General features: G+C 38.6%; 2 protein-coding genes across 4 annotated transcripts; both read right to left on the bottom strand.

Annotated features, from left to right (window-relative positions):
- Positions 1-12,398: 12,398 nt before the first annotated feature.
- On the bottom strand, positions 12,399-37,381 carry si:dkeyp-84f3.5 (uncharacterized protein LOC334144 homolog). 2 transcript variants are annotated; one of them, XM_067448709.1, is made up of 3 exons: positions 37,118-37,381; positions 36,262-36,332; positions 12,399-16,085 (listed from the first exon to the last, which is right to left on the bottom strand). In XM_067448709.1, the coding sequence occupies exon 3, from the start codon at positions 15,612-15,614 to the stop codon at positions 13,869-13,871; it is 1,746 nt and encodes a 581-aa protein (XP_067304810.1). In that variant the 5' UTR covers positions 15,615-16,085; positions 36,262-36,332; positions 37,118-37,381; the 3' UTR covers positions 12,399-13,868. The 2 variants fall into 2 exon arrangements, with proteins under 2 accessions (XP_067304810.1, XP_067304811.1); XM_067448710.1 differs by having other exon boundaries at positions 37,232-37,372.
- Positions 37,382-41,105: 3,724 nt separating this feature from the next.
- On the bottom strand, positions 41,106-43,924 carry fpr1 (formyl peptide receptor 1). 2 transcript variants are annotated; one of them, XM_067449665.1, is made up of 2 exons: positions 43,832-43,924; positions 41,106-43,095 (listed from the first exon to the last, which is right to left on the bottom strand). In XM_067449665.1, the coding sequence occupies exon 2, from the start codon at positions 43,074-43,076 to the stop codon at positions 41,946-41,948; it is 1,131 nt and encodes a 376-aa protein (XP_067305766.1). In that variant the 5' UTR covers positions 43,077-43,095; positions 43,832-43,924; the 3' UTR covers positions 41,106-41,945. The 2 variants fall into 2 exon arrangements, with proteins under 2 accessions (XP_067305766.1, XP_067305765.1); XM_067449664.1 differs by lacking the exon at positions 43,832-43,924 and adding an exon at positions 43,187-43,489.
- Positions 43,925-68,482: the final 24,558 nt, after the last annotated feature.

Genomic DNA, 68,482 nt, shown 5'->3' on the forward strand with positions numbered 1-68,482 from the left:
ATGTAAATGCTTAAAAAAATGCCTTTTTAACCCCAAGGGATGTCCTGGCAAAGATGTATAAATGCACCACCCGGAGAAAGGCTCCACTTTGTTCAAGACATGAAACAGCCTTTAATCTCTCAATTCCCCCATACTCTTTCCTGCTTCACCACTCTCCATAGCTAAATTTCAATTATGTGGACTTAATCCCTCTCTTTTATTCCCAGACTTGTACCTCCATAACCAATTCTAGAGATTCATCAATTATAGTGAAAGGGGACAGGGAAAATTAGTTGAATCAAAACAACACATTGCATTGTGGCTACACGAAACATGTATCAGAGCAATAGCCTTGTGGACAGTGCTCCGACATATGGCACAGCTGTGTGTTATGACTCGTTTCCCCCAAGCGGTATGCTTCAGTACGGTAGGTCTACGTAATTTTTAATGCAGCGTGTCTTCTTCTTGTGGTAACAGCCACATGCTGAGAAGCAAGAACAAGATCAGCTATAGCTATGTCATTCACCATTGTTTACTGCGTCATTTTCTTCTTTGCGCGACAATAACCTTGCTCAGGTGGTGGAAATGCAAGCCGGATCAAGGTTTATGGTCCCAAATCTTACTGTACTCACTGTACTGAACCGTACACTACTCAGTGGAATCAGGTCATTAGACAACCTGAGTTTGAGTACCAGCTTGAGGTCCTTTGTCTGTCTTGTTTTTCTTCTCCATTGCTTCATGTCTCATCTACATTATCCTGTATACCTAAGGCATAAAAGGTAAAACAATATAATTTAAAGAGAGGAAACATAGCTTTGACAGGAATTACTAAAGTATAAGCCTCCATTCAGTTTGGGAGGTTGCTGACGTTGGTAAACAGGACCACTTTTATAGGAATACCTTAAAGAAGTATATAAGACTTTTTAAACGTTAAAATACATTCCCTTATCCCACTTTGTTAAACAGCCCTGGCTCAAACTGTTGAGCCCCCAAGGCACCATCTAAACATTCAGAGCGGTTTGCTCGGATCTGTCAGTCTTTTTCCAGCTCAACCATTAGCATGAGTTTAGGGTGAAGCTACTATAGCAGGCTGATCCAGTGTGGGACAATGGCTGACATGTTACATGGGAAAAGACATTCTGCAAAAGTGCAAGCTAAATTTCACTGCATTTAGACCTTCAAAGATTAAACAGGTCATGAACACATCTAAGTGAACAGGGGACTGCGAATGCAACACGCTTCAATAAAGAGGTCTTCAACCATGCTCCTTGAGGACCCACTGTCCTGAAAAGATTATTTCCAACCTGCTTCAGCACACCTGCCTGTGTTTTTTCAAACAATTTTGTTGGGTTAGAACAGGGGAGCAGGGATGATGACCTCTGCCATAAAGCATCATGCTCCCTTTCAGAAAGATAAAGTACCAGTTTAAAATGTTTACTCTGACATATCCAGAGTAGACCGCTTCAAATAGTTGTGGTGTGTCACGTCATAAAATGTGCCTGGTGTACTCACGTTGATTGGGTTTATTATAAACCCAAGATGCTCACGTTCGGTTTTGACAGAGGGTTAGCCTACTCAGTTGCTTACTCATAAGACATAGCAACACAGCTAAAAGTATGTTTTAAGTATGTTGGATCTTTATTGAAAGTAGTATACTTTTGCCTGTTGAGAAATTCCTTCACAAGCACCCATAAGAACTGTATTTCTGATGCTTGAATTGGTGGAGGCACGACACATGTAATGACTGTTTGCAAAATATGCTCTATTTTTGTAATTCGGATAGGTTTCACTAGTCACAGAATCTACATACTTCACCTTTAACAGAGTGCTGTGCCTCTTACTTAAATAGTCCTAAAAACAGAATTACTCAATAAGAAATATTTGAAATACCGGTACACTATAAACAAATTTGGTGGAACTTGCCCAAATCTTTTTTTATACATAAGACAGGGATGGGCAACTCCAGTCCTAGAGGGCCACTGTCCTGCAGAGTTTAGCTCAAAAACATCTGCCTGTAATTTCCAAGCAATCCTCTAGACGGTCATTTGGTCATTCAGGTATGTTGGACTGGCAATCGAGATGAACTCTGTAGGACAGTGGCCCTCCAGAACTGGAATTACCCATACCTGACATAAGACTATTAATAAAAGGTGTTGTACAAGGAACTGACTCTAAGGTAGGGGGCAATATGCCAATGAACACTTGTAGCCTAAAAGAAGGTTTATAAAACAATCCACTCAGAAAGGGACACACTGGCCACATGTTTTAGTGATCAGTCTTGTTGACCCCTGTGTAGCCCTTGAATATCCATTAGATACCCGTTATACACAAATGTTTTGGAATACCAAATTCCCTTCTGATGTACTCCTTGAAAACTCAAGTCTGATCCCATTTTATACCTCAATCTTTTAATATGTTTATATTATGTGGAAACAATATGTACAATAATGTACAGATATGCATTGCTGTTACAACAAATAGTAAATAGTGATCACTTTTTATCAGTCACCAGAATAGTTGAATACACCAGTGATTAAAGGGACTGTATGTAATTTTTGACTGTACTTAACTGTAATATATATATATATATATATATATATATATATATATATATATATTAGGGGTCGAATCTTCGTGGGTGTTAATGAAACGAGGATCATACCATTTTGGCAATATGGGAGTGCTCAATACTTTAAAGACAAGGCACGGCGCGGCGCGGCGCTGAGCTTTGCTTCGGCACTCGAAGCTCAGCACCGTGTCTTTAAAATTCGAACACGTGTTTTCAATGTGTACGCACACCGGCGGCGGCATTCACCACCTGCCCGCGGCAACTCAGGAAGTTGTTAAAAATCCTGCCGCGCCACAGAGCGCCATTTCAAGGTTTTATATTAAATTTATATTATATTTCCCTCAAATTGTCTATGTACATACTGATTTCACCCTGTGCTACAAGATACACACATCGTGCGGCTCTTCTGTCAGAATTCGATTCAAAATTGAGCTTGCGTGTATATAATGTGCGTGTCCAGTGTGAGATACCTGAGACGCGGCGCTAAGCTTCGTGTCCGATGTGCGACCCCCTTTATGCATAATCGGCTTAAGAACGTGCATGTAAATGCACTCAAAGTGTTCTTTTCCTCTCTAGGCAGATTGTTTTTAGGTTTATATATCAAAATGTTCTTTTATATATTTGTGTGATGTTCTGTATTTTGATCGCAGCTTTGTTATGAGAAAACGTTTTACGAATGTTTATCCACCACTTTACCTTTTATTTAAACCTCAATAAGAAAGCCATTGCCAGTTTGTCTGTCAGTTGGTAGGCAGTTTTGGTCGCTTTATTAAAAAGTTGTTGCTGTGTGCAGTGTGTAAGGAAAATAAAAATAGTTTTACCCTCCTGCTGACTAGTGTCGTATCCCTCCAAACCCATTCACACACACATAGATGATTATCAGTCGACTATAGAAAGATTAGACAATTCTGATTTGAATGTGTAAATCCTTAGTTGGGTACAGCCCTAATAGATATATAATTAGAATATCATCAAAAAGTTGATTAATTTCACAAATTCCATTCAGAAAGGGAAATTTGTATATTATATTAATTTATTACACACAGACGGATATTTATATATATATCCATCTGTGTGTATACATTTTTAATGATTATAACTGACAACAAAGGAAAATCCCAAATTCAGTATCTCAGAAAATTAGTATATTGTGAAAAGGTTCAATATTGAAGACACCTGGTGCCACACTCTAATCAGCTAATTAACTCAAAACACCTGCACAGGCCTTTAAATGGTCTCTCAGTCTAGTTCCGTAGGCTACAAAATCACGGGGAAGACTGCTGACTTGACAGTTGTCCAAAAGATGGCCATGACACCTTGCAGGCAAGACAGAGGTCATTGCAAAAGAGGCTGGCTATTCACAGAGCTTTGTGTCCAAGCATAGAGAGGCGAAGGGAAGGGAAAAAAAATGTACAAGCAATACGGATAACCGCACCCTGGAGAGGATTGTGAAAAAAAAACCCATTCAAAAATGTGGGGGAGATTCACAAAGAGTGGACTGCAGCTGGAGTCAGTGCTTCAAAAACCACAACGCACAGTTGTATGCAAGACATGGGTTTCAGCTGCCGCATTCCTTGTGTCAAGCCACCCTTGAACAACAGACAACATTAGAAGCATCTCGTATGGGGACTGCTGAGTGGTCCAAAAGTTATGTTCTCTGATGAAAGTAAATTGTGCATTTCCTTTAGAAATCAGGGTCCCAGAGTTTGGAGGAATAGAGGAGAGGCAAAAAAAAAAAAAAAAAAAAAAAAAATCCACATTGCTTAAGGTCTAGTGTTAAGTTTGCATAGTCAGTGATGGTTTGGGGTGGCATGTCATCATCTGGTATTGGTCCACTTTGTTTTCTGAGGTCCAAGTCAACGCAGCCATATACCAAGAAGTTTTAGAGCACTTCATGCTTCCTGCTGCTGACTGACTTTATGAAGATACAGATTTAATTTTCCAACAGGACTTCTGTTCAGCCAGTACCTGGTTTAAGGACCATTGTATCCCTGTTCTTAATTGGAACATCTATGGGGTATTGAGAAGAGGAAGATGCGATATGCCAGACCCAACAATGCAGAAAAGCTGAGGGCCATTATCAGAGCAACCTGGGCTCTCATAACATCTGAGCAGTACCACAGACTGATCGACTCCATGCCACGCCACATTGCTGCAGTAATTCAGGCAAAAGGAGCCCCAAATAAGTATTGAGTGCTGTACATGCTCATACTTTTCATGTTCATACTTTTCAGTTGGCCAAGATTTCTAAAAATCCTTTCTTAATATTAGTCTTAAGTAATATTCTAATTTTCTGAGATACTGAATTTGGGATTTTCCGTAGTTGTCAGTTATAATCATCAAAATGAAAGAAATAAACATTTTAAATATATCAGTTTGTGTGTAATGAATGAAATGTACAGGCATGGGTGTTTGAGCAGTTCGGAGATGAATGTTGGCCCTTCTGGGGCTAAATTGGGCACCTGATTTAGAGGATGATTTATCCAAAAACGACTTAATGAGAATAATGTGTAGAAGCAATTGATTCAAGGGACAACACAAAAGAAGTATAACACCAAACATTTTTTTTTTATTAGGTACTTCAATAGTATGTTTTTGCAGTGTAAGTGCAAACACATTTTAAGCTCCTACAGAGTGTCCCATTTCTTAAGGACAGAAAGGGATTGCATGGTTAGGGGGGAAGGTTTAGAGTTCACTCAACCACCAAAGGACAGGAACTGTGTGAAGGTTTTAGGAAGAGACCTGTGAAACTGTGTTCTGACAGCAGGGGATTGGAGAATGCAGTCTTGGTCTGGCATGCTAGTATCAGAGCCTTGAATTTGATGTTGATGCCTATAGGCAGTGAGTCAAGAGGGGTGTGGTGTTGAGAAATCTTAGCTGACTTAAGATGAGAGGCTCTGATGCCTTTTGGATCATCTGCAAGGTTTTACAGCTGGGAGGCCAAATAGTAAAGCTTTTCGACTATCCAAGTTTGGGATGACAAGAGTCTGGACCCAGAGCTACAAAGCATAATCAGATAGGTATGGGTCAATTTTCTTTATGTTAAAGAGCATAAACTGTGCAGTTATTGGGATGGTTGTAAACTACTACCCAAAGATGGCAGCGTTATGGTTGTTGATTGATGGTGTTGTGTTCAATTGATGGCCTGGCTGGGATGTCAAGGTTGCCTTTGCAAGATTGACCTGGACACGGCATTCCTTCATTCAATCCATGATGTCAAAAACATCTAGTTTGAAAGACAGAATGAGAACGTAGGATTGTCAGGCTGGAAAGTCAAGTAGAGCTGTGTTAAATGTAGAGGAGTGCCTCTAGAGTATTCAAGTGGTTGGCAGGTGTGATTCAGACACCATTCCCCTCCCATAAAACCTTGAAGAATCTGCCTGTAAGATAGGACTCAAAGCAGTAAAGAGCAGTGATGCACAACTTTGAAAGAGTTGATAGGAGATATGATGACATCAAAGACAGCAGGTAGGTTAAGCAGGTTGAGGACAGATGATCTCAAAGTCATCACAGTCATTCAGGAAAGGATAGCATGGTAGTGAAGAATGGTTGCATACTACATTGTGTTCTAAAAAAGGAATGAATTAAAAAAGATTGGACAGAGCCTTTTCATTGTTTTTGGACAGGGGCGAAATCAGAAAATGTTCATCGTTTTCAAGTATTTCAATGTACTTCTACGTGGTTAAGTATTGATTTGAGTGGGGTTACAGTGGGAATACCTGAACCTGATTAAATGGCAGAGATGTTTATGATGTGTGTGAGTACAGGTAAGAGTGAGAGTTTGTTTGAAGAAAATAAGAATGTTCTAGGGGATATTTCCACTGTTGGGCCAAATGGCTCTAAGAATGGTTCCAGTTGTATTTCCTAGAGCCTGGTACCACAAGACAATGACTGACACATCTGTATTACACTGCAAAAAGCTCTGTTATCAGCCCCACAGTGGAAAATGAGACCACATCCATGCCGACTAGGAGAAGGGAAGAGGAGAATGTTGAGAAGACTATGACATTTTATACAAATTCTTGATCTGGTAAAAGTTCCCCAAAAAAGTTAACTATACAAAACTGTTATACAACACTGAAGGAACCAAGTTCACTGGCCGTTTACAAAAAGATGCTGTCTACTACTTATGGTGAAAACCATGCAAGTGTTGGTTGTTTTGAAATAACAGATTGGAGTATATTCAAAGATTACTCCTCCAATGTTAAATGAACAAAAGTGGGCACTTCATACATTCACAAAAGGAAGATATGTCTCTACTATCTATATAACCCCAAAATAGAAATATTAAATATATTGCATAGTAGCAGCTGCACTGAAATAAAACATGAACTAATTCTGCATACTTGCTTTGGACACCTGGATGGTTAATCAATCTACATTAGGGTTTTTTTTTTCAAACAAGCTTTTCCAGAAAAAATAGAACCAGGGCTTATGCAATACAGTTGGATGTGCACAGCTGGATACTAGAATTCCTGACAAGCAGACCTCAATACATCCTCTACAGCCTGCTGCTTCAGTCCTGGACTATACTTATTTGCCTCCTTCCCCTGTACAGATACTCACAGCAGTAGTTAAGTTTGCCAATGGCATATGATGTGCAATGGCCACTGGGCTAATGAACTGTAACAGTGAGTCATGCAAGAAAATAGGTGAAGGTCTCTAAAGATTTCCTTGAATAGGAAGACAACAGAACCTTTTGCAAGGCTTCAAAGACACAGAGGGTGTTATTTCAAGGTTGCAATGACATTACCAGCACTACAGTGGAAATGGTCAGATGGTTCCGCATGCTCTATTTGAATCTCTACTAACCTGATCTGGCCCCACAAAACTGTAGCCATTCTAAAAACATGTACACTAATGCCTGCACTTTCTAAAGAGACTTAAAGAAATTTGACATGAAACAGGAGTTCCTCATGAACCAGATCACTATATGAAGAAATATATAAAATATCCTCACTTGCAGTATGACTGTTACAATAGAATAAACACAGTGTTGTTTGCTGAACTATGTCTATGGTATCATATGGCAATGTCTAATGTTTTGTCTGTTCCACGACAGAGTTCTTGTGCTTAGCACAAGATATCACCAATCTCTTAGACTACTCCATGGACAAGATAAGCTAGTAATATTGTCAGCAATTTACACTGTTGTTTTCTAAGAAGTTTTAAGTTGTTCAGGTCCAGTATACACTCGGAATTAAGGTTTTTGCATTTGACCAAACTGTTGACCAAAATGGACATTGCAGCACTGAAATAGAGTGTTCTGCAAAGAAGTCTTGCAAACATAAAACATGGCACATCTGTCAACTGTAGTTTAGTTCAAATTGTAGAACAGTTTACTGTAATATTACTTTGTTCAAAAATAGAAGGTTCCAAACAAACAATGAATCTAGAACATTGCCATGGTTACCAAAATGTCAATCAACATTTGTTTCCTATTTAGGTGTACCCCTTACATTAAAGAGTTTTCATGCAACTAGGCTCAGGTATAAATGGTAAAGGGTCTTATTTTACCCCTTGTCATCATCAGATTAACTAAAATCCATATTTATTAAGCGGAAACGAGGCCTCAGATTTCAATGTGTGTCACTCATCGCTTGCCACCTTAGGTCAGCCCTACGCCACACCACTGGCTGATTTGACAACAAAACAAGAATAAAGTAGCCTAGAAATCTAGACGTACCCTAGCGGCAGCAAATCTAATCTGCCCGCGAGTGTCATCTAGCAACTCTCAATACCCTTCTGAGCTGTATTCCCCTTACTCTTGCCAGGCCAATCACATCGTGTATAGAGTCGGTGGGCGGGGCCATATTGACGATGGCCGAGTTGCGTTTGCATGCTTCTAGTAAACACAGAAACTGGAGAACGGCGGTCTTTCAAATCAGCTTTGACCGCGACTCTGGAAGACTTGGAGTTGAGCTTTTCTCTGAGAACAGAACAATGAACGGCACTGAAGTCATTCGTAAAAAGGGAAGATGTGTTCAGAGTTTTGCCAACCGGATACGGCGAATGTTTAATCTATCAACAAGCTCTGCTTCACCTTCGTTGCTCTGGTTGGTTGTGTATCGTATCCTTTCGCATGCAGAGGGAGTTTGAAAGACAACTGTTTATCCCACCTCTCAGATTGAGCCCTGTCAATGGTGAGTTTCCAGACCAAACATCTTGATGTGGGTCTGGCTTATCAGGCTAAGAATAAAGGGCTATAGGGAGTAATATTCAGTTGTTACGTAAAACAGAATCTGTAGCATTTTACTCTTTATATATAAACAAATGCAAAATCCCTATCCAATTTTGGTCCAAATGGTAAAAATCACATTATATATTACACCAACCAGTCATAACATGACCATTGACATGTGAAGTGAAAAACATACAGTGGGTAGGATATATTAGGCAGCAAGTGAATATCTTGTCCTCAAAGTTGATGTGTTAGAAGCAGGAAAAAGTGCAAAATTGTGATGGCTAGATGACTGCAGCTCTTGTTGGGTATGTCAGTGCAGTGGTCAGTATCTATCAAAAGTGGTCCAAGAAAGGAACAGTGGTGAACTGGAGACAGGGTCATGGGTGGCCAAGGCACATTGATGCACGTGGGGAGAGAAGTAATGGAACAAGGTTGCCTGGTCTAATCAAGTTGTCTTTCACATCACGTGAATGGCTGGATGCATGTGCATCTTTTACCTAGTGAAACCCGTGGCAGGATGCACTATGGGAAGGCAGCAAGCCAGCAGAGGCAGGGTTATGCTTTGGGCAATGTTCTGCTGGGAAACCTTGGGTCCTGCCATCCATGTGGATGTTACTTTGACATGTAAAACCTACCTAAGCACTGTTTCAGACCATGTACACCTTTTCATGGGAACAGTATTCCCTGGTGGTTGTGGCCTCTTTCAGCAGGATAATGCACAAAGCAAAATGGTTTGAGGAGCACAACAACGAGTTTGAGGTGTTGACTTGGCCTCCAAATACCCTAGACCCCAATCCAAGTGAGCAAATGTGTGATGTCCTGAACAAACAAGTCTAATTCATGGAGGCCCCACCCCGCAACTTGCAGGACTTAAATGGTTAGTTCACCCAAAAATGAAAATTCTGTCATCAATTACTTGCCCTCATGTCATTCGACACCCGTAACTGTGCATTCACACCGCCGGCGGTGAGAGCATCAAAGTGGCTGGAAGTCATTCATTTTCAATGAGAGCCGATGGCGACCTCCGACGACAGCGGCACGTCATGTACGATTTGGGCGTCGAGAAGAGTTGAAATCAGGTCAATTTTATTGTAATGCTATGACGCGGTTCAGTGGCAACCAATTGGAATGCAGAAGTTCTCCATTTGAGAGAAATCAAGAGAACGCAGGCCTGTAAACTTTGGTTCCGACCACATTAGTTCCCAAGAAAAATGTAAGAAATGTTGATAATTGCTGTGCGGGTTTTCCTATCATTTATGATGTGATTCCCTATCATAGAGATGTGTAATTTGTTAAGAAGGCACGCAACACTATTTTATAGACACTAGAATGCAAGAAAAACATTAGAACGTTTTTCAGCGAGAATGCAATAAATTCTTAATTTCACATTTAAATGATTTCATGAGGTTAACTTATACCCTACTTGTGGTCAATCGGCCCATCAGAATGCTTTGCGACCTCTTTAAATACAGTTTAAAAAAGACCAAGCATTTGATCTACTTCAGAGCAGCAGCGCATCCACAAATCTTTATACAGCGTCGTTGGCAGGGCAGCTAGAGCGAATTTTGATGCTCTCGCCGGTGGCGGTGTGAACACACAGTAAGACTTTTGTTCATCTTCAGAGGCCTCATTTATAAAACTTTGTGTCAGAAGTGCTGTACAGGTGAAACATATGACGTGCGTACACACAGAAATATTCGAAATGTATAAAACCGTGTGCACGCACATCCTACGAAGTTTTCCCTTAATAAATCACAATAAATTCAAAATGTAGCGCAGATTTTGCGGCTTCAAGTCACGCCCATCGTTGCCCATAAATAGTACGTGAAACGACCCACAAGTTAATATTCATCGATTGCGAAATTATGGCAAACAGAGAGAATCACAAGAGAATATCAGTTTTGTACATCATTTTGTTCTGTTTACCATATTATTTATGAGGATGAATTGCATAACATGCCAATATTATTGCAGAACATATTTCATTCTTTTTGCAAATGAGTATTATTTGCATTTCTGTTGTAATTTTCGTTTGATTTAGTTTGTTTTACACTGCAGATTGATCAAACTGGTGTTAGTGCAGGCTGTTATTGTAAGACTTGCTTTTTGAAGTCTTCATGTTATTTATGAGAGGAAGTATTGCCATTTCGTTACACACAGTTTCACGTTTCTTCCATCTGCCGACGGTGTTGCCATTTCTCATTTCACCCGTTCGTGCGCGTAAGCCTGGGTCAGAGCTTGCGTGAAGGACCGCACATTTTCCAGCCAATTTTGCGTTTTATAAATATCAATTATTGCGTAGAGACCAGTGTACGCCTTCTTTAGTGCATGCGCAACGTTTATAAATAAGGCCCCAGAACACAAATTCAGATATTTTTGTTGAAATCCGACGGCTCAGAAAGGACACCATTGGCAGGAATGACATTTCCTCTATAAGGTACTAAAGACATGATTAAGAAGTCTCACTAAATTGGTTCAACAATAATTTCATAAAGTGACAAGAATAGTTTGTGTGAAAAAAAATAAAATAATCAAAATAACTTTATTCTTGTCTTCAATCTGGTCCTCTAACATAAACTCACAAAGCACCATGACGCATGTGCAAGAATATGACGTAGAGTCAGCGTTTGGGCATCCAGGTAATGCACACTGTAGCACCATTTTGAGCACTACACTAAGACCTAAAGCACAATCAATGTAGAATTCAATAGCTTACATACGCTGCGTCTTCTTCTGCTCCTAAACAAAGTTCATTGCTTCTGCCGACTCACACGTGCACAACGCGTGCGTGAGCCGGCTGAAGCAAAGAATTTTGTTTACGAGCAGAGGAAGACGCAGCGTATCTAAGCTGTTAAATTCTACATTGATTGTGCTTTAGATGATTTGTGAGTTCTTGTCAGAGGCCCAGATTGAACACAAGAATAAAGTTGAATAAAGTTATTTTTAATTTTCTTTTTGCGCACTAAAACTATTTTTGGCGCTTTATAAAATTATTATGAACCACTCTGCAGTGGTTAGTATCTTTTATAGGTCTTGAGAAAGGAAATGTCATTGCTGCCAATGGAGGCCTTTCTGAGCCATCCGTTTTCAACAAAAACATCTTCATTTGTGTTCCGAAGACGAACAAAATTCTTACGGGTGTCGAACGACATGGGGCTAAGTTATTAATAACAGAGTATTATTTTTTTTGGGTGAACTAACCCTTTAAATCTGCTGCTAACATTTGGGTGCCAGATACCACAGCACACTTTTAGGGGTCTAGTTGAGTCCATGTCTTGACGGGCTGTTTTGGCAGTAAATGGTGGACCAACACAATATTAGGATAATATTATGCCTGTAATCGATTTAAGAATACATTTTCCCAAAGAATAAGTTCCCTTAAAGGTGCACTGAGTATTTTGATGTTGTGCTGGTCTATCTGACAGTCATGCCAGATTTGACATCTTTTGCATTTAGTGAATGTAGCATCACCTAGTAGGTTTTCTGTTGTATAAAAGTTTAAATCATGGTTTAAAACTTATTCCACGGGGAAACATGCATGTAACAGTAAAAACAGGGATTACAAGTGTGTATTATTCCACTAGTCATAGAAGCACAACTTGTCTGCAAAACTACATTTATTTGTATTAAGCTTTTATTAAGATATTTAAAAAACAATACAAATGTAAGTACCAAAACATTTTTCAGAATTTTGTTTTATACTGAGTGCATCTTTAACTCCATGTTAACTAAGAGATATCTTAAATGAATGTAGCACATTTTAAGGTCTTTAAGGGCAGGGGGAATGTGTATTCATCATAACCAATGTCAAAGAAAGATAATACTTGTGTGCATAAATACAACATTTAAAGCTTTTATATACAAAAAATTAAACAACTGCAAGAACTTACAGGGGGAAAACAGAATTCTCTTTATTTAAACAAGTAAAACTAGACTTGCACAAAATCCGTTACTGATGTATGAGTGTAAAAAAATGTTTTGCTCACTACTAAATAAAAAAAAACATTTGTACAAAACAAATTCTAATCTAGACAATCAATTATAAAAACGTATAGCTAAAATACATATTTCCCTAACTGCACATTAGGTGTGCTCTTGAATCAACTTTTAGGCAAGACTTTTTAAATGACATGAGTAATTCCAGCTGTAAAAACTTCTGCTTTGTTCTTTAGGTTCAAAGCATATTCAATTTAATTTCTGACATCCTGGTCATTATAGAGGTACTTATACAGGCCCCTTTGGTTTGTGCATGCACATAGTGTCAATGCCTATTTTCAAAAATATTTCAAAGAGCGCATCCAAAAATCGGAAAAAGAAGGAGAATTTGATGGGAAGGATTTTTTTTATAAACAACAAATGCAACACACAAGGAAACCGTATTCATTCAGTACATCCGAAAGGTCTATAGAACACTTCTAACGCTATAAAAGTACAACACTTAAAGACTAAAAAAGCGTGTTAATTTCTGTTTAACTATGACCATTTATAATTGCTGACACATTATATCTTCATTATTGACACTTTCAATGAACACGTTTGGCATTTCTCCAGGTATTCCAGTGTTGCTTCCAACTTTTTTGCAACTATGTAAGGAGGGCCCTTTTCATTTCCAAAAGGACAGTGGTGGCTTGAATGAAGACAGTGATGCCTTTGGAGTAAATCAGAAGAGCGAAACCTCTTCAAGCATCAGTCCCTGACCTCTGATGCTAATATATTTAATTTCAAAAGCAAGGCAAAAATCATTCATCTCTGCTTTTGCTGCTATAACGGTCTCCTTCTGGGAAGGAACATTGTTGCAGGCACTTGCTCCAGAAACAAGAGCATCAAGGAGGTCAGGCAATAACATTAAACAAGAGTTCTCAATCCATTCTAAAGGCGTTCATTAGGGGTTAGGTCAGGGATTTGCGAATGTCATTCACATTCTTCAACACCTGAATCAGATGATCATCTCTTTCTGCATTGCCTTGCTGGAATAGAAAATACTCCTCACTATTGAAAAACAACTGAAAGCACACAATACTCAAGAGTATCACTTTATACTTGAGAATTATGATTTGTCTTCACTGAAATTACTGGAATAGCCAAACATGTTAATTAGAAGAGGGTGATCATATACTTTTGACCATTTTTGCATTTCTAGGTCTGAGAACATTCAGTAGATTCATTCATTATTTCCGATGACATTTCATTATCAGCATTTTTATCAGGCTTTTCAGCATTAGCATCTTCTTGTAGGTTTTGAGAATCAACTACATTGGTCTCGGGAGCTTTTGTGCCATCCTTCTCAGAGTCTCCTTTATGATGATTCTCAAGATGGCTATGTAAAGCAGAGAGGAATGTGAAGCGGCTTGGACAGAGAGGGCAACTGAGCAATACCTTGCAAGGACTTCGCTTGTGGAAATACACATGTCGCTTATAAACACTAAGTAGCCCAAAGACTCTACAGCATTCTTTGCACTTGTACTTCATCCTTGGTGTGTAAGTTCTCGTATACCGAGAACCAAGTAACCGGTCATCTGCCTTAGATTCGGGCTGGTTTTCTTCTTCAAGATCTTCTTGTTCACTATCACTTTTTGTTTCTGTTGATGCTTTTGCAGGTTCCTGTTCACTGCTTTTAACATCATGTTCTGTCTTTGACTCCCCAGAAGCCTTAGGTTGAAGCGCTGAACTGTGGTACATGGCCACATGCCTTGTGACATCACATCTTTGTGGAAAGTGTCTTCCACAATAAGAACAGGCATGCAAAGTACCCTTATGGTATCGCATATGACGAGAGAGACTGCTTGAGTGCACAAACACACGGTGGCAGAGTTTACAGGAGAATATTTTACCACCAAAATTGGATCTGTTCATTCCTCTGTGTCTTCCTCTCATGCTTGGTCGTAGCGGCTGCTTTTGCTGTTTTGCAACCATTTGTTGCATTACACCATGGTGCGGTTTCGTTTTAGCAGGTAAACCTGAAGCCTCCTTTACCTCAACCTCATCTGGATGCTGTGTTTTATGATGATCTCTTAAATCTGAAATTTGGTTAAAATGTTCTCCACACAGGCCACAACGACATGGCTCAACTGAATCACTGCCATTTTTCTTACTTTCTTCTTCCCCAAGTGATTCCTGTTTTTGTTTCACCTCAGTGGTTGGCTTGTTGACACGAGAATGACTGTTTACGTGGCTTTGCAAGTCAGACAACCAAAAGAAGCGCAAGCCACAGACTTTGCACGGATACGATTTTTCCATGCTATTTTCTTGATCTTCTTCGGATCTACTCAAATTCTTGGAGCCAATAGATCCATGCCACTGTTTTTGGTGTGACAGTAAGTTCTCTTGTTTTAAGAATCGCTTTCCACAGTGTCCACAGCTATAAAAGCGTTCATGAGCATGGTTTTGTAGATGGCTCTGCAAACTCTCCCGGTCATTAAACACCTTGCAGCACAGGGTACATTTAAACCCCTGCTCAAGGGCACGGTACTGCTGATGCAGTTGTAAGCTTTTTGGTGTTTTGAACATTTGTCCACATTTTTCACATCTAAACTGAGCATACTGCTTCTCTGGCATCTTGGTTGAAGTCAAGGCTTCTTGATTAGAGGGTTGGCACCAAAATGACTTGGTTGAAGGTTTTCCAAACAAGAAAGTAAAGTTAGATAACACAGATCGATCAACCACAGTAAGCATTCCGTTTTCATGGAGAGCAACCTCAATGGATGCGTTGATACAACTACCATTACTAATGCTTAACCCATCCGAGGAAAATAAGCCAGTAAGTCCATGAATGGCCATGTGTTCAACTAGTTTATGGTACTGACTAAACCCTTCACCACACTCAGTGCAGATGAAGGCATCTCCCCCACCTAAGTCTTGAGTAAAGCCCATTGGGTACGCCATCCTGATAAAGCTAAATGTATATTCTTTTGACTGATAAATTTCAATGGTTTAGAAATCTGGGAACATGATTATGAAGATGTCTAAAAAATATATCCATATATATGATAACTAGGATTATTGGAAATAATTTTCCAGGAAAAAAAAGTTTGTGAGACATCCACTCTCACCTCAGTTGGAAACAAAGCTAAGTTCTAATATGCATTTAATTTAAAAAAAAAAACCAAACAAACAAACAAAAAAAATTACAATTACAGCATCTCTAAAAAGGCAACTCCGCCAACTTAAAAAAAATAGAAAATTGCATAAAGGATTAAAAATCTATCCTTAAAAGTCTTTGTCAAATCAATCATCATCAATTCCCCAACTCTGTAGGAAAAATGTGGTCTTTGAGCATAATGGAGTGATGTAAACCTCATTAGATATATGGCCTGCCTTGTTTCAGGTGCGGGCCCGCAATTCAGGTATTGCAATCTGGAAAAAAGGGAAAGAGTAAATGTAAGACAAATGCATTTAATTGCAAGTGATGTTTTTTTAAGAAATCAAAATAGTGAAGAATAAAAAATACAAACTTTAAATATAATCCGTTTAGACTTAAGATGGTTTTGGGAAATGCAGGCAAGAGCAGTTGCTAAGTCAACACCTACATGACCTAAATGTGTTACAATTAATAAATTGTATTTACAACCATTTACATTTTTTTATTTTATTCATTTAAGTAAATAATACATAAACATTTAAAGGCTGTTTTCCCAATTTACTAATTAAATTCAATGCACTTTGAATTGAATGAGGACAAGACAAGAGCGGTGTGCCAAATTGCCAAATGCGATTTGAAACTGGCCTACCGCACAAGTTTGAAAAAGTTCTGCAAGTAGTACGCCTGTAGCATATTTTTAATGTAAAAAAGACTGCTTTTATCAGGCATGTTAATCAGTAATTTTACACTATATAAACGTGCACTTAGTTTGCTTGGAAATATACAACATACTTTTTTTTTTTTTTTACAGTAGCCCAGCAAAATAATTGGTCTATGGGAATTTCCACAGGTATTGCAGCCATCAATATCCTCTTTACTGTGTCAGTAATTACTGCGCTGCTACTTTCTGATTTGGGAGTGATTTGTTTTGTCAGAAAAATGTTAGGCTGTCTTATTAAAAAAGTACTGCTCTTAACCTGTGTGCTTTGTATCCCCTGTGCAATGTCTGTTCTCGGAGCATATAAACCCGCTTCCGGCTTGCACTGTTATGTAGTTTATTAAAAGATTATTAATTCTGAACATGTCGTGTCCATATTGCACCAACACACCCGGCACGTGTGAAGTCGATTGAGCGGTTCTTAACATAATCAAAATACAAACAGACAGACACACAGCGACCTTAATTAGAGAGAAGAATAAGTTCAGCCCCCTCCTTCTGAAGTTTCAAATATTCGGTGCTGATTTCTACAGAAGCTTCAAAGTTAAAAAAAATGGTATTCGCACCTAGCCTGGATGCCAGCCGAACTTAGCCCCGCCCCCGCAACATTTTTAGGTCGGGCAGTTCGGTCTGGCCTTGCTCCATAGAGGAGTAATTATCCCCGAACAGAAACTGTTCGGACCAATGAAATTATCAGGGCGGGCTTTAGATGACGGACAGATGATCAACAGTAACGTAATCATCCACGTCATCAAAGGGGCTTGGATTATATTTGTTTGAATCCTAAACGGAGAGCTTGCTTGTGTATGCATTCACCATCACAATTTCTCTCAGAAATGATGATCATGTTGGGTAAGTATATAATAATTAAAAATTTTTACAACACCGGCAAAGATCGTGTATTCCAGCCTGATTTCAGCGCGCGTGCAGACAGGGTTGCCAAGTTTTTACAAGAAAGCACGGCAACTACTAGCCCTAAACAATAGCTTCTCGGGGGTTCTCCGTTGGAAAAATGGCGTTTGGAGGGTAAAATGTGTTATTTTGGCAAGGTTGCCAACAAAAATTCGCACTCATGGGTCTATATATCACATAATAGTCGCTTCAACCCGCGGACATAAAAAACAACTGGAGGAAAAAACGCGGACTTGGCAACACAGTGAAGTTGAACTATGTTGACATTTGACAATGCGTCGCTTTGTTGCTCTGATTGGTTGTAGGGCAATCCAATTGAGGTCTTTCCTGGTTCGGTTGAAACACGCCCCATAATCACAGCCCAATGGAGCAGTTTCAGGCTAATTCGGACCAGTCCTAGCTGAAAATGGTTCAACTTCGGGTAAAACACAACGCTTGTTACTGTCACTTTTTACCTAAGCATTCCAATCGTAGTGGAGGTGGGGCGGGACAAATACTTTTTCTGATCAACCATTCTACTTGTTCAACAACTGGACAACAATGTAGAGGTTAATATTGCTGGTTAATGCATTTTATATTCATATTCTTCAAAATGAGATTAGTAACACGTTATTGCCATGGATATTCCAAATTATAGCAACCAAAGCATCTCAGCTGGAAAAATACTACAACTCCAAAGTGCTCCTAAGAGCCACCAGCTGGCCGTTTTCAGATGAGCACCAGTCATTATTTCAGCTGGCTAAAAAAAAAAACTTTGGTGGACCAGTTAATCTGTGGTATTCACTGATTGCGAACTGCTCTGAATCCATGAGCCTGTAGAAATTAAAACAGTGTCAATTATTTAAATGTAAATCTAAACATGCAGTGCTTAGATTTAATTAAATAATTGCCTTTTGAAGTTTAATAACTAGTCATATTACACCATGTCGCAATTCTTGTTTTCTCATCCCCAAATTTAAGTACTCTTGAAAAAAAAAAAAAAAAAAAAAAATGTCCTAGACTTTATGGTTGCACGTTATTTTACAGAAGGTGCACTTAGTGTGCCAAGGTGTATTTAGTGTATTCTGGTGTCCAAGAATGCACTGACCAATACAAAGTAAATAAATATTGCATTTTGAAAGTGCATTTCATTGTGAATTACCTGGCTTTGTTTAAAATATTTATTAAAATGACACACACTTTACTTTGGGCATTCAGAAATAAAGTATCTTTCCAACTGTAATTGCTTGCATGTGTGACATAGAAGAAAGCACAGAAATCCTTCTGTCACTGTTCTAGTTATTTGAGAGAATTATTTTAGACTGTTTATTTATCGTTTTGATGTTTACTCATTTATATTGTTTTGTCTGTTATGAGAGGCATATTAGGAGACATATTGTTACAGCTTTTCGATAAAGCTCTAATTGGTTTCCTTTTGAAATGTGTTTCAGATTCTAATTCAAAAACACCAAAATACTGTTGGTCGACACTCGTAGGACCTCCATTCATCTTTCAAAACACAAATGAAGATATTTGATTTGAACTCCAATGGCTCAGAAAGGCTTTTAGTGCCTTTTATAGGTATTGAGAGAGGAAATGACATTGGTGTCAATGAAGGCCTCTCTGAGCCATCGGATATAAACAAAAATATCTTAAATTGTGTTCCGAAGATGAACGGAGGTCTTACAGGTGTCAAACGACAATTTTCATTTTTGGGTGAACTAACCATTTAAGATATTTAAGACTTATGTCTTTAAATTTGACAAAATTGAATTTAAACTTTAAATGGTTAGTTCACCCAAAAATTAAATTTATGTCATTAATGACTCACCTTAATGTCATTCCACACCCCTAAGACCTCCGTTCATCTTCGGAACACAGTGCAAGATATCCTATATTTAGTCAGAGAGCTTTTTTGTTCCTTCAATGAAAGTGTATGCACACTTTACTGTCCATGCCCAGAAAGGTGATAAAAACATCATCAAAGTAGGCCATATGTGACATCAGTTAGTTAATTAGAATCTCTTGAAGCATCGAAAATACATTTTGGTCCAAAAATAGCGAAAACTACGACTTTATTCAGCATCGTCTTCTCTTCTGCGTTTGTTTTCAATCCTCAAATAAAGATTTGAATGGTTATGAATCACCGGACTGATTCATGATTTGGAAACTGCTGAAATCTTTATTTAAGGAATTGAAAACAAACCAGGAAGAGAAGACAACACTGAATAAAGTCATAGTTTTTGTGATTTTTGGACCAAAATGTATTTTATTTTCAATGCTTCAAGAGATTCTAATTAACCAACTGATGTCAAAGATGGACTACTTTGAGGATGTTTTTATTACCATACTGGACATGGACAGTATAGTGTGCAAAATACACTTGCATACGCTCTCTGACTAAATATAAAATATCTTAAATTGTGTTCTGAAGATGAACGGAGGTCTTACGGGTGTGGAACAATATTAAGACCATTAAGAGTCATTAATGGCATAAATCAGGCCATCCTTAATAATATTTTGGTTTGCAGTAACAGTAATTTTTTAAAAGGTTGGTAGGTTTATTTTTTTTCATCTGTTCCAATGTAAAAAATAAATAAAAAATACCGTTTTTGTGATGGTGATTACGTCGGTATGAATGTAAACAAATAAGCATATTGTGACATCACTGACTGGGTCTTCAACCTGTGCCTTCGGGCGCATCATTGCAAAACCTTTTTTTTGATACAGGCTATATAGACCACAAACAAATTGAAATCTTTATCAAAAACATGTTTATTGCATGAATTTTAGGTGCATTCATTAAGAACAGGTTCCAACCAGCAGCTAGCTCTCATTTACCCCTTTTCCACCAGAATGAACCGGGTGCTAGTTCGGAGCCAGTGCTAGTGTCAGTTCTAAGTTGGTTCGACTTGAGAGCCTTCTAAGAACCGTTTTCTTTTCCACATGCTAAGAGCCACAACAGAGCCAGGTCTTACGTCATACCAGAGTCCTGCACGGGTCCATCCCAGACCCGTTAATATTTGCCCGTTACCCGATCCGTGCCCGCAATAAATCACACACGCTAAAATCATTCCAATTAAAATGCTTTATTTTTTTAAATATTGCACTTCTCTCAACATCAACAGCATCATGAATGGGCTAAAGAAACAGGCTAAAGTGCCTTTATAGACTCGTTGTAGGGCTGGGCGATATGGCCCAAAAAAAAAATCCCCGATTTTTTCGCCAAAAATTCGATTTACGATTTAAAACGATTTTTTCCCCTCCTACTTAAAATCAGTCTGCAGATGACAAAGAAATTGTTCAAAACAAGTTTTAACTTTATTTTGTTTAGGTAAAATTAAATATTTGCAGCTTGGTAGAAGTGCCACCTGGGGTGCAAAACTTTCCGCATGTGAATAACCCCGACTATTCCACAGTATAAATGGGCACCATATCTTTTGCAATATACAGTATACATATCAAAGGTTTATGAATTGATATGCAGATAAAATTAACTTTTATTAACAACAGTAATGTACAAAAAAAGTATAGGGAAAATTTAAATGCAGCCTAATGCTTTTATTAAATATAGATTAGCATTGTTCTTCAATAGTCTCACACTGAACTGTTCGACAGCTTCAGTGATTATTAAAGGAGCTCTTTACTTTACTGTAATTTAGTCACAATTTGAAGAAAAGTTTAGTTTTTCCTGAGACTGTGACTTCGTACTTTCCATACATTAGGGAGTGAAAATCGCTAATAAATCAATAAGTGCTCTTCTGCTGGTTATAGTGGTGGGCATTTCATATCTTTTTTTAAATAAAAATTCTACAAAATGGATTACACATTTTAAAAAAATAAACTAAAAAAAACATTCAACTATTTCTTTCACAAGACCCCTTTAAACTTTTAGTTTTACAAACCATCACATTAAAAATAACATTACAATCGGATATCTAGAGCTTTGAAGTGCTGGAAATAAGTGTGAAGCTCTTGAAAACCATTGGAAAGTGCTTGAATTTTAATCTCAAAAGGTTGTACGAATCCTGAGATAAATAATGACAACAACCACGTTAAATCCAAGTGGTTTTACTACAGTACAATCGTGGTAAATGTTGGTGATTTGTGACTGAAACCCCTGACCTTCGCTCAGCTCTGTTAGATCTGATATCTGTGGTTTATAACAGAATTGTGCGCCGACCGCTTCCACTAGATCACCGTAGCGATGGTGTGTTGATTTAAACGGTCTCTCACTGGATCAGCAGCGCTGTGTATCGTGTCTGTCACGAGATTAGCCCGTGTGTGAGCTCGCGCTGCGTTCGTGTCAGCGCAGCTTTAAATGAGTATAGCGCCTACCGCGGTTCCGTTCAGACTTCAAACACACTTTGCAGCGGGGTATTGTTAATTGTTCTGTGAAAAACTGAACCAATTACGAATGACACGGTATGTTGTTAGACGCGATCCTTGTTGTTTGTGTAGGCCTACCTCTGTGGCAAACGCGCGCGGGGAGGGCTGAGCCATTACGGGAGCTCAGAGGGGAGCGTCGGCGGATTTGAAAGAGAAAACCGATTTTCATTCACAAAAATCGTCGTAAACTAAAAACTCGAATTAATTCATAAAATCGATTTATCGCCCAGCCCTAACTCGTTGTCAACAATTTTATATACTTCACTCACCAACTTTACTTTTACTTCATCCATTGCTTATCCTGCAACGCTCGCTCCATCTGGGCTACGAGTGGCATCAACAAAAGTCACAGTGGTGGTGACGTGATGGATCAAATGGCAAATAGTTGTTGCGTGTATGTGTAATGGTAAATTGGACATAGAAATTGTAATACAGTATGTTTGGGGGGGGAAAAGGACGACCGGATCGTTTTGATCGTTTTTTGAGAACCGGCGAACATTTAAAAGACTTAACCAAACAAAGCGAAAGTAACGCGGCCCCTCACGGACATCTGCCACGCACACACATAATAAAACAAACACATCTCAACGTAAAACCCAGGTCTGGTGATCTCTCGTCCTTATATGCCGCCGAGCTCCCTCGTGAGAGGATTTGAGACCGGTGTGGCTCACAGGTGACACTCATTCGCCATCACGCCCCGGTCTACGAATCCTGAGATAAATAATGACAACAACCACGTTAAATCCAAGTGGTTTTACTACAGTACAATCGTGGTAAATGTTGGTGATTTGTGACTGAAACCCCTGACCTTCGCTCAGCTCTGTTAGATCTGATATCTGTGGTTTATAACAGAATTGTGCGCCGACCGCTTCCACTAGATCACCGTAGCGATGGTGTGTTGATTTAAACGGTCTCTCACTGGATCAGCAGCGCTGTGTATCGTGTCTGTCACGAGATTAGCCCGTGTGTGAGCTCGCGCTGCGTTCGTGTCAGCGCAGCTTTAAATGAGTATAGCGCCTACCGCGGTTCCGTTCAGACTTCAAACACACTTTGCAGCGGGGTATTGTTAATTGTTCTGTGAAAAACTGAACCAATTACGAATGACACGGTATGTTGTTAGACGCGATCCTTGTTGTTTGTGTAGGCCTACCTCTGTGGCAAACGCGCGCGGGGAGGGCTGAGCCATTACGGGAGCTCAGAGGGGAGCGTCGGCGGATTTGAAAGAGAAAACCGATTTTCATTCACAAAAATCGTCGTAAACTAAAAACTCGAATTAATTCATAAAATCGATTTATCGCCCAGCCCTAACTCGTTGTCAACAATTTTATATACTTCACTCACCAACTTTACTTTTACTTCATCCATTGCTTATCCTGCAACGCTCGCTCCATCTGGGCTACGAGTGGCATCAACAAAAGTCACAGTGGTGGTGACGTGATGGATCAAATGGCAAATAGTTGTTGCGTGTATGTGTAATGGTAAATTGGACATAGAAATTGTAATACAGTATGTTTGGGTGGGAAGAAGGACGACCGGATCGTTTTGATCGTTTTTCGAGAACCGGCGAACATTTAAAAGACTTAACCAAACAAAGCGAAAGTAACGCGGCCCCTCACGGACATCTGCCACGCACACACATAATAAAACAAACACATCTCAACGTAAAACCCAGGTCTGGTGATCTCTCGTCCTTATATGCCGCCGAGCTCCCTCGTGAGAGGATTTGAGACCGGTGTGGCTCACAGGTGACACTCATTCGCCATCACGCCCCGGTCTCGCTCGCTCCTCCGCCTCGCCACAGCACAGAAAAATATTGCACATATTTTTCATCCGCGCTTCTACCCGCTCGCACGGAATTAATTATCCGCCCGCATCCCCGCCCGTGTATTTTATAATTTATGTCACAATCCACCTGTTTTAGCCACTTTTATGCCCGCGGGTACCCGACCCGTTGCAGGACTCTACTGCTAGCGAGGCAGCGGGAAACACACACACACACAATTTCCTGGCGTGTTCTATCTAATGCATTGACGCTGCGCAGACCAACCCACATATGATATCCAAATACTGCGCGAGCGATTCAAAAGCATAAGGGGTCGTTGGCGCTCGCTCTACTTTGATGTCATACGCAATCAGTCTGCACAGCGTGCGCCGATGCATCTCGAACAAGCCTTCCCTCAGTGGGTCATGGCTTTATGATCCTACATCAGCATTAAAACGCCGCAAATCCAACGCATTTGTGCAGCTCTCCATGATTTGTATAGACGGAGATTACAATCCAGCAGCTGTTAGCTTGATTAGCTGCTATTGAAAAAATGGCGGTCACAGGTTTGTGTTCATCTTGTTGATCACGGTAACGCCGCCCCCAGCCGGTGACGCAAGCAGTTCTTACTTCTAGCCCAGCAATGTTTTGGTGTTACTTAAGAACCACTTTTCCTGGCTCGGAGCTGGTGCTTTGGCTGTGGAAACACATACCCCTTTTCCACCAGAATGAACCGGGTGCTAGTTCGGAGCCAGTGATAGTGTCAGTTCTAAGTTGGTTCGACTTGAGAGCCTTCTAAGAACCGTTTTCTTTTCCACATGCTAAGAGCCACAACAGAGCCAGGTCTTACGTCATACCAGAGTCCTGCACGGGTCCATCCCAGACCCGTTAATATTTGCCCGTTACCCGATCCCTGCCCGCAATAAATCACACACGCTAAAATCATTTCAATTAAAATGCTTTATTTTTTTTAATATTGCACTTCTCTCAACATCGACAGTATCATGAATGGGCTAAAGAAACAGGCTAAAGTGCCTTTATAGACTCGTTGTCAACAATTTTATATACTTCACTCACCAACTTTACTTTTACTTCATCCATTGCTTATCCTGCAACGCTCGCTCCATCTGGGCTACGAGTGGCATCAACAAAAGTCACAGTGGTGGTGACGTGATGGATCAAATGGCAAATAGTTGTTGCGTGTATGTGTAATGGTAAATTGGACATAGAAATTGTAATACAGTATGTTTGGGTGGGAAGAAGGACGACCGGATCGTTTTGATCGTTTTTCGAGAACCGGCGAACATTTAAAAGACTTAACCAAACAAAGCAAAAGTAACGCGGCCCCTCACGGACATCTGCCACGCACACACATAATAAAAAAAACACAACTCAACGTAAAATCCAGGTCTGGTGATCTCTCGTCCTTATATGCCGCCGAGCTCCCTCGTGAGAGGATTTGAGACCGGTGTGGCTCACAGGTGACACTCATTCGCCATCACGCCCCGGTCTCGCTCGCTCTTCCGCCTTGGCACAGCACAGAAAAATATTGCACATATTTTTCATCCGCGCTTCTACCCGCTCGCACGGAATTAATTATCCGCCCACACCCCGCCCATGTATTTTATAATTTATGTCACAATCCACCTGTTTTAGCCACTTTTATGCCCGCGGGTACCCGACCCGTTGCAGGACTCTACTGCTAGCGAGGCAGCGGGAAACACACACACACACACACAATTTCCAGGCGTGTTCTATCTAATGCATTGACGCTGCGCAGACCAACCCATGATATCCAAATACTGCGCGAGCGATTCAAAAGCATAAGGGGTCGTTGGCGCTCGCTCTACTTTGATGTCATACGCAATCAGTCTGCACAGCGCGCGCCGATGCATCTCGAACAAGCCTTCCCTCAGTGGCCCATGGCTTTATGATCCTACATCAGCATTAAAACGCCGCAAATCCAACGCATTTGTGCAGCTCTCCATGATTTGTATAGACGGAGATTACAATCCAGCAGCTGTTAGCTTGATTAGCTGCTATTGAAAAAATGGCGGTCACAGGTTTGTGTTCATCTTGTTGATCACGGTAACGCCGCCCCCAGCCGGTGACGCAAGCGGTTCTTACTTCTAGCCCAGCAATGTTTTGGTGTTACTTAAGAACCACTTTTCCTGGCTCGGAGCTGGTGCTTTGGCTGTGGAAACACAAAGAACCGATTTGAAACTAGGCTCTGGCTCCGATTTAGCACCAGCACTGCCTTGGTGGAAAAGGGGTAACAAAGAACCGATTTGAAACTAGGCTCTGGCTCCGATTTAGCACCAGCACTGCCTTGGTGGAAAAGGGGTAATTGTAAGCCTATAGCACAACTCCATGTATTGCCTACTCCTTGGTAATGACCATTAATGATTTTGAATAATGCGTGCCTAAATGTAGGCTCATACAGACGTATTTCACAAGCACATCTTAAAATCCTCCATCACATACACTATTGAAGTTAGCTTCTAACATTAACAGGATGGCTAGTAGGTTATGCATGTTAGCTTTAAATAAAAAAAACCTGCTCTGCTACTCAAAAATGCAAACTCACCATTATTGCAGGAACGAAGGATCGGGTCCTTCGATGTAAAATGGTGCCTGAACCCGTATGACTTTGAACGATGACCGCAAACATTTTGTTTACTGCAGCCATCATTACCAAAAACAAACTGTTGACTCTGACACTGAATGAGAGTATGAGACGAACGCACAGGCAACAGTGCAACATCCGTTAACCAATAGTTTAAACATAGATGATGTCACATGTTTTTATTTAAAAGAAGGAACGCATCCTTCGTTTGTATTATAGGCCTAGGCAATTTATATATTTACTAGGGATGCAACAATACAGTTAGTCCATGGGTCTATACATACCTCAGTTTTTAACCAGTTTTCGGTTCGGTTAGTTTTTTTGCTATTCTATTCTAGTGACAGGAAAGAGGTTAAGGAGAAAATGTTTTATTGCATTACTCGTTCTTTATTTTACTTAAAAGACTTGAAAACCCTCACTTAAACTTAAAACTTTACTTAAAAAACCTTGTACACATTCCTAGTGTATTGTATAACATAAAATAAATATAGGCTATAAAGATTTACACTGGCAGCTCAGAGATACAGTACCATTTAAGAATGAAATTGAATGAATGCAGGCTAAAATTTAAACTACATAGTCTTCAATACACACACATGATTTTACTTTCAGTTTAGACATAACTGACTGTGTTTATATATGTTAACCTTGTGTGTGTCTGACAGTATTAGCACAGTAAGACTACTTAATCAGTCCAGTAATCACATGTGTTTGACAGGCTTTCAGTGCATGCTCAACGGAAAGCAAATAAACTTTAACCAGCAAGGCTTTAAAACGCATGCAAATAATGAACTTTGTGAATAACTATAGTGTTCCGTGAGCATAACTCACTGACACCCGCATTTCAAGCGTGGCTAAACACCCCCTAACTTTAGTGCATGATTACACGCTGACATGAGCAAATTTCCAATCATATGAACTAAAGTTAGGTGTTTAGCCACGCTTGAAATGCTGGTGTCTATAGACTCACAGGCTCACTCAAACAGAGCCTAAATAAACGGAGACAAATAATTAATTTAATGCAAAAACGAAAAAAAAAACAACGCAATTCACAAGTGCATATTGAACCATGAATGCTGCACTAAACGGTTTAATATTATATTGAGAATTGTGGCATCCCTCATATTTTCAAAACTTACTAAAATAGAATTAATATTATTTTATTGCTTTTGTATTAGTAGTTTAAAGAGTAAAAAAAAAAAGAAATTGGTTGGTCTTAATGCAAATATACAACCGGCAAGTCGGTCGGACTAAAGGCAAAAACAAAATAAAAAAATTGAGTCTGACCTAAATTGACAGGGTCGTTCGGGTTACGGCACACAAGAATATTTTTAAAGATGGCCTTGAGGACAGCTTTGAAGTAGAGGCCAATAGTGGTGTCACAATTCTCCAGGGGTGTCCCCGACAAAGGATTTACACATTCGAACTGCAGAATCTTTCGATAGTCAACTAATATACGTGTGTGTGAATGTGTTGGGAGGGGCACGACATTAGTCAGCAGGAGGGTAAAACTATTTTTATTTTCCTTTACACACTGCACACAGCATCAACTTTTAAAGCGACCAAAACTGCCTACCAACTGACAGACGAACTGACAATGGCTTTCTTATTGAGGTTTAAATAAAAGGTAAAGTGGTGGATAAACATTCATAAACCGTTTTCTCATAAGACCTTATGAGATCAGGCGCGATCGAAATACAGAACATCACACAAATATATAAAGTAATATTTTGATAAATAAACCTAAAAAAATACTTGCCTAGAGAGGAAAAGAACACTTTGAGTGCATTTACATGCACGTTCTTGAGCCGATTATGCATAAAGGGGGTCGCACATCGGACGCAAAGCTCAGCGCCACGTCTCATGTATCTCACACCAGACGCGCACATTATATACACGCGAGTTTATGCAATCAATTTTGAATCGACTTCTGACGGAAGAGTGTGCATTGTGCATCAGAAGATGGGTGTATCTTGTAGCACAGAGTGAAATCTATGTACATTGACGATTTGAGGGAAATATAATATAAATGTAATATAGGCTTAAACCTTGAAATGGCACTCTGTGACACGGCAGGATTTTGAACAACTTCCTGAGCCACCGCAGACAGACGCTGAATGCCTCCGCCGGTGTGTGTACACTCATTGAAAACAATGTTCGAATTTTAAAGACACGCCTCATCTTTAAAGTATTAAACATCCCCATTTTGCCAAAATGGTATGATCCTCGTTTCATAACACCCGCAAAGATTTGACTGAGATCGGTGGTAGAATCTGGCTACACATATCGATGCATCGAATCTTCGATTATTTGGGGTCACACCTACGATTCTCCGAAACCATGATTAGATACAATTTTCGATTCCAAGTTCACGGTTTGATTCTCAATTTTAAATACACATTGACTCTTATTTTGAAATGCCGGCCCCTTACTATTAAGCGCCTTAATTTAATTATCGCCTCTTTTTTGTCAGTGAAAAAGGATGTTGATGAAAATCATGACAAAAATTATTTGTCAATGAAATTTACACTGCTTCAGTAAAAGAGGAGATGTTTCAAGTTCTGTCGATGGGTCTCCTGCATCTGCAGTTGCCATAGCTGTAGCTTAGAGGAGGTTGAGGAGGTTTTTTCCGTCTTGGCAAGCAACCAGACGTGACATGGGGCGTGGCATCATCAACGATTCCAGTTTTTAATTCGAAGTTGGAGATTGTGACTTAATTTTTTATTTAAATTAGAAATCTTGACCATTTTAGAGACCAATAATCGGTTTTACCAATATTTTCCCCAATATTTAAGCACTACCCCATAATTGTTGTGTGGCAATAACCAGACCAAGCTCAATTTTAAATTTATCTGCTCTGTATTTTCTACTGGACAAAAGTCCTAATCAAAGAGAATTATTTGAATGACTCTGTCTGCAATTGGATAGTCCTTCAACCAATCAGACCACAGGAGGCGTGATCAACAGGCAACAATCCATCGCTTCTCTATCTGTCATAGCCAAAGCCAGTCTGTGATTGGTTACCGTAAAAGTGTAACAGAAGCAATAGAAATTAATGTACGAGTTTCCAGGCTGAGTTGACGGGCGAAATCAAATCGCTGACAGATCAGGCTATGTTTACCCAGTCTACCATAATCGGGTACCATACCATCAGTTATGATATACTGTTTGATAGACTATTAGTGCACATCCAGGCGTTTAGATTAATATGTTTTGTGCTGTGCAGAAATAATGAAAATGAGATGATTTCCACATCAAAGGCGGCCATGCAATTCATATTTTTGTATTCTATTTAAACTATTTCATATTTAAATGGGAAACTCAGAATTCTTGATGATACACAAGTTGTTGGTGCATAACCTTAAAAGGGTTATATCTAGGGCCGGGACTCGATAAAAATATTTTATATAATTAATTTGAGGCTTAGTAATTAATTAATCGAAATTAATCGCATTTTAATTGCATATAAATATTTGACCTGAGAACGGTGAGAAGTAATTTTTCACATGGATTTTTAGTATACCATTGAATGGTATACTAATGACTGAATACATAAGCTTAATCAACAAAATATTGTTTATTTATTTTAGTCCAGTAAACCAGTGCAATGTTTGCCAGTAATTGCCAATGTTTTTTTTAAACAAAATTTCCCATCCACGGGGCCAAGCAAAAGTGGTCTTAGCAGCTTCTTCGTTCATGTTCACCAATATGGTTTGTTGTTGTCGTGACTCGTGATTCATTGAAAAACGTTCCGCAGTGCAAAAGTAAGTGTGGTTAAAATTGTTATTTATTTTTTGCATAATTAATCTTAATTATGAGTTAAAGTCCCGTAATTAATTAATCTTAATTAACGTGTTATAGTCCCGGCCCTAGTTATCGATTTGAAACATTGCAGAAACACTATTATAGACCGATACCGATTTTTGCAGATTCCGATTTCACACCGCAAGCGTGAGCGGCGCGTGAGCAGCGCGTATTTTTTTCCGCTCCCATGTTAATCAATGAGTGCATTCACACCGGGAGCAGGAGCAGCACGTGAGCGTCAAGCAGGAGCGTCGCGTGAGCAGCAGTGAAGCGGGGGTTTCGGCTGCGAGCCTATTTTTGCTGCGCTGCTGACGCTCCTGACGCTCAATTAAAGTGAAAGCACACTTTTAAAGGACAAAATAAATGTGATTTCACACAAAAAGTGCCTAAAATGCACACAGGAAGCACATGTAGTGTATTTGAACAATAACTGGAGTATGTCAGAGAAGAAAACGAAGAATAAAAAATATCTGTGGAAGATTTTAGCAATTTAAACTTGTTTTGATTATTCAGATTGGGTGAAAGTATGTTTATGATAATAAAAAATAAAGTAAACTAGCCAGAAAATAGAATAAACTTCCGTTTAGTTTAGTATTTAATACTCAGACAGGTATAGCTCTCTGTCTGCAGCTGCAGTCACGGTGTAAAGCTAATGGCCAAAATAAATATAATATCACAGAAAAGCGCTCAAAATGCACACAAGAAGCACGTGTAGTGTGTTTTAACAATAACTGGAGTATGTAATTAAAGAAAACGAAGAATAAAAATCATCTATAGAAGATTTACCCATTTAAACTTGTTTTAATTATTCAGTTTGGGTGAAAGTATTATAAAAAGTATAGTAAACTACCCAGAAAATATAATAATTTCTTTTAGTTTAGTATTTATTAATAATAATAATAATAATAATAATAATAATAGATTTTATTTATAATGCACTTTTCATTCCGAAGAATCTCAAAGTGCAAAAATAATACTATATAATAAATAAATAATACAGCTATAGGCTCTATCATTGTGGGAGCCGCTGCTGTGACGCTGCACCAACGCTTCCAGTGTGAATACTGTCGCGCGTCTGCAGCTGCAGTCACGGTGTAGTTACGCTGATGTGCTGCTCACGCGCTGCTCACGCGCTGCTCACGCTTGCGACGTGAAACAGGCGTAAGAACTATAATTGACAGCATATACAAACAAAAATCCACTTTTTCTTCAAAGCAAAATTTTATTTTTTATTATAAAATTAATTAGTAAACAATACAATAGGATCTTCTCTCATTTAAACAACTCTCAAAAAATAAGTGTTCTGTGCCAGGTCAAAAGATCCTATCAATGAACAAACCTGAAGTGTACAGTACTCCTCCAAATAATAGTTCAGTAATTCATGTTTCCAGCTAGGGATGTTTCGGTATTAAAATTCCAGTAGTTGGTTTATATATATATATATATATATATATATATATATATATATATATATATATATATATATATATATATATATATATATATATATATATATATATATATATATATTATAGTATAGTATAGTATAGTATAGTATATATATTATATACATTTTTTTACCATTTACAACCATTAACATTTTTTTATTATTTATGATAATAATCATTTTAAGTAAATAATACATAAACATTTAAAGGCTGTATTCTGTTTAAAAGTAAACATTGTTTATTAAAAAAAAAAAAGATCAAGTGAAAAATAATCAACCATCTAGGCATTATTATTATAAGTAGTGATGTATTATCATTACATACAGACGTAGCTAAGGTAATCTATCCTTATATTCTGTTAATTTAAAAAAAAATGTAAAGCTAACTTTTATTTTGACGGGTTGCCGATATTGCCGTGAGGACCTTGGAGTGTCTGTGTTCATATGACAATAGTTTTCTCAAATGGAACAGTAAATTCTCATGAAGTGAGAACTTAGTGAAGTTTATGCGTTCGGCTGGTTATCCAGTGCCATGAATTCCATAATTTTCTTAGTAAATGCTTTGGTCTTTTCGCTGCTTATACCAAGGAAAGATAGGAGAGGCTGCTGACCTGTGGCTAGCTCTGAGCTTTGGCCAGCTTTAGCCGTTTTACCTTTACGACCTTCTTCAAACTGGGCATGTTCCTTGTGGTGATGGAGTTCAGTGTCTGATTAGGTTTGTCAAGTTTCATAAATGGAATAATTAGTCTTCTTCGCTCACAGTAAAAAAAACTTCCACGGCAAAGACATGTTTGCATGCGCTGTGATCGCGTGCGTGGCTGTGACGTCAACATCGCGGCCTCGCTCACAGCCGCATGTACACGAATCGGCTCAAAATTGGTGACGTGACTGATCGGCCGATCATGCAGAAAATCGGGCAATTCCCATCCTTGGCCGATCAATCGGTGCATCTCTTACCCCAATTTTGTGCGGCACAAACGTGATAAATATGAAGTTGCAAAAGAAAGAATGTTTTGGATCAGGAGGGGGAAGTGAACTAACAGAGTTAGACTGCAATAGCCTGACCCAACAACTAATCAATTAAATAAACATTTCAGTTTCTTATAATTTGGCTTTGGTTGCAGTATCCTATAGTTTATTTTTATTTAGTTTTAAAATGTAATCAACATTTTCATAAGTACTAGATGTGTTGGGCTATTTAACATGTCATTTTGGTGAAATGAACAAAATGACTCGAAAAAAGATTTTGCTGAACGAAACTCAAAGATCCAAGTCAGTAAAATGATCCGAACTTCCCACTACTAGTGTCACTGTATCTTGATGATGGATGTGGTCAAGAAGCTGTCAGTGATCAAAATACTGATTTTGAAGACGTTTAAAATTAGTTATGAGAATGTGTGTGAGATCGCGAGTATGAGGCAGATGCTGAATGTACTGGTAAACGAGCTCTGACGAGGACATGACGATGGTATTAAACATCTGCTCAAACTGAACCCTTCCAAGCCAGGGTATATGCAGGAATCCTGAAGTTAATTTCAAGACCTTTTTAAGACTTTTTAAAGACCTTCTCAAAATATTTTAAGACCTCATCGCACCAAGTTCTAATCAGCAACAAACCTTTAATAAACAGTTGTAGTCGGATGTAGACTTAAAATCTCTATTGTAGGCCAATTTTGTATCGTTTATATTGCATATCTGCGACGTATGGAGGGCGACACATTACCTAACTGCGCATTTCGCAAAATACATGACGTCACCCGTAGACAGTGCTCGCCAGGGATGGGAATTAACTTTTTTCAAAGTCTACCACTCAATGTTTTTACCAGCCACTTTTTTGTTTTTAACTGAAAATGTGTAACTGCATGTGAAAATTAATACTACAAGCTCTACAATACTTAAGCAGTTTATTTAATCTCAAGTCTCAATGAAATACTGACATTTTCACGATGATTTGTGGTCTTTTATGGCTTCCAGTTTTATGGTTTTTAGTCCCAACAATGAAACTATTCATTCTGGCATCTTTGAAGCGTGTTGACAACATACTGAGCAGAACATTGTCAGTATGGATGCACCGAAATCAAAATTCTTGGCCGAAACCAAAAAAGAAGAAACCAAAGCCGAAAACTGAAAGAAAAAAAAATTCTAACTAAAATGTTTAACTCGACCTCACTCGTGTGTTCATTAAATAATAATGTTCATGCCTACTGGCCTGCAGAAAGGATTGAATAAAGTAATCAAATGTAAAATAACTGCATATTTAACTATTTAAATGAAAGATTAATCCTTATTAAACTTACAAAAGCTATTCAATCAAGAGCATTGTTTAATGTCAAACTAAATATAAGGACATCACTCAGGCAGCAGTAAAGGCTACTGCGCCTTTTAAGACCTGATCCAGGGATATGCTCGTCTTTCTCTTAAGGCATATTCAGACTTTGTCTGCTAGGATACTCATCAAGATGGACATGTTGACATACTTCTTGTGTGAGTTTGTCCGTTTAAGCGCAAGACTTGAAAGAGAACTTAATATTTGCGCGCTGTGAGACTCGCGTGCGCTTTCGGATGATGCACAGCGTCAGATCTTCTAACAGAGAGCGCGAGTCTCACAGCGCGTCTTCACGCGAGTGATGACAGAGAAAACGACTGGTTATGCGAACATACGGCAGCACTCGCGTGCATTGAACAAAGTTTACAAAGAGGTGAAACAGCTCGGTAGGTGAAGCGAGTTTTACCCGCAAATTTCCATCCCTGGCGCGCGCGCTCCGAGCCTATCTCAGATTGAGAGCCCCGTTGTTTTTTAATACTTATGGGGATGAAAACAAATATATTCATAAATACTTTTCGGAGTCAAACTCTTTTGACAAAGCTTGAACAAAATACTTTCAAAATTTAAGACTTTATAAAGTTGTGATAAGACTTTTTAATACTTTATAAGGGTCTTAATTTTCCCAAAATTGATTTATCACCTTTTAAGACTTTTCAAGACCCCGCGGATACCTTGCAAGCTCCGAAAGGTAACGAAATGTGTTTTATGTTATTCTTCTGTAATTGTTACTCTAACATCAGGAGTTTTATATATTATAGTGAAAGGTTGAGGTCTTTACATGTTAAATATAGATCCGGGTCGCTAACGACCCGAATATGTAAGAATGTTTGGTGAAACAGTCATGCATTTAAGGGTTAAATGCATGTAGAGTGAGCAAGCTAGCGTTTTGCACGAAATAAGGACATATCACAAATGCACTCTTTATGGACCCAGAAAATTGTAAAGATGTGTTCTCATCTCATGGAGCAGAAGTAGAAGAGGTTCAGGTAAACCGCTGCAGCTGTAACTGCATGAGCGATAATATGAGCTGTAAATCTCCCGCTGACATGGTGCATGCTTTTTCTGAAAATTGGTTATTTCAATAAGCTGATATTTGTGAGTTATCAGCTTACTGGTGCGCATGTAAACGTGCTTTATCACAAAACTATTATGGTTTGCTTTATTGAAAAAACAGATAAAATGTAATCTAGCCTGACATGGTCATACTCAATTCTAGTCAGAATATGAGTCTGATACTGCTCCATTATAGCCTAGAAATCTAGACGCACCCTAGCGGCAGCAAATCTAATCTGCACGCGGGTGTCGTCTAGCAACTCTCAATACCCTTCTGAGCTGTATTCGCCTAACTCTTGCCAGGCCAATCACATCGTGTATAGAGTCGGTGGGCGGGGCCATAATGACGACGCCCGAGTTGCATTTGCATGCTTCTAGTAAACACAGAAACTGGAGAAAGGCGGTCTTTCGAATCAGCTTTAACCGCGACTATGGAAGACTTGGAGTTAAGCTTTTCTCGGAGAAAAGAACAGCACAGAAGTCATTCTTAAAAAGGGAAGATATGTTCGGAGTTTTGCCGACCAGATACGGCGAATGTTTAATCTATCAACAAGCTCTGTTACACCTTCGTTGCTCTGGTTGGTTGTAGCGCTATCCTATCGCGTGCAGAGTGAGTTTGAAAAAGAACCGTTTATCCCGCCCCTTGGATTGAGCTGTCAATGGTGAGTTTCCAGACCAGACATCTTGATGTGGGTCTGGCTTGTCAGGCTAGCTCCATTGGGCTTTGATAATGGGGGCGTATTTCAACCGACACAGGAAAGACCTAAATTGGATAGACCTACAACCAATTAGAGCTACAGTATACAGGTGCTAGAGACATCTTTCCCATCATCGACAAATGCCTTGATCGCAGTCCTCTGTTCTTCTTTTAAAATTAATGCGCTGACGATATCTTCTATAACAGATACGATGGCAGAATCTACACATCTCAGTTCTTCAACAACAGCCATCATTGCTGTAAACTAATTCAACCCAAGCACTCTTTGATGACGTGGCTGATTACGTTTCTGGTGATAATCTGTCAATCTTCACCCAGACAATGTGATTGGTCTGAACAGTTTCTGTTCGGGCATCATAACTCCTCTACGGATTGAGTCCAGACCAAACTTCCTGACCTAAAAATGTTGTGGGCGGGGCTAAATTCGGCTGGCATCCAGGCTAGATGTAATCCCACGCATAAATAAGAGATGGAAATTAAGAACTTTCAGAATTTTAATTTCAGATGTTGTTATTTGGGTTTATTGTTAAGACAATAATTATTTAGTTTTTTTAAGGCTATTTCATTGTTATATTTCTTATTGAAATTTGTGATGAATGAGTTTCCTAAACAGGTGAACTATAATGCACAATTTCTTCAAATCAAAATAGTCTTAATAGTCTTATTTTTATACACAAGTACACAAAACAGGACCTCAGAAGCTCAACTTTTACTTACTGCAATCCTGATGTTTCAAAAGTGATCACTCCCTCTTTATGACAGCCAGGACAAACACCTACACAGTACTTCTAAAGAAAAAAGACAAAAAACAAAAATGGTAAAGCTGTATCTAACACAATCCTAACACAATACCTTACTCTATAGAGAAAACGTTTTAATAAGAAAAAAAAGACGAGAAAAAACTAAACAATGCCAAACCATGTAAAAGTATAATATAGTTAAATTAAAACAAAGATTAGCAATGATAGCGTGAGACAACATATTTACAAGATGATTTCTGCAAATACTCGTGGCATGTGACCAAATTAAAACATTCTGTCTAAAACACAAAACGTTAAATACTTGTTTTTTCCAAATTTGAGTATAGTTGAGCTAAACCCCTGCTTACAGCAGGAGAGGTAAGACTCTGAGATACAACTTCGGTCACTTTTGACCAAACACGTTATATGGTTTCGATTTTGCAAAAAACGAATTGCATTATTTAAATTAAAAGGGTTAAGGCAATGTAGGCTTAAAAATATGTAGTATTTTTCAATGTAGTTTAAAAAATAAAATTGAATTGGTGGTATATGTAAACATCTATAAGAACAGGGAGATAATAGGAACATTAACGTGTCAAACCAAATAAAAACAGCAGCGAATTGCAGACGCAACACCTTCCAGTTAAATAACGCCATATTACACGCCTACAACATACTACGTTAGCAAAGTTGATTTACTTAGAATTATATAGTAGTTACGCTACCCAAGTAAAACCAAAACTGTTAGTTGGGCGTAATTTTGAAAAACAATTCCATGCTTTCATAACACAGTATCTAAAATAAAATAAAAAACACGTGTATCCGCGAATTACCTCGTCGAGTAATAGATGTCACTCTGAAGACGTTCAAACGCGAGTAGTAACTTTCCGTGTCCTTTTTGTTTTGTGCGTAGCTGTAATGAAGCCAGTTGCGAATTCGATGTTTACCTTACATTCTTTTCGATTTTTGAGCCGTCAACAAGATTAGTTGTTTGTATATCCCAAAGAGGACTAAATCCTTGAGAAAGAGGCAACAGAAGCGGGTGGGAAAGAAAAAACGAAAGCTTCCTTGTCGCATTCTTCTTCGCCTGAGATTGGCTTTGCTGCATTACCGCCTCCTACTGGACTGGAGCGTAGAGCGCCCCCGATTGGGAGCACCTTATGGGGAGAAAACAAATTCTAAATCGTTGACATTGGCATCTTTACCTGTCGTTGAGAGAAATTTGTGACATCATTTTTGCACCTGTTGTGACAAAACGGCTTGCTGTCTATCTTAAACAACTGATAATAGATCACCACACACAATTCAAATGTCTTTACCCTGACAGGAATCTATTTATCTTATTATTATTATTTATCTAATTATTATGACTTTATTTGGGCCTCTGTCCAAGTTATGGTGCATGAGGTTTGAAGCGAAACGCCCAAGTAGTGTGCAACTTCAAAAATATTTCAAAGACTCTGGCTCATAAACATCAGATTCAGCAAATGTACCGCTAGAAACTGAGTTCACCCCTCAATTTTGAAATGACTGTACCCAATGCTTTCCCAGTTATGATTACATCTTTGTACAAAGGCGAAAAACTGTGCTTGAAAAACTAAAGACTTTGACCTCACTTACACCAGTTCAATTCTTATGACCAATAATGTAAATTTCTTGGGGACATCATACAGGACAGGATGTATTCTGCCTTTAAAAGCAGATGAAAGGGGAGAACCATTATTTGGTGAAGTTATACACATAATCCCCCAAAATGAAAGCGAATGTGCACCTATTTTCCTGAGAGTTTTAAAAGTAAAATATTTTGATGAGCACCATTAAAACGAAAGAATTTGCTGTGGCAAAACTGCCTGGTGACCTACTGGACTATAGACCATTAGATATCGTATAATTTTGTGATGAGCAATATATAACGCCAAGATACAAAATTTTGTTTTAAATATGTTACTAGCTTTATTTGTTAGACAGGTTTGGTTAATGAATGGATTTGAGTAGGTCAACAGCTTGCATAAATATGGACTATATGTGTGGTGACTATATCTTGACCTTTCTAAGATTATTCTATTTGACATTGCATTTTACAGTAAAATATATGAGATTAACAGATGAGTTTTATAATATTTGATGTATGTTATTTAAGGAAGTGTTTGATGAATGTTTTGTATGATTGTTTTGAAATGCTTATTTTTCTATTAAATTATTTTATCTTATTTTTTATTTATTCCATGTTAAATCCAGAAGAAAATGATAAATTGAATACTTATTTTCCTATTAACAGTATGTGTTACTGTTTATTCCATGTTAAAACCAGAAGAAAATGATAAATGGAATGCTTATTTTTCTATTAACAGTATGTTTTACTGTTGATTTCAAGTTAAAACCAGAAAAAAGGTTAAATAAACTCAGAACAGTATTCAATGCTTCAGTGTGATTTCATGATATAGCATTTTCAATAATATTATATATTTTATATATAGTGGTGCTTGCGGTAAAGAATACTAAAAACTATTACACACAGTTGTGTTAGATGTATACAAAAAGTACACATTAAAGGGTTACTTCAGCGATTAGCATATGGCTTTGTATCAGTAGAAACCCTGGAGTATATTCAAATTATTGTGCTTTCCCCCCTCATATCTCCCTGAGACAAGAGATTTATGCATTTTATTTCTAGAAAAATTCCTCCTATGATGCAAATTGACGATTTTTGCATCATAGGAGGAATGTTTGCCCAAAGGCTAAAGACTACAGCCAGCAGAGGGAGCCATTTCCGCATGTTTTGAACCTGCGCATGGGGGATGGGAGATTACACTCAGCTTGCAGGGAGAGCTCAGCTGGCAGGCACTCATTTAAACGGAGCTATGGTGTGCAATGTAAGTCTTTTAACTTCTCAAATTAATTTCTATGAAAGTTAAGCTTGTATAGGCATGAACTGAAACGTGCCAGACTGAACTCGCGCTGTGAATGTATGCCGCGAGTGTAGTCGCGATTACCTTAGCTCTCATCACTCCTGCAGTTAGTGCTCAGTGCTGTGATACTCGCGCGGTGACTCACTCATTATATTGAACAGACACGTTCAGTTTTTAATTGTAGTGTCTTCTCTAACTCAGTCACTGTAATCAAGTTGGTGGCGTTGGGGAATGGCACAGGGCAGTGAAGCATTCTGGGAATTGTAGTCTTTCATCCCCATGGGACAAAAATACATTTTCTGTCTTTTCTCAGTCTAGAAAGCACCAAATTCAAAAATAATTTCACATTTCTACTGCATTGATGACCCAGTTCAAATACAGATTCATCTTCCCAGCGCTGAAGTACCCCTTTAATGTGTTTACTAAAGTAACACGTGTGTGTGTGTATTTTCACAACACTTATCCTGTGTTGTGTTCAACACAACATGTGTTGTCCCTGAGCACCTTTTGAGACTATTACACATCCAAATGAGGCTATATATGCTAAACTTATTTTCAATACAACAAAATCATTTGAAATGAGCTGTGAAGACAGAAAGAACTAACTAACTAACTAACTAACTAACTAACTAACTAACTAACTAACTAACTAACTAACTAACTAACTAACTAACTAACAAAACCAGCCAAGTGGAATATGTAATCTACAGGACATTTAGTTACAGTCCATATGTGCATATAAAATACAAGTGCATATACAAGCTATAGCTTTTAGCGATAAGATATGAGCCTATATTCTAACTTGATCAAAGCATAATTCAAGAGGATCTTAAGGGTCCATTTAATTGGTAGGTCCATTTCAGTAATGATGGTGTGATGGTGTAATTCAAGTCATTATGGAGTCAGGCACTACACCCAGGGCCACCAATGTTAAAAGCAAAATGTCCCTGCCATATCTCTGTGTCTGTAGTTAAGTGAATTGAGTGCTCTCCTGAAGGTTCAGTGATAAAAACACATCAATGCATTTTAATATCATGTACCTCCTCATATTCTGGAAATGTACGGATAATTTTGTTTTGGGCATGCAAAAAAGTGCAGGTAGAGAGAACAAAGAATAACCTCAAATATCTTATTAAATATATGAGATATTTCACACTACTCCGATAATGGATTTCTCATTGCACCCTGTATTAGTTCATAATTTGCCTTCTTTTATGTGTTTAACATATTGTTTGTGACAATCTAGGTGTCATTAATTCTCATTTCTCTCATTGTTCCTGAATGGTGAATTACAGGTAAATCAGAACCTTAGTACCTGTTTCAAAAACTGAAATTGAACAGACCATAATCTTTCACAAATCTCTTATGAGAGTTTAAATAAGCTAAAACAACTTACATTTTAAAATGTTACCAACAGTATGATAACACTTACTTTAATTATAACACTTAGCTACTAAAATGTTACCAACACTAAAATGTTACCAACACTAAAATGTTACCAACATTTTAAGTATGATAACACATCCTTTCCCTTTCTTGGAAATTGAAACAGCATCTCCCATTCTCAAAAAGCATTGTTGACTTTAAAGTTGTTGCTTTTGTTTTTCCTACACTTTACATTATTATATTGCTCAGTAACACACACACAATAAACCCAGCAAGAATATTTAATTATAGATTTAAACAAGGCTTTTTGTGGTCTTACAATTTAAGTGCAATATAGTCTTAAAAGAGATCAAAATTATTATCTTTAGTTTTATAACTGACTATAACTATAATTGAGTTTAAAAAAACATAAAAAAGCATGCAGAAGATTATAGCTTTCCAAATGAAATATATAAAATGATTGTCAAACATCAACAACGAGATCTGTGTAAGCTTAAATGGAAAGTTTATTTAGCTTTATGGTTAATCTTTGAAATACATCAATAAACTGAATACTATTTTTAATATGAAATAAAATATGCATTATAAAAATATGTGCAGAAAATAGTTATACAGTAAAGAATTAGCAAAAAAGCTTATTGCATGACATGCACAATTCATGAAAAACTTCATTTTATATTGCTCATATGTGGCATACAATACCAAATTTATATTTGTCAAATACTTCACGGGTATATCATTAAATCTCTCTCTCTCTCTCTCTCTCTCTCTCTCTCTCTCTCTCTCTCTCTCTCTCTCTCTCTCTCTCTCTCTCTCTCTCTCTCTCTCTCTCTCTCTCTCTCTCTCTCTCTCTCTCTCTCTCTCTCTCTCTCACACACACACACACACACACACACACACACACACACACACACACACACACACACACACACACACTACCAAATAGGGACATTCCATTAATTTCTATTGTTTTTATATAATGATAGTTACAGAAAACACTTTATGCATTTTTACAATAAAGGTCACTGCTGTAACCCTATTGTACTTGCAATTTTGTACTGTTCTTAAAAATGAAAACTTCTCCAAAAGGAGGCTTGGGGAGTTTTGTCAGATTTAACTCACTTTTGGGTCCAAATGTGTCTCCAAAATATGTTTAAGTAGGTCCACACACAAATGTAAATAACATTTCTGCATTACATTATATCTCCATAACGACAAGGCAGTGTCCTCATTCAACGCTTCAAATTGAATTTATTTTGCTCCAGTTTCTTCAGGTTATTGTGTCTCACTTTTTTTTAATGATGTCATTAAATTCACATGAGACACTCTGTAAAGTCCTCCTTTAGAAAAAAGGGATTCATGTCTGTTATACCTCCACATCAGAGAAGGACTTGCTCCCGTTCTCTTTATTCCTAATGGTGGGCATTGAATTTGTGCAGGTATTTGTGCGTGAAACTTCCTCTGTGAAAGCGGTCTCCAAAACCTTCAGGATTGACTTGCGCACCTTGTCTTTAAAGTCTTGTCCCATGAAAACATACAACAGTGGGTTCAGGCAGCTGTTTAGGAAAGCCAGACTGGTCGCAATGGGTATTCCAACAGTGGTGACATATTGCAGGCTGGAGCTGAATTTAGTTCTCATGTGGTTTACCATCTCAATAAGCACCAGGATATGGTACGGTGCCCAACACAGGAAGAAGGCCGTGATCACAGCAGCAATGATCTTGAAAGGACGTCCAGTTCGGCCAGACATTGAGCGGTTTCTTTGGAGACGATGGATGATGACAGCATAGCAGGAAACGATGATCACAAAAGGCAGCACAAAGCCTATGAGGAAACGGGTAATGATCATGGCACGATGTCGCAGAGTACGGAGCGCCACCACCTCTGCTGTCTCATAGTCATCGGATAATGCAAAGTTATTGAAGCAGTTGATTACGTTTGCGTTGTTGTTGTCAGGTGCAGTGTCCTTGAAGACGAAGTAGGGTGAGCTCAACACCAGGGCGAATAACCAAACTCCAAAGCTCACCATAGAAGCACGGCTCACATTCCGATGATTCTGTGCCCAGATCGGACGCACCACGGACACACAGCGGTCAACACTGATCACGACCAGGATGTACACACTGGCAAACATGTTGAGGAAACTGAGAGTGCTGTTGAATTTACACATGAACTGGCCAAAAGGCCAGTGGAAGCCCATAGCTGTATAAGTCACGCTGAGCGGGAGGAAGGCAGTGAAGAGGAAATCTGCTACAGCGAGGTTCAAAAACCAGACCGTGTTGACCGTCCTTTTCATTTTGAATCCAGTTACCCAAATTACAATGCCATTGCCCACCACTCCAAGTACAAAAGCCAGACTGTAGACTATGAGTGACATGATGTTAAGAGATTTCGCAAGTTCTGTATGCTCATCATAGTCCTGATAATAGTCATCATATTCATACTCAGATAAGTTGTGATTGGTTGGGCTCTCTGTAAAACTGGATTGATCCATCATTGTAGGCCTACCTTCAAACCTGGGTTGACAGAACAAATATGGTATTTAGTAAATAATTGTGAGCCATCAGATAGCTAGGCCCAATCTAGTAAGGAAAGAAATATACTAACATGTTGTTCTGCTTTTGTCCACTGGAGGCCAGACTTTGAATAGTAAAGTAAGGCTTAGCCATAAAAAGCTCTGAGCATCAACTGAAAGCACTTTCTGTCATACTCTCTCTTAGCCACGTTACTTTTTACATAGGAATTCTTCATCTTAAATCTAAAATATACCAACATTTACCAAATTGGTATATACCAACATTTTAGTATTGCAGAAATATTAGTATAGCAGTCTTTACAGTGCATTAAGCAGAGATCATCCAAAATGTCAATACATACTGTTTGTATTTTCATGGGAGTGTCATTTCTGCATAACACAGTTTTCATTTAAGAATATAGGTAGATTCAAATTGTGTTAGACTAAGTAATATTTTGAAAAAATAAACTAAAACTGTGATTGATAGAAAAAATAATTAATTGCTTACTTTAAAATGTGTCTATATAGACTTATTCGTCCTAAGTAGGCTACACTGTTAAACATAGTCTACCTAAACGATTATATCAACAATGCAAACGATACACATAACTTAAAATCAGCTGGTAACTAGAAAGATGCTCAAATGACAGTAATCATATAAAAACAGAAGGAAAAAAAGAGAAAAGTTAACAACTTAAAAGTTGCATTTTACAATAAGATACTCATCTGATGCTTACCTAGAGTTGCCTAATAAATTACTCCCACAAAATTCTGAAGAAAATAGCTCACACCTGTGACTTGCGAGAGCAAAACTGCAATATCTCTCTTGTTTCTTTTCGGGAAACTCAATCCCCTTTTGGGGTGACGTCACACCACCACCTCCTCGTTTTATTTAGTTGTTGTTGGCGCCTCTCCTTGATTGATATAGCCTACGTTTTAAAGTAATTTTCTCGTAGGTTTGACCAAAGCGACGTGTTAATATCCACATAGCTTTGATAATGTCAGACTAACCATTTTTTAGAGGTGACAACTAAGCTTCTTCTACGGGTTATAACTTGCCGAATTTTTCCATCATTTGAGAGCCATGGAATGAGTGCGGTTTGCCGAATGCGGTAACGCAAAATGCCATTCCTTGACAAAAACAGCATGTTAGGAGAAACAAGCTAGCTCTCATGTGAAATATCGAATCAAACGAAGGTGTCCGACAATTTGATGCAGATATTTTAGTATATACAGACAGTTGTATTTACAGTGGCTATATTGCCTACTTTTGTTACATGAACTAAGATTCAACCCTTAAGAACAATGTGCATTTAGGCTACTTTTTAAACTGTAACATATGTAGATATAAGTTTATCATGTCTACACGACGATGATGAATAAGCCAATGTGTTATTAAAGAAAATAAGTAGAAACATATGCTAATTGAGTTGTTTTAGAACCAAATGTAAACCCCCTAACTGGGGTAAGAAGCTTAAACATAAACTTTGTTAAACTTTTACAGAATTAATTTAATTAATTAATTAAATAAATTATTAAATAAATTACTTTTAAGAAGTAAAAGATTTATCTGAGAGGTAAAATTATTTGACTTATACAGGCATTATGAATATTTACATATTTAATTGCCCATGTTTTAATTGATAAAATATCACAATTGCAACACTACGAATGCAAATTTAATTTAATTTTTAGAATTCACCCAACTACCTATAGGTTTTAAAGAAAGCAAAGATGTCTGATATGTAGGCTACATCTAATTCATGAAAATACTGAATAATAACCTGATTTAGCCAATCACAATAATGATTACATAAAAATAAAACAATAACAACATGCCACATCGGGTCTCCTGTACCAGTTCTCAGGGGGTCAGGTTACCCCAAGGGTCTAATTTAATCTTTTTGTCTTTTTAAAATGAAAATTATATATTTTACTTCACAAATCAAAAAACATTTATATGTCCACAAATCCCACATTAACAACGCAAGAAACTATGATTTCAACATAATAACCTCAAAACTGTTTTGACTTACTTAATCTCACAAATTTTGATATTCAGATGAAATGACAAATTTAAAAATAGCATAGCCATTCACCAAAAGCATGGAGATGAGTAATCTTACCCCTACTTATATAAAAAGTAAATATATCCCCTGCATGACCTGACCATGAATGTCATGTTTTAAATGTGCCATCAATCCATTACCTTAAACTTCATTGTTTGAATTTATAAGCCAGCTTCCTTAAAGCCATTAGCATGTGTGTGGGCAGTAAAGCGATTGTTGTCTTAAACTAACCATAACATCACATGAAAACTTACATAATCAGTCATGAGACAAGTGATGAGACAAGCACACAGACCTCAACACTTGGTACATGAAACATGACAAAGGCAGCTGTCAATAAAATAATTCTGTGTATGACATTCTGACATAAGACAAAATGATACTGTATGTGCTACAAAATTTAACAACTGTAAATAAAACTGGAACAAATTAATTAGCCCTGATTAAAACTTTTACAATAGTAAGTAATCACAAAATATACAATAATCTAATTTTACAATAATCTAATTTTTACAATAATACAATAATTAGTATTAAATTATATGTACTAGGGTACTCTCAGAACACAGAAAATCAGCTTATTATGCTCCATGGCTGTGGAATGACTGTCAAACTATTATATTCTACTAGAAAAAAAATCCTTCTTTGAAAAAGTTAAAAAATGTATTACAGTGAAAAAGGAATGCATGTCACTGTTTTAATTCATTTGTTGATTTATGATAATTTATTTTGCTTTAAATGTTTAGAATTTGTCTTGTGTGAAATATGTTTATGTGGAGTTTTATGAGAAAGTACGGCCATGGGAGGACTCCCCGGGAGAAGAGATTTCATTTTTATCTCAATGGAACCTGGAAAAATGAAGGATATATAAAATAATCAAGTAAATAATTAAATAATAGCATTTTTTGAATTTCCCAATATGCTTCAAATGACCTAGTGACATCTAGTGATCAGAGTGACAGCACAAACCAATATGCTTCCAGAATTCCATCTCCCAACAAACAAAGTATGTATTGACTCCTTATGTGGATTACCCAAAATGTTTTGTTTTCTTCACTGGGCCAAGCAAAGTTTTGCTTGAGGTTCAAATACAGAAATTTGTGTTGACTGGTTAATGAGTGAATATTATGCACGTGTGTAATTAATTTTTTCTTAGGACAAATGACTTAAAGTCTAGTCACTGCATCTGTTGACAATTTACTGTGGTCACAGCTGCCCTGTGTGTCATGGTACCTCCCTTGATTTTTCTAGTTGTACTCAAGGCAAAACATGACCAGCAGCTTGCAAATATTTTTTATTTTTTTACGTTTATTTTTTTGAGTAGGCATGGTTTCCAAGAGGTTTGAGATTATTTATATGACACAGATGCATTAAACATATACTTTTTGGTAATCATGTCATTGTAAAGTTCTAGAGATAAAAGCTGAGTCATATCCACATAATCCAGGCCAAATATTTATGAGTTTTAAAAGAGGTTCTGGAAACAGTCAATGCTGACACAGCCTAGACAATAGGGTTTCTGTCAAAAATGGTCCTTTTGGCCAAACTAAACACTGAGATGAGCAGAGACAGTTTTATGTTCTGCTTATTTTGGAATACAAACAATATGCTTATGTCATATCCCAATGAGTATCGTTGAATGTGTAAGTGTGCTTATCAAACAGCTACATTTATGCCCTTAATCCTTAAGAAGAGGTTGTTTTACTTTAAGCATTTTACCTTTTTGTTACAAAGTGTTAAAGTTCCCTTTTGAAGTGGAACTTCAACGCTGCATCATGGAGTTGATGCTACGGGGAACACCTTCAGTGTGTCCTGTGTCTCAATACGTGCAACAAACATCAATTTATTGGCTGACGGCATTCCACGAGGTCACAAGCCGAGTGCCCATGATTGTAAAAGGGTACCTGCAAGACACATCATCATTTATTTATTTATTTATTTTGTCTTCAGGAGACGCTTTTTTAGTATGTCCATGTAAGAGAATCTGTTGGAGCATTTTAACATTTTTGAGAGAGCTGGATGCAATCATCTGATCCACATATACTAATAGGAATACGACGGCTATCACAGCATCCCAAATATCATTCAGTATTAACAGCAGCTTTGTCGCATTGCTCAGGAGCTAATAACCTTCCTCCATCCTCTGCTCCTCCACATGTCCACAGTCAGGATTTGGCATTCTGATATTGCTCTTCGAATCAGACTCATCTATCTTGAATTATGCTGTTACATAAAATTATTCTCATTAATGATATCTACAAACATTTATGTTGGTTCTGTTCTCAACACCATCGTTGAAGAACCAGCATTGAAGTTCCACTTCGAAAGGGAACTTCTAGGCTACTATAATTCCATGAGAATGGGAACGAGATGCTGCATCTCATTGCCATGCATCGGGTTTGCCTGCACGTCTTCTTCAGACGAAAGAGTTGATGACGTATATAGCAGGCGCCCTCTTATAATCCAACCCGATCACACATAAATGCGTATAAATAGTACGAGTGTGCAATGTCGTGGAATGTATACGGCAAAACTCATTTTGGCGTGCATATGATACGCTGTTTTTCTCTCTTGGGTAGGTTTAGGGTGGTGGGGTGGGGGGTTCGTATGTATAAAATATATGCACGCGAAAAACAGCGTATCATATGCACGCCAAAATGAGTTTTGCCGTATACATTCCACGACATTGCACACTCGTACTATTTATACGCATTTTTCGTGAGATCCGGCTATAATCACGTGTGTTCTGCTTGTGACATCACAGACTGCCATCGGCTAATAAATTGCCATGCTTGTTACATATGAGGAGCTCTTTTTCAAAACGCTAATCTGTTTTAATAGTTTAAATAAAAATGTCATTTTTTTACCTACACCATACATTTTGTTATAATTCGATTTATCCTGTGAAAATGGTCTATATACTCAGTCTGAACATGTAAACAATGATCGTCAAATGAAACAACAATATTGTTGAAGTCAAAGTTTTGTTGTTGTTTCAAAACGCTACAAATCCATCCTTTTTTATATGAGTTAGTCAATATCTTTAAAAAGACAAAGACAACAACAAGCAGCACATGTCGCATGCAGCATATGACATCCGGGGTCAAGACCATTGCCGGTTAGAATTCCAGGGGAGGCGGGTGTAGGGGTGGGATGGGATGGGGTGTCGTAGATTGCCGGTAAGACTTGCGTTCCGGACGGGATTCTGTTCCAGACAGGATCGCGTTCGCGGGGGCACCGCAGCGTGATCAAAAAGGGCACTTTCTCTTTCAAAGGAGCAGAGGCTCAAGACGAGACGAGAGGATATATCGCATTTAGGTTAAAAACAGGCTCGGCACTTAAAGCAGTTTGGAAATAAACTGCATCTTGCAGTACATTTAAACAAGGAAATATAGCGATTTGGAACCAAAGATTGATGGAGCGGAGAATAGGTTCAGTACACAGCAAAATGGCATGAAAAATTATTATTTTTTAATTTGGCGTTTATTGCGTTTTGGAAAAGAGCTCTTCATATATTCAGATAATGGTCATGTTGAGGATGTTTCCTATAATGTCATCTCCATGATGCAGCGTCTCATTCCCCTTCTCAGGGAACCAGGTTTACATAGACATTTTCCATTGCCTAAGCTTGTGTAAAAAATTATTATAAATGATCAGTTATAATCATAGAATGATTAATTAATGATATGCATTCATAGAAATAAATGTAGCTTAAATACAAAAAACAACTTGGCAGAGCTGTTATGATGCCAGTTGTCCAGTTAAATCAGTTTTCGTCACCTGAAATGGATATAAATCCGTTCAATGGTTTATAGAACTTTTTCACATTATAAACTCACAAAATCTAGCAGACTTCTTGTTGTCTTCAATGCTCAATATTAATCTGCAGTACCAAAAACAACATATAATAATGGTTAACAACAAACAACAACAATACAATCACTGCTTGTTTGGCCAACATATTCACATTGGTCAAAAACTGCAAACACAGCTTTGACTGCATGTGTAACATGAGAAAATCATAATCAATCCAAGCTGTAGAAGGGTACTGTGTAGGTGGATAAGTGCTATGAGATTACAGCTCCCCTTCCACTCCTTCTTCCCATGGAGGTTCCAGAAACCGGACGGCTTCTTCTAAGACACACCCAACCTACAGAGATGAGGACAGGCCCTGGAACCCCCTACGTGCCTTTATTTATTATACGCCCTCATAGCAGAGTCTTGCACGTTGCTGTGTGGGTGTATTGTGAATATTGGCAGTCAGTGTGTGAACCTTTTTCTGTATCTAAAGATCTCTGGGGTTCAGGATGAAGTGGTTGACCTGGACAGCTGTGAGAATGAAGCAATGGTAGGAAACCATTATTACCAGTCACAAAAAAATGTTTAGAAATGTTTCTCTAATTAATTATAAATGTGAACCCACAAAGAACCTATAGATTTGAGAATTCATGGCCCGGTTTCACAGACGGGTTAAGCTAGGATTAAACATTAGTTGAATTAGGAAATTTAAGTAGCTTTTATAAACGTGCCTTAGAAAAAAAACATTACTGGTGTGCATCTTGAGATAAAACAATGGCACTGACATATTTTAAGATATGTCAGTGCCAAATACATTCAGTTAAAACAGCTCAAACATTTTAGTCATGTATTTTAGTCTGGGAATAGCTTAAACCTGGTCTGTGAAATCAGAGACATAATATTACATGAGGCATGACTGAATGTTTTGGTCATATAAATCTAAACCATAAATGTGACCCTGGTCCACAAAACCAGTCATAAGTCACATGGGTATATTTGTGGCAATAGCCAACAATACATTGTAGAGGTCAAAATGATACATTTTGTTTTAGGCCAAAAATCATTAGGATATTAATTAAAGATCATATATTTAAAATTTCCTACTGTAAATATATATATATATATATATATATATATATATATATATATATATATATATATATATATATATATATATATATATATATATATATATATATATACTTATTAGTAGTAATGTGTTGCTATGGACTTTGGATTTGGATTTGCTATTATTTGGATTTTCTCAATATTTGCTCCCTGATTCCAGATATTGTTGTATCTTAGCTAAATATTTTCCTATCCTAACAAACTATACACCAACGAAAAGCTTATTTATCCAATCTCAAGTTCAAAAATGTACCAGACTGGTTTTGTCATCCAGGGTCATATATTTCATTCAAGTGCTTCAGTAAACACAGAATGCTACTGGTTATTAATGTGGTCTCTTTGTGCACCTGTTGATATATTAATGGTAACATGCTCCATGTGATGATAGCAGTACAATTCTGCAGAAACAGCATCAGTAATGACAATAAAGAAACTGCACCCCGAATAATGGGGAATATTGAAAAATATTTATATTGGGCTTGGGAAACTGTCCCATCTAACAATATATAAAATTCTGTCCTAAAACATTTGAATAAAACAAGATATACTGCCCTTTAACCGTCTTACTAATTGTATAACATTATAGGTCTATGTAAAATATAATTGTATTATTATTATTATTATTATTATTATTATTAATTCACTTTATTGGGAAATAATTGTTTTTAAAAACAGCTTTCTAACCCATAAAAAAGTATTTGGATCATCTCTCATTGGGGTCTCTCAAGGTTCTAATGCCTGTCTGCATAAAGATCTCTAAATCACATTCTTTCTTTCAAATGGCTTATTATAAGGTGCGCACAAGACAGTCAATATGAGCCCACAACCTAAATTACATGAATCAGAGACAGGGATTTTGCAGTAGTCTATTTAAAGCTGGTTACACAAGTGAGGTTGTTAGCTGCAAACTTGCAACGAACCCTTTAGTATAAGAAAACATTTAGTTACTAACACCCTGCTAAAGCTACCGGAAGTGATCATCATGTCGCGTCAAATAAACACAATAATTGATGTTGTCTACAGACGGATGTTCTGTTCTATTTCTGACATAATGTATACGCTTGTGCTGCTTCTAAATTCGAGACTTCATCTTTCATCATTGTGCTGATCATTGGGGCGCTCACTTTGGCGCGTCCAGTAGACAGCAGTGCCAATGGACACGCCCGGTTCTGACAGTGTGTAAAGGTTTTCTTAACCTTCCCACTTTAGGGTTTACTGCAACCGGCTGCAGAATATTACTGATGAAAACTTTTCTTTACAGAACTTTTAAATTCCTCTGACTTTAAAATTGATTGCTCCTGTCTAGTCCTGAAAGAGCATAAGCAACCAATCAAAAAGGCATGTTCAATGTCAATACAGATGTGCAGAGGAAGATCAAGTTAGGACAAAAAAATACAGGAAGAGGGGAGAGGAGGAATTAGGGAAGGGCGTGAACGCTTAAGTGATTAAATGCATCGTTCGTTTTGCAATAGTTCCACCCAAACACTAATAAAAATGAATGTAAATTTTCCTTATCATGTTATTTCTATCATACTAATGCTGAGTGATGTCATATTGAGCAGCAGGGAAAACGTGTTGAGATTTGAGATTGAATCTCCAAGTGAGTTAGAGATTGCACAATCTCTCCAATCCCATCTATAATCCTAAATGCTGCACTAGGACATGTGCTTTTATTTAACAATAAGTTAAGGTATTTTAATAGTTTACATTTTGCAACATCATATTATCAAGAGGTGAGAATTGTTGCTGAATCATATTTTTGTATTTATGAAATCTTGAACATAAATATATATTAATTTCTGTTTCGACTGCACATTTTCAATAAGTTTTGCTTTTTTGATTGATTGTCCTAAGTTTTCCCATAAAGCTGTTATGAGTCATTCATAATGATGGTGTCTGCATGGGATATTAATAGATCCTATGGTTTGCGGGCACCCAGGTCTCTCAAACTTGCAATTTGGTCAGCCAACATAAATACCAATTTGGGTGTGCAAAACAACTAGTGGGACTACGGGGCAGAGAGTAGGTTTGTGCCTGGGCTGGGGGCTTGGTTAGAGTAGATTCTTTTGTGCACATGAAGCCAGGGTGTGGTCATGAAATAAACAGATCCAAAGGGTTGAAAATGAACTTGCTCTGCTCTCATTCTGTGGCAGTGAAAAATCTAATGAGGCACTGTACAGACTTCCACCCTGTGTTTATGTAGCTGTTAGGGGAAAATCCTCACAACCCTATTCTAGTTCCAGCCCTCATTTTAGCAGAGCGAACATACTGAAATGAGAACAGAGACGATTTTGAAACATTAGGTTTTTGCTGCAACCAGCTGGATTCCTTTTAAAAAGTAACACTGCCCAGAAACATATTTTCCTGCTTTCTTTCTGAAATTAACACTGTTAACACAGTTCTTAGGTCCTTCACTTATTTTTAATTAGAATAGTTTTACTGATTTTACTAGTGCTATTGATACTGTAACCACCAAAAGGCCTGTGCATTTCCCATTTATGTCAAGGATTTTGCGTGGATGGGGAAGGCAGAGAGGGAGTGAAAACTGTGGTGCATTAGAGCTGAGAGGTCAAGAATTTTGTTATTGTGTCAAAGATTTTCTCCCCACTTTTGCTTTGCCTGTCTGACCAAAAATCAACAGAGAGAGAAGGCTGGAGTTCTCCTGCCAGACCCACATCCTATTACTTGTCTCAACTTCTTACCACAGAGTTTGTAACCAGTGACACAAATATATAAGACTTCACCGCAATGGCAGCAAACAGGCAGAGCGGTGTATAGATGCATCATACGGTAGGAAAATCTGAACGACTTTCTACCTAAAACAGGATTTTGGGATGTACAGAGATAGTGTCCCTTAGCGATAATAAAGTCTGAATGAAGAATAAAGACTCTTTGTTTTTCACATAAACACAACCATAAGAAACCACACGAGAAATGCACATATGCATTTTAGGGAGTGGAAAATCGAAGCCAGGCAACTGGCATATGGACAAAGTCAATAAACTTTGACGTGTACACACAAGAGAGGACAGTGAAATTTTGTCTTCCCATTTTTTTTTTTTTTAACTTCCTCCATTGACCACATTCAGCAAACACTGTTTCATCATCTGAAAAGGCATCTGTTGGGCACATGCTGTCCCCCCCCCCACCCCCCCCCCCTTTTTTTTTTGTGGGAGCACGGAGCCATATTCCAATTTCACATCTGTGACAGTTTCACATCTGTGATACACAGTGTCACTGGAGAGACAGTTTTTTTTACACAACATGAGACTTTTAGAACATCTGCGAATTTAAAATTGGCCAACATATGCCCTGTAACCTTCGTTGTGGATTGCATGTGCATCTGTCCTGTTGTCAGCTGTATAGTTCTTTACTGCCACTTGATTTTTTCCTACTTGTTTCTTGTTTTCACAAATGGTCCATTCTTCTGAACTTGGGAGAATTAACTTTTAAAGTTAAAGTTGGTCTATAGTGTCAATGAACACAATACATAAATACAATGCATTTAAACATTTTCATAATTGTTACATGTAGCTTCAAGCTCAATAAGCTAAATTTTCAAATACATTTCTGATATAAAACAGGAAGTGTTTGGCACAAAACCACTCTCAAAGCAAATCATCACTATACTTCACCAAAGGCAACCCTGCATTTGGTAACAAAACATAATAATAATAATAATAATAATAATAATAATAATAATAATAATAATAATAATAATAATAATAATAATAATAAACTTAAAGGTCCCATTCTTCGCGTGTTTTCGAAGCTTTGATTATGTTTACAGTGTGCAATATAACATGAGTTCATGTCATCTGTATACCGCTGTTTCCTCTGTCCTAAAAGCGGCCTGATGATTTCCTTGTTCTATGAAGTCCCTCCTTCAAAAATACATAACGAGTTCTGATTAGGCCAGCGCTTCCTGCGCTGTGATTGGACAGCAGCTTAGCACACTTTGCCCGGAAAGGTCCCGCCTCTTAACATAACGCGCTAAATGTTATTGCAAAAATGTCTATATTGCCTTATCAATTTGAGCCGGAATCAGACCCGGAGAATATCGAAGAGGATCGATTACAACCTGCTCAGGAAAGACTTTTGCTGGATGTTTCAGAATGGTAAGCTGTCTATTCAGTAGTTTAAACTGATCATTACAAACACCAACAATCGATGGTGTCTGAATGAATTACTACACTTTTATATGCTAAGCTTTTCGGTTTAGTTTCAATTACCATCTAACGTTAGTTAACAAAGCTAAACAGCGTTGCACTTTGTGTCATGAGTTACATAAACTGTTAAACGGACCAACTTAGACACTTACCGGTTGTGGCTCATAAACAACGCCTTCTCCAGACAAAGAGGGAACTGCGTCATCTTTTAAGAATAATCTTTCTGCGAATCTGTCATTAAACTGATTGAGATTGAGGAAGCAGTCCTCAGCAAAATGTGCTGCACATAGTTTCATTGATCTCTACGTACATTGTCCGTGGGAAGGCCAAACAAAGGTGATTTGACTCCGGGATGAAAATAACAGCGTTTCAATGGCATGGCGACAAACACACTCTACAAAAACAACGCTTCCTATTCTCGACCTGCGAGAGCAAAAGGACCACGCCCCCGATTTTGCGTGTTCTTGTGGGCGGAGGGTTCATCAACAAACGGTTTTAGTTGTGTCATTAAAGCAGGAAGTGCAGGGGTGTAGTCCAAACCGGCCGTTCGATGTAGGCTTTGAAAGGGAACTTCTGTTAAATAAAATCTCGCTTGGCATTGAACTTTGAGCTTTATTATTTTACAGGTATTATTTATGCTCTAACAGCAACATTACACACTAACTAAAGTTTTAAAGATGGAATCGCAAAGAATGGGACCTTTAATATAGATCAAACATATATTCATTAAAGGTCCCATGGCAAGAAATGTTTATTTTTTGAGGGTTTTCAACATTAATAAAAATGTTGTAAAGCAAATTCTGGTTTATCAAAGTCTTTCTCAAAAATCAAAGTCTTTCTCTGCCTTTGAGAAAATGAGAGCCCAGACGAGCTGACCTTGAATTCTCCTGTTATGACGTCATACCAGGAAAGGTTTCCTCCCCTTCCTCTGCTTTGCCCACCCAGAGAATTAGTAGAGAATGGATTCAGTTTATCAGTCGCGATGTCAGCACAGGTTTTACCATATGGATTGGACAGCATCGCCACAAACATTGAGTAACAGTGTTCATTAATGCCTGATCTGGGATCAGTGAATTCTGATGTGTAGCTAATCATTCAAGTTCACACAGACTTTCTTTCTAAATCGTTTAATACTGTCAGTCCCGCTGTTGATGCATCAGTGAATCAAGCTAAAATGTAAGTAACTTAAATGATAAACTTTATGTCGTTTCTGTTAGTAGCATGAAACAAATCTGTTATTTGATTAAAGAACTCTCTTTATAATGTTCGGATCTGTCAATCACGTATATCTGCAGTGCACACTTGTCCAAACTGCCGTTTGAATGACGCTGCTCAAAAGAAGCTCTTACTGTATTCATGTCGATGTTTTGTTTGTTATTAGTTTTGGTGAAAGCATTTTGTGAGAGAAATGACGTTGCAAAGTTCACCCGTGTTTATTCAGAGCTCTCAGATACAAAATATACAAAATAAACTTGCACTCTCAACAACTCAGTACAATAAAGGTGCAGATCCACCGTGGAGATCCACCTTTGCGACATGACTTAAGCGTGATGTTGTGACGCTTACCCTCATTTGTGCGTTCAAATCGGTTCAAATGCAGCGCTGCCTTCCCGGAATGCTATGCAGCCGTGTTAAAGTCGCTTTATGTCACCCATAGGAATATAGTGGAGCGCGACGCAGCGCGACAGAAGTGTTGCATGGACAAGTGGATCTGCACCTTGATGTCAAGTGACTTTAACGCGCCCTCATAGCATTCCGGGAAGGCAGTGCTGCATTTGAACCGATTTGAACGCACAAATGAGGGGAAGCGTCACAACATCACGCTTCAGTCGTGTTGCAAAAGTGGATTTCCAAGGTCACACTTCCTCAGCAATCTTTCCCCGGCTCCATCACTTCCCACATGTGAGGTCATAAAACTTTGCAATGCAACAATGTATTTGAAGTTAATCAATTCTGTTTTCTATCTGTTTCTCTCTCTCTCTCTCTCTCTCTCTCTCTCTCTCTCTCTCTCTCTCCTGGCACTGGCACTGGCAGTGAGTGCTGCAGCTGCTGCTGGCGTCTGACTAAACCACGCCCCCTTCGCACGTAATCTCATTTCTAATGCAAAGATGTCAATCAAATAGCAGTGAAAATAATCTCAGTTTTGTCCATGTTAAGTTTTAGAAAATTTGAATGAAGCCAATCTTTTATTTCATGTACACAAGTAGAGATTTTGTCAGTTGTGAAAGATAAAGTTGATGTACAGGTAGTATATAATTGAATGTCGTCAGCGTAAAAATTATAATTAAAACCATGACGGCTTAGAATCTCACCAAGAGGTATTATATAGATTATAAATAATAATGGCCCAAGAACGGATCCCTGAGGGACACCTTGCTTCAGGGGGACAGTGGGTGAGCAAAAATTCTGAAGTGAAACGTAGAACAGTCTGTCAGAGAGATAGGAGGAGAACCAGGAAAGAGCAGCCCCAGAAATACCCACATCCGAAAGGAGCAAAATGAGTAGTTGATGGGAGATGGTATCGAAGGCAGAGCTAAGGTGAAAAGGGCGAAAACCAGATTGAAAAGGATCAAAAAGATTATTTTCAACTAGAAAAGACTGAAGCTGGGAGGCAACAGTACTTTCCAGTAATTTGGCTATGAAGGGGAGATTTGAAATGGGACGATAATTAGATAAAACTGAGGGATCAAGGTTGGGTTTCTTGAGAACGGGGGTAACAGCTGCAGTTTTGAGTGATAGAGGAAATGAAGCAGAGATAAGAGATGCGTTGATGAAGTGAGAGATAGGTGCAGAAATGACTGAATGGCAACGTTTCAGTAGAGTAGTAGGAGCAGGGTCAAGATGACAAGATGAAGGGTTAGATTTCAAGATTAACTCAGAGACAGAAGAGGAAGTAGACAGAGAAAAAAGCAGCAGTGATTGACCAGGTTGATTCGGCAGATAACTAGTGTTAGTGGCATCATTAAAGAGGCATTAAAGAGGTTTACGGCATCTGTCTTTTCAAGCATCTGAGCTAAGAATGTAGTGCAGAGTTTATCAGAAGCTAGAGCAGCATGAGACGGAGGTTTCATAAGTTTATTTATTGAGTTGAATAATGCTTTTGGCCTGTTGCTTGATTTATTAATTGTAGCAGATACAAAACTGGAACGAGCCAAATTCAGGGCCGATTTATAATTTTTGATATGTTCAATGCAAAGGAAATTTACAATTACTTTAATTTAGGTTTGGTTCTGTTTTGTTTCTGTTTCTGTATCCCTGCCATGTGTATCCTTGGTTGTGTCCGAAATCACCCCTTATACCCTATATATAGGGCATTTTTGAGGAGACGGTGTCCAAAACCATAGTGGATGTTATCGAGTGCACTCATTCAATCCCACAATCCTGGCGCAATAACAATTGTACAACCGATGTATGCTCAACTGCTAGAGAATACCCATAATGCACTGTGAAAGTTGTGCGTTGAATGAATTACCATGTCTGATCCATCCATTCATCCATCAGCTGGTCCTATGTGGGTACAGCATAATATCACACAGGTATTAATTTCTTTTTAATTGATTATTAAATGGTTTAATTAAGGTTTATTTATAGTTTCCACAAAAGAGTTCAAGATAAATCTTTGTATTACAATTTGCTAAGTTTTGCAAATGATTATTAAAAAGCAAGCAAATTATGCAAAAGCAACAGCCCTTGCAACACAATTCGCTCACTCGTTCTCATTCACTCCTCAAGTGGACTATATTATTGGACTAATGTAGGGAGAAGTGAATGACCGCAGTCCTAGTTTCCCTGTGTTTGCCTGTTAGTAACTTCACCTATTGCTCATTAAAGGGAAGGTAGAATGATCTAAAATACTTTTGTCCAAATTTGTTTAAACCTTTTCATATGTCAATACATAATACAAATGTAAGTACTCTGAAAAAGACAGTATAAAAATCGAGTGACTCTAGACTTTTTAATCTGCAATGAACATCATTATTTTTGTCAGGAAGAAACAAGTGATTATTGGCTATCCTGTGTGCATTATTATTATTAAGATCATGCACAGCATTTATGGTAACACTTTATGGGGAACACATATTCACTATTATCTACAAGTTTTGCCTCAATAAATTCCTAATTTACTGCTTATTAATAGTTAGTAAAGTAGTTTTTATAGCATTTAAGTTTAGATATTGGGTAGGATTAAGGGATGTAGAATAAGGACATGCAGACTAAGGCATTAATATGTGCTTTATAAGTAAACAGACAAAATCCTAGCAATATGCATGTTAATAAACAAATAATTAATAGTGAGAATTGAAACTTAACATAAAGTGCTTAAAATAAAGAACCTTAAAACGATGAGCAATATTTCCTCTTTTTACTTTCTGTTACTCAATATGTGATTTTTGTTTTTTATAGCCACACACACAAAAAAACTTTCCCCTAAAGTTTACACATTTTTAACAGTAAATAACCATGCAGTTCTAAAGAAAGACCATTAAAGAAAAAGCTAAATAGCGTTTATTTTCATCATCATACCAATGCCCAGAACTTCTCACCATATTCTTTGAAGTTCAACAAATAAAAGCAAGTCAGCTGTGACTTAAAGAGCGAAGAGAAGAGAAGAGAACTTGCCCAAACTGGATGGGAATGTGTTATATTTAAAAGTTAAGTACATATAATCAAAGGGTTAGTGAAATGTACCCCTACATCTATTTTGCTCTCTGCCACTGATAAACACCTTGACACATGCGTTTAGAGGGCCTGATCAGCTCCCTGAAATCTACAGCCATTACTTGATTTAACATTTGAATTTAAAGAATAGAGGGAATGCATGTGACGTCACAATCAGCTGGAGCGACTGCGATTTCTATGTACTGAGTGGCAAAAAGACTGAGAGGCAGCACTGGTTTACAGCGTGAATACAGTGAAACACACAAAACCAGGCCCGGCACCAGAGGGGGGTTAGGGGGAGGCTTTTCCACGGACCCCATGGACATCGCTGTTCCGAGCTTGAGACGGACTTGAGAACAAAGTGTAATTTTCTCACTCAAACCACTGCCAGCTGCTTCTGCTGCTTCTGCTTTTAGAGGGAAAAGCTGCCCATAACTGCTTGTCTGTAATCCTCTGTAGGAATAATAATAGCGTATTATTAGCGAAAAGGAGCTAGCAAAAGATTCAGTGTGTATAAGTATTTGCACTCGTCAAATGATTACATTTCCAACGTGTTTTCGTTTTGTGAGTAATGTAGCCAATCAGAGACATGTTTGTAGATTTCTGCAACACAGTTGGCCAATCACATGTGTTGAATTTGGAATCCACTCACCGCTCGAGTGTTTGTCCAGGAGTTCAGTTAACACGCACCTCAATCCTCTGTAAGTGCAGACATTGGGAAAATAAGAGATTCATTTTATACCAGCTTCACTGCAAAACTTTGTGAGATTACGTTTCTTGAATGAGTGAAAGCTTTTAGTGATTTTAAAGGTAGCGCTCTTTACTCGGTCTTTAATAGGTCTTTTAATAAATTGAGAATTTGAATTAAAACTTTTGTTTTCCATTCGTGACAAGCGGCCACATACTTGCTTCAATACACTGACCACTTCCATATTTACATGCGGGATTCACTCGAAAAAATTGGATGATCTGACAGTTATATATTCATGTCGAAATCAGGCTCATAAAAATGTCAGGAAAACACGATTTCTGGCTGCATGTAATTATCCACGGATCACTGAATCTTTGGTAAGTTGTAAGGAACACTATATCGAGCCCAACATTAAGTTAAGCTGATTCTTCTCGCGTTTTCCACTTTTAACTGCTGTCAGCAGCAGCTCTTCTGGCACCCAGGCCCGGCTGAGGGGGCGTATTCTGGCAGGAAAGTGACGTCGATGCATACCCTCTATTGCTACATATTCCCAATGCGGCAGTGTCCTGATGATGTCTCACCATATCCTTCGAAGTTCAACAAATAAAAGCAAGAGAAGAGAACTTGCCCAAACTGGATGGGAATGTGTTATATTTAAAGGTGCCCTAGAATGATTTGAAACAATATGTTAAATTGTTTTCTGATATCTACATAGAGGGTATGTGGCTTATTTAAGGGCAAAAATTTGCCAGATACAGTTTTACAGGTCCATTCACAACCCTATAAATTGTCCTTAGGATGTAATGCTCTGTTTTTGCCTTATTTGGAAGAGTCATGAATATTAATGTTGAGCTCTGCTCTGATTGGGTTATTTCAGCCGCTCACAGCACAGCATTTCAATTGTTCAGCAAAGTTGCTCATGAGTCCATATGAAGGTATTTTTGGTGCAAAACAACTGTGTGAGAGTGAAATTTGTATCTGTAGAGCATATCCACACATGTGTATCAATACATTTTAAGTCACAGAGAAAAATCTTTTAGGAGTTGTAAACATGTAGCTTTTTTTCCTCTCCTACAAACACAACACAACAGTTACACCTTCACACATTCTTCACTGCAGGAGCACAAATCCTATTCTACGAATCACACATGAAGAAACTCATACTCTCACATTTTTGCTACATTTTCTGCAGTGAATATGGTGCAAAACGCAGTCACACACCCGTATCAAAAATGTGGTCACGGACAAATTTTGCACATCCGCAAATAAACATGTGAATTCATGCAATGAGAGTTGAACACTTGTAGAATATTTGGTCACAAATGCATTACTTTTCTTGGATATTTTCACAAATCCAATCACTTCAACTGCTTGAATCTGCTGCTACGAGTCTCAAGGACAGTTTTTCCGCCTTCAAATGACAAGTTACGCGTGCTCTCACTTTTGCACCATATACACCGAGAAATGTGGAGCAAAAGTGAGTTGTGCATCTGAGAGGAAGCGGCAGGCCCTGTGCAGAGAGCAGAGAATCACGGCCAATCAGAAGACAGACAGACAGATAAAACACTATTGACAGTCATTAAAACACTAATGACATCTCTTGAACGTAGACAACAAGCTACAGACTGATGCTGCGTCCCAATTCGCCTACTTATACTACGTCCTAAAAGTATGTACTCTTTTTGTGAAGAAAAAGTATATACTTTTGAGTGTGTAGGAGAAAAGTATGCAAGCTTCGGGACATACTACTTCGCCATTTTTAACGGACTCTGTCGCTTAGTTACGTGCATCCCGTCACCGTTTATCTGCCCTGTCAATCATCGTCAGATTCGTCACAGTTCAAATTCTTCACATTCAGTTTAATCTCCTACCTTATCGGAAAGAAATGTATCCGCTCGTTGATCTGCCATTTGTGGATCTTTAATGCAGAGACTCTCCTCATGTGTTTGCAGTTTAAATATAATGATGCATTTAAAGGTTAATGGCCAAATGTGTCATTGCAAAAGTTCACAATAGTGCTGCATGTGAAATATAATGTGGACAACACTTAATAAATATATTTTTGTCAGGTTAAATATTGATAGTTGGTCACTCAAACCCCTTTATCTAAACTTCTCTACTTAACCTTCGAACTCGCACATCCGTCATGTTTGTAGTTTTTTAACGCTTTTTATCCGCGTTTGTAGTTCTAATCGAATCCTCGTCCAACTCGCAATGGGTTGTGGGCAATATCAGCCGTTAGAGTGCCCATCGATCCATACTGTGAATTCGGACCGGAAATAGTAAACCATCCGGGAATCTTTGGAATACTCTTTTCAACATACTACGATTTGGGACATACTAATTCTATTTTCGAATACTATTTAGGATGGATAGTATGCGAATTGGGACGCAGGGTGATTTTTCCTCAAAACGAGCCGAGAGACGAGGACGAATAAGGGACCGTCAGCAAAGTGCAAAACCCAAAAAAGCGTTAAAGGCTCACTGAAGTGCTTTGAAACGTGCTGCATTATTCAATGTGTTTACGTAATTTCCCCTGAAACGGCTTCAGCAAATGTTTGGGGCGTGCATATAAATGATCCCCATCGCTTGTGTCACGGTGGCCTTATGTTGAGAAGTACTTATTTTTCCGTGGTGTTTTTGATTCACAAGATGTAAAAGAGGCAATGGTGTTTGAGACTCGTATGTGATGTCCATGTACTGAACTCTTATTATTTCACTATGGCAAGGTTAATTCAATGTTCAATTCTAGGGCACCTTTAAAAGTTAAGTACATTTTATCTAGGGGTTAGTGAAATGTACCCCTACATCTATTTTGCTGTCTGCCACTGATAAACACCTTGACACATGCATTTAGAGTGCCTGATCAGTTCCCTGAAATCTACAGCCATTACTTGAATTAACAATTGTACACACAAGACTGATGTTTTTATTTAGTGTTAGTGCAAACCCTCTTTTAAATTATCCAGTGAAACTGCTATCAGGAAATACAGAGGAAGAAAAATATTTCTAGAAATGTCTAAAAATAATCAAAAAGCACTGTTGCACTTAAGTTGAACTTCATGGTTCCCTTGAGATTGGTCACGCCAGCACTTCGTAGAATACTCTGTGAGAAATCCCTTTCTTTACAAATTCTAGAATATTAAAGAGACTAACGGCAGTTAGAAAAACACCAACAGGTATGTTCACATGCTTCCCGTCAAAAAGACTGTCGCCGCACACATGCGCCCTTCAAAGCTCCTGCAGTCCTTGGATGATGGCAGTGTTAACGTGTACGTCGACAGAGGCCTTTGGCCCCCCGCAGTGTGTGGATGCATTATTATCCCCTCCCTAAAAGAGCGGTATGCGTTTCTTAAACTACCTGGAAGATAGGTTGATTTTAGCCCATTTACGGGATGTGTTGATTGGTCATACAAACACGTTGATGTTTGTCACGCCTATCTGGAAAGCCTGGGTCTATGAGTGAATATGCAGAAAAGTACATTCACGCCATGTCAGTCGATAACCTCTCTGGGAGTTTGCTTCAACTCTATAACTATGAGGGCCAGTCTTTCTCATAAATGTGGAGGCTTCTGTGGTTCATGGCGTCCGCCTCTTCACAAGAGCTTTCCTCCTTATTCTCGTTACATTGCGTCCCTTGCCCTGCCTCAGAGCAATGCAGAGCCGTGGCATATATTGACGAGAGCCTCCCATCATCACGGGAAGCCAGCAACATCATTCACGACCAGCTGGCTTTCAGTGCACCCTCCACAAGCTGTGTTCCATCCAGCGCTCTCAGTCTCGCCGGGGTTAGACCTAGCTTCGCTACGCCGCCACCGGCAACAACTGTTGAGGACAGTTTACAGCCCAATATATTTTTCTCTACACATGGACAGCCATTTCGGGTATATTGCGCTGGATTCTAAATATAGTCCAACATGGATATTCTCTTCAGTTCAGACGCAGATCACCCTGTTTCAACGGTTTGGTTCCATCACTAATGTTACCCAAAAACCCCTGATTGTAGACAGGAAGTTCACAGCCTGCTCGCTAAAGGAGCGATAGAACACGTCCCTCTGAGCGAGTGGGAAAGCGTTTTTTGCAGCTGCTATTTTGTTGTGCCAAAGAAAGAGGGATGCCTATGTCCGACTCTCATTGTCTCTATGGGCGCGTTCACTCTTTGTGTGGTCTGCATGGGCTCACCGGCATCAGATCTCTGGTCGGAGTCACAGAAAGAGTGGCACATAAACCGCTTGGAACTGTGCGGGGTCTCTCTAGCCCTGGAAATGTTCCTGCCTCAGTTGGGGCACCAGCAGGTTCTGATTCGCATGGACAACATGTCTGCGGTTTCGTACATAAATCGCCAGGGTGGCATACGATCCAGAACCCCTTTTCAAGCAGGCTGCACACCTCCTTTTGTTGGCGGATCGACAACTTCTCTCCATCAGCGCGTCAGCCACCAGATGCCTTTATGCTATAAAACGGGGAGTGTTTGAGACATGGTGTTTTGATCAGATTATCGATCTATTTAGCTACCCCGTTTCAGATTTTCTATGTTTTCTACAGCATAGACTGGATAAAGGCAGTCTGCCCTCTACTATGCAAGTTTATGTAGCTACTATTGCCTCATTTCACTCCCCGGTATCCAGATCAGTAAGCATGATTTTGTGGTCAGATTCCTCAAGGGAGCAAGGAGGTTGCATCCTCCACGGCCGCCTTCTGTGCTGCTGTGGGACCTGGCTTTGGTTCTGAAAACCCCATCTCTACTTCTGTTCGAGCCGTTGGAAGCTATTGCAGTAAAAGAGTTTTCTCTTAAAACCGCTCTCCACTTTGCCCTTGCTTCTGCTAACGCATTGGGGATTTATGCGCATTCTCTGTAACGATGAATGTATGAATGTGTGTTTCGGTCCCGGTGACTGTAACGTCACTCTCCAGCCAGGAAAGGGATACGTGCCAAAATCGCTGTCCACTGCCTTTAAAGTGCAGGTCGTTTCTCTGTTTGAACCGGCAACCTCACAGGACACTAAGGCTCTGCCCCCAAGTGCTGTTTGCCCAGTTAGAGGTAAACGTTAATAGAACAGCAGTCTTACAGTCAGGCCAGCTCTTTTTGTGCTATGGGGGCTGTTATAAAGGACGAGCTGTTTCTAAACAGAGAACAGAGGCTGTCTCACTGGATAGTGGATGCTATTGCGTTGGCGTATGCTAGCCTGGGCCAGGACTGCCCTTTCCACATCAGGGCAAATTCTAGGAGAGCCATTGCATCTTCCTGGGCTTGGTATAAATGTACGTCCATTCAAGAAATATGCTTGGCTGGTGGCTGGTCTTCTCCAAACACCTTCGCCAGATTTCACAAGCTAGATGTACCATCTGTAGCTTCACAAGTGCTCTTGGTGAGTTAAGTCACTATTGTGTTATAACACTATAAAGTATTTTACGCTGCACAGTTATTGCCGTGCTTATGATATGTGTTTACTCGTTGTTGTCACTTATACTTCCCTCATCAGTGCAGCTTTCACTACTTATTCTGTTCACTAAAGTACCAGTATTTGTTTTGCAGCACAGTTTTTTACTGCTCTGCTGCCCTTATCAGTGCAGTCTGCACTTCTCCGTCTCATATGTAAATTTGGTTCGGCTTTAGCTCATCTCTTGCTTGCCTGGCTTTGCCTATCATAAGAGCGTTTGGTGGCTCCTTCTGCAATCGGTGCAACTTATTGGGTTCTGCCTCGCAGCTCTCATGGCGGGATTGTATTCGGTGCCCGCAGAGTATTCTTCTCAGTGTTCAAGTGACCACTCTCGAAAGGGAACTCCTCCAGTTACTATTGTAACCTCAGTTCACTGAGAGGCGGGAAGTCACCATGCTCGCTGCTCGCTCAGTTTTGCATTCAGTCGTGTTTCTGAGGTAATTGCCGCTCTCTTTGCCGCTCTCTTATTTGCATGCGATCTACATATCATGCGGCAATTTGCCAGTTTTTCTAACTGGTGTTAGCCTATAATATTCAAGAATTTGAAAGGCAAGGGAAGGGTTTTCCCGTAGCATACTCTACTCAGTATCTCGTTCCCACCTCTCAGGAAACCAAGGATACGATAGTACCAAGAGCACCATGTGGTTTCTGCTTTTATAGGAATTGAAGTGAATTTGAAATTTACAAAAAAATAATATTGCTTCTTTATGTCGGAGAGCTCTTGAAGTGTTGTACACCCACATTAGTCCTACACTAATAACCACCTGCTGTACTCCAAAAGCTACACAATTATTGTCATTTGCCACAAATTACTGTTTTGAAAGACATTATTATGAGAAAAAAATGAGATCACATTTAGAAAAAAAGAGGCATTACTCACAAACTATGCATTAAGATGAATATAAAAGAAAAAAGAAAACCAACTGAGACTGACATTTTCTCAGTTCCTATATATATTCCATGCTGACAAAGCATCTGGAAACCACTTTTGGTTGAATTTCATGACTTTTAACCATCTGTGAAAATGCTGTAGACTATGTAAGTGAGCTGTCTTTACCACATGGATGTCACATACACAGAAGAGGACAGACAAGATCACACATAACAAGTATTTGCAGATGGAAAGGAAGCAGTGAAGGGGGGTGGGCCAACACCCTTGCCTGTTCATCATATGCATCTTATCCTTTTGAATGATTTTTAATAACCTCATGAATTAAATAATCAGTTATTATAATTTCAAAATGAATAATTATTGACAATCAATTTTATATGATCATTAATACATTTAACTATTATTTAATATGATGTCTGCTGTATTGTTTCTAATTTGCTTTCCAGAGAAGGGTCTGACAAAGACAGTCTGACCCTTTATCTATGTGCTCTGACATAGATAGCCTGACCTCTATCTCTGGGTCCTGACCAACAGGGCCTTGCAGAGAAAGTTAGAACTTCCAAGAGGTGAATCCTGGCTGTTGTTAGTAACCCCAGGACAGGAAGGGGTGGGAGGATTTGAGTCTCCCAATTGTGATTTCTTCTCATTTATATAGTGTGATTTTTCCCATTGATAGAAGTAAATTTTTGTCTTTATATTTCTTTATAGAATGAGGTAGATGACATTAGTCATACTTTTCTTTCTGGAGATTCGTTTGTCATGTGGTGTTGATATCTTGTTCTGTTCACTGCTGCACTAGTTTTGAACTTGTTCTGTTCAAGCTCACTGCTGCACTAACCTTGGAGGAGAGATGTGCCCTAGAGTCTTGTGTGTGGGTGTTACATGTTCTGTGCAGGTCTTCCGACTGGATTGGACCGCTTTTTCTCACACCCTAGACCTCTTGGCATCTTTCTAGGACTCCCCTGAAGTCAACACTACCCCAATCTTGGGATTGTCTGATGAATACATCCTGATTAACAACAACAACATCTCCTATCTATTCTCGCGTGACACATTGTTTAGACTTTATGCCAATCAGTAATATTCCACGTGTCCGTAATGATGTAAATCATGCCCTTGAAATTGGTATAACTGGTGTGGTAATTTTGTGTAGAGGAGAGTCTGGCCTGACACTGCCCTGAGAGACTCTGAAGCTGACTCTACCGATGAAACTGCAAACTATTGTTCAGTAAAATGCTCTCCGATGACTGAACATCCTGACTCCTGGTCTATGGGTCAAAACTGTCAACCCCTAACAGCAGAGTGGGGATTTAACAGGTTTAGAGATTATGCAAATTCTATTTCAGATGGTGACCTGTAAAGCAGGATGGTGCACGGAGATTCCAGAGTGGTGATGATGATGGGAATCAGAAAATGGCAAATAGAAGACACAAGAGAGATCTGGATAAACAGGTAGGTTCTCAGGTGAGTCTGGATTAATAGGAAGGTATCTCTGGTGAGTATGGTGGTCAGCGTCTGTAGCTTAGATTAGTGAGGACAACCAGACCCTGAAGAGCAGGGAAAGGAGACAAATTTCAAAGGCTGCGTCCTCCGGAGGACACATCCTGTGTAGGATGCAGTATACGGAGTGTCCTCAATCAGAATTAAACGAGACGTCCTTCGCAAGACACACAGGCAGGAAGTATCACGTTGCTATGCCAACACGCTCAACCTCGTTGCACTCTCACGCCAGTTATATAAATGAAAATTATTTATAACTTGAAAATGACTATGAAATGTTTCTTGTCTTGACAGCAATGTACTGTTCTTAACGTTTAAAAAAGCACTAAACAGTTGTAATCTATCTGTTGGAGGTAATAGAGCTTAAAAAACAAAAACAAGCTTAAACTACTTACATTTAAACACCACATCTCACTTTTTCATATAATATAAAAAAATGACAGTTGTTAAAGGCGGCGCAAAGAATTGTGGGTTATCTCCAGACGTGAAGGATTTCATTTGAAGGCAGCGGCTACGTCCGAAAACCTAGGAAGCTGACTCGTTGCCTCGCTGCCTTATCAGACAATGACTTGTAAGGCAGCTTTTTGTGCATGAAGACACCTCACGAAACTAATTTCGGACAAACTTCTAAGGCAGTGTAACAGTTTAATGAGCTACAGCTAAATAGAGAGAGCTTTGGTGAGAACTAAACACATATTTAATTACTACAGTACACTCTAAAAAATGCTGGGTTAAAAACAACCCGAGTTCGGTTGAAAATGCACTAACCCAACAATTGGGTTGATTTTACCCAATGGTTGAGTTGGTTTAACCCAGCGGTTGGGTTAAATGTTGCTTAAGACAACCCAATGGCTGGGTTAAAACAACTCAGCCATTGGGTTAAAACAACCCAATTATTGGGTTAGTGCATTTTCAACCCAACTTGGGTTGTTTTTAACCCAGCATTTTTTAGAGTGTAGTGATTTCTCGCTAGAAATGACATCAGAAGTGTAATATGTTGGTAAAAATCGTACATTTACACACAAACTGACCTGCAAACGC

This window comes from Pseudorasbora parva, chromosome 7, assembly GCF_024679245.1.
Source record: "Pseudorasbora parva isolate DD20220531a chromosome 7, ASM2467924v1, whole genome shotgun sequence".
In the NCBI taxonomy this organism is placed as follows: Eukaryota; Metazoa; Chordata; class Actinopteri; order Cypriniformes; family Gobionidae; genus Pseudorasbora; species Pseudorasbora parva.

Bases quoted from the DNA above. Each gene is read 5' to 3' on its own strand.
- si:dkeyp-84f3.5 (XM_067448709.1), bottom strand. From the start codon at position 15,614: ATGGCGTACCCAATGGGCTTTACTCAAGACTTAGGTGGGGGAGATGCC.
- fpr1 (XM_067449664.1), bottom strand. From the start codon at position 43,248: ATGGCTAAGCCTTACTTTACTATTCAAAGTCTGGCCTCCAGTGGACAA. The intron at 43,096-43,186 runs GTTAGTATATTT...CTGTCAACCCAG, and splicing joins GGACAAAAGCAGAACAACAT to GTTTGAAGGTAGGCCTACAA.